The sequence below is a fragment of the Delphinapterus leucas genome, chromosome 10, assembly GCF_059928025.1.
Source record: "Delphinapterus leucas isolate spDelLeu-1000000601 "Yukka" chromosome 10, BTC_Dleu_Yukka2, whole genome shotgun sequence".
Classification (NCBI taxonomy): domain Eukaryota; kingdom Metazoa; phylum Chordata; class Mammalia; order Artiodactyla; family Monodontidae; genus Delphinapterus; species Delphinapterus leucas.
This window is the reverse complement of record NC_143138.1, coordinates 6811457-6883545: the sequence shown is the minus strand read 5'-3', so window position 1 is coordinate 6883545 and position 72089 is coordinate 6811457.

Below are 72089 nucleotides of genomic sequence, written 5' to 3'. Positions count from 1 at the left end.
TTCTATACTCAGGCTTCTTATCTTTTCACCACACATTTTCCCTTGGAAATATTATTTTTTCTATAGGTTAAAATAGTGCCGCTCAATTCTAAGCCTCTAAGTCCTTCTTCTGAGCCCCAAGCCCATACATTCAACTTCCTGGATCTCTCCATGTGAAGGTCTTAGCACAGTTTCAACATGGGAGAGCTAAAGTGATCTCCACCCTTACCCTGTGCTCTGCCATCAAATTCTTTTCACCTCTGTCATTGAACAGCATAAATATCCTTTGAGATATACAAAGAAGAAAACTAGCAGGCATCTATCTTGATTTCTTCTCCCTTAAAATCCAGATTATATCTGTGATAAACTTATGTGGATTCAATCTTCCCAATATATCTCCAACCTGTCCTCCTTCAGCAGCCCCATGGCCACTGGATTACGCAAAAACCTCCTGACAATTCTTTCCCATCACAGTCTTTCTCTAATCCTTCTCCACACTTCTAGGATGTTTGATCTAAAATGATTTTTCCTTTTGATTTTGCTACTTAGAACCTTTAAATAGTTGCCTTGTTCCTTTCTTTCTTTTTCTCTTTTTCTTTTTTTTTAGGAATCCCTAAACCTTAGCTTAGTGTGCGTGATCTTTTATCATCTGAGCCCTGCCTATATATTCAACATCAATTCCTTTCACTGCCTTTCAATTTCTTCTCCTTGCAGGGATATAGGACATGCTGGATAGCACTGCAGTTCTGAAATTTTCCTTTCCTTGACCAGCATTTCCAAACACCCCACTTCCTACTCATCCTTCAAAATCAGTTTATATCTGCTCTCCTCCATGGATCTTTCACTCATCTCCAGTCAGAGTTGGCCACTCTGCTCTGTGCCCTCGTAGCACACCGTGCTTACCTTTCTTCCAGCACCTGCCCCTCTTTCCCAGGATGGTTCCTTTGCCTGTTTCCTCACATAGACTTCTGTGAGCTCTGTGGAAAAGGGATTGTGTCATTTTTCTTCTCTGAATATATAGCACCTAACATAATGACTAGTACATGCTGATCATATAATAAATACTTCAATAAACATATTCTCTTTTCTATAGAAGACAGCTACATATCTTAGGGAGGTAACAATGTGTAAAAATATGAATAACTTAAATAAGATGTAAAGCAGTACAATCACAATATATGTCCAAGAGCTTCACTACCCTAACGTAAAAAACCCAAAGATATTTATTTAGGAAAAAAAAGTTTTATTTTTAAAAAATCAGAAGTGCTTTAGGACAAGAGGTTTTCTTTCTATTCATGAAGTGAATGAATAATTTAGGCATGACATGAGGACACAGGGAAAATGGTGTGGAATGGGGAGCTGCTGCGTATATTGAAGGAGGTGGCAAGGAGGTTTCAATTCATAAAACAGAGATGAACCCAAGAGAAAGCTACGAGGTGAATATATTTTTACCCATTTATTTTCATCTAGTTGCCTTAAAGCTATGTTAAACAATCAATCTTCTCAGGTACAGTTCCAGTTTCAAGTATGTTTTTCAAATCAATATTTTTAGGTTCAGAAAACGCAATCATTTATTTTAGATTCTTTAAGTGATATACACACCCATATATTCTATAATATTGTTTTAATAGTCTTTGGTAAAGAATATCATATTATACTGACAATTTTACTAATGACATTGTAATTATGACTTCATGGAAGAAGAGATACAAATTGAAGCATTTGTAAGTACAGCAAGAATCTTCTTCAATCACCTAATCAGAGATAAATTATTGCACTTTAATATTCTCCAATCTATTCATCACTGTTGAAAAGTCAAATCTATGGCATTTGAAAGCATATTTTGTCCTTTCAAGTACCTATAACTTTCTGTAGAAAATAATTTCATAATTTGCCATTCTAAAATTTTGAGAAAATTATCTTACTAAATTTAATAAAAATGTTGGATTTAAGTATTAATTTATCTTGAACTTACGGGGATTTATAAATATAACTATCAAGCTGATACATTGTTTCATTTCAGAGAAAAGACTCTAAATGTTTTATTTACCTGAAACATTCCATTAGGCTCATTGAAATTCTCTTTTTTCAACATTCGAATTGTAGCAGTTCATGCCTATCTACTACTTGCCCTGTTTCTCAAAAAGAACCAAAGACGTACACATATTCAATAAGAAGGAAGAAAGCCATTTCAAATGTTATGCTTGCTTAAAGATCCCAAGTGGATGTGTTGGCAAATCAAAGTTTGCTATTATATCTATTAAAAAAGGGAACAATCGTTAGTATTCATGAATTGCTTCACTAGTTTGTATGTTGCTGTGACACCAAGTATGTAATGAGTCTGAGTCTCAATTCATTGGCCATAATGTGGGAAAATATAGAAACAAATGGAAAGTGATTTCTCAAGCTGTTCTGTCATGGCAGTTCCTTTAGGTATGATTTAGGAAACTACAGGCAGTAGAAAAGCCTCCCTTTTAAATGTCAAATACAAGATTCATTTCTGTACTGCTTTAATCCAAATGTCAAAGTTCTGAGCTGAACCATCAATCTCACCAGAACTTTCCCAGCTTTACACATCAAAACTGCTGTCCTTTAAGGGAGAAATCCTGATTTCTGGGGATACCCAATATTCAATTTGCATGATGCTGAGAAATGCACCCGTCAAGGAGCAGAATATGTGCAACGTCTTGTGTACATAAGGCCACTCAAGCGTGAGGTTAGCCAGTAGTCTAATCTTACCATAAGAATGACTAAACTGGGCTTCCCTGGTGGCACAGTGGTTGAGAATCTGCCTGCTAATGCAGGGGACACGGGTTCGAGCTCTGGTCTGGGAGGATCCCACATGCCGCGGAGCAACTAGGCCCGTGAGCCACAACTACTGAGCCTGTGCGTCTGGAGCCTGTGCTCCACAACAAGAGAGGCCGCAATAGTGAGAGGTCCGCGCACCGCGATGAAGAGTGGCCCCCGCTTGCCACAACTAGAGAAAGCCCTCGCACAGAAACGAAGACGCAACACAGCAAAAATAAATTAATTAATTAATAAACTCCTACTCCCAACATCTTCAAAAAAATATATATATATATAGCAGAGAACCTTCTAGAAGTAGAGTGCATCCAATGAAGCAGACAGGCCCCCTGCCCATCCTCTCCATCCCCTCTGGTTCTGCAGGCTGCCCTGAGGAGGACAGAATGCTTCTAAAAAAAAAAAAAAAAAAAAAAAAAAGAATGACTAAACTAAATGAAGAGCATTTCCTTCTAGAAGTTAAACATAATTAATTTTTTCAGGGACTTCTCTCCTGTCTTATTTATTTTTCTACTCCCCATTTCCTCAAAATAGAACGATGTTCTTTGTTCCTCTTCCTAAAGCCATTTATGCTTCTCAAGGTAAAGTGACCAAGGTTTGCTTTTCACACTTTAAATGTCCCCATGGAGTTCAGTTTGGAGTCCAAAAGGCATGTGGAGCTCTAGTCCCCATGGAGATGGACAGTGAATCCCATGGGGACCAGAAAATAAACATAGGAGAGATCTGAATAAACAAAAAACAAAGACAGACAACAAAGTAAACAAAGATATGAATAATATACCAAAATATCCAAATAACTTTTACTTATTATGTGTTTTCCAATTCTGGTTAACATCGGAAGCATTTCCCAGTGTTCTGAAAATAGACTATCCTTTGGATTCATGGAGACCTATGAGGCAATCCTCTGTCTACTCACTAAGTCATTCAGTCCCAGAGCAGAATACAGGACTCACGTCTACTCTGCCCAGGTGAGAAGATGTATTAGGTGACTTCAGAGAAGCAACGAAAGTGTGTAAAGGTTTAGGACTCAACGGATAAATGCCATTGGAATACAGACTCCGGGGAACAGTGTTGTTCTCCTTGGCTGAGGGATTCTTTCAAAGATAATTTGTTTTAGGTGTCTACACTGAAAAGCTTTTTCTTAGCATATATATCTATAGTGAAAAAATGTTCTGTGATCATGAGTGTATGGAAGAACCATTTAAATAGGAATTGTGAAATCTGAAAAAAAAGTAAGCTTTAATCTTCAGTTTTACTACATGAAGAAATCATTTACAGGATAATGGTTACACTTCCATTTTCCTGAGACACAGGGAAGACATCAAGAAAACTGTTTCAATTGAGTATTGCCAAAAAATAAAAAAATATACAAATATTCTGAAATCTCCTTTCTCTGGATATTTTGAGTACTCATCGAAGGGGCAATTTTGTTTTTACTGGGTATGTGGGAGTGTATATAATAGATTCCTGACACATAAACAAGCACTCCCTCTTCAGTATCTTTCTTTTCCTGTTAATATACAATGTGGATTTCAGCTCTGTGGACACAAATGAGCTGGTGTAGTATTAGAGGTGAAGAACTGAATGACTTATTTTTCGCTGAAGCTGCCTGGAGAATGCTTGGCACCAAAGAGAGAGAGGATGGGCATGCTTTGCTAAGGAGGGTGCAAGAGCGCTGTAGAAATTCACAGGTATCCAAGTCTCAAGACTGAGAATGGAGATGCTTTGGCATTACGGAGATGGTTCCGCTCATTAGACTCTAAGCTTTGTGACATCTGAGTCCTATTTGTTCTGCTCATCACAGCATCTGATCATGGTAGATAACACCTCACGTAGATCTGACATTCAACACATGTTTGTTGAATTAAGCAATGAAGTCATCAATGATGAGACAAAGTATTTGGTCTATTTCTATAGCTTGGAGAAAGAAACATACAATAATGCTTTTCTCTTAATTTTTCATGGAGGTTATGTTAACTGGGGGGGATAGCTATTCCAGTCAGTGGTACCTGATGAGAATGAAGAAGTGTTCTCAAAGCAGTTCTAAAGAGGATGCTATTATCTGTTTCTGCCCAAAGAACACTTCTGACACCAAATGTGTGGGGATTTTCTCTCCACACCAATCAGTTCACCAACTGTCCGGGTATCCTATAATTCAGTTCAATTCTGACACTAACTACCAAGAATTAGTGCAGACCCCAGAGGATAAGGGCTCAGTCCCACAAGACTTCCCCTACTTCAAACACCCAGGCCTTCCATACTTCTAACCTACCACCTATAAATCAGGGATTCCCGTGACCCTCTCCTGGGGGTTGATAATTTGCTACAACAGCTCATGGAACTCAGGAAAACCATTTACTTACATCTACTGGTTTACTATAAAGGATCCAATTCAGGAAAAGCAAAATGAAAGAGATGTATAAGGCAAGGTTTGGGGGAAGGAACAAGGGCAGAGCTTCCATTCTCTCTGGCTGCACCACTCTCCAAACACCTTGATGTGTTTACTGACTTGGAAGCTCTCTGAATCTTATAGTTTAGGGTTTTTAAAGAGGTTTAGGGGCTTCATTATGCAGACATGATTTATTAAGTAATTGGCCCTTGGTGACTGACTCAGTCTCCAGCCCCTCTTAACTCCCCAGAGGTCAGGGGTGGGACTGAAAGTTTCAGTCCTTCAATCTGGTGATCAACCCCCATCCTGAAAGCATCCAGGGACCCCCAGACACCAGGCACCTCACTAGTGTACAGAAAGACACTCTCATCACTTTAGAAATCCCCAAAGTCTTAGAAGTTCTTGTGTGAGGAACTGGCAACTAAGACCATATTTATAACCAAAGTTGCTCTTATCACTCAGGAAATTATGAAACTGGGATAAAGACCAAATATATATTTCTTATTATACCACAATATCACAGATGCGAATTTTGATACATTACTACTGGTGTGAGAAATGGGCAGTGTTAAATACTCTTGAATAGTAATGTAGGAAGCCCAGTAGGGTTCCCACGATTAAGGGCAATCAACATTGAGAAGTGACAAAAACCTGGTAATGAACTCCACAGACTTTCTGAATCTGCATCAAAATTCCTGGTGTGAACAAAAATCTAATTTTCCATTGCAATGAGTAATCAAAGAGCATTATCAGTGGAAAGACACTCTTGGAAATCACCAAGAAGACATGCTATGGTTAATCCATGTATTTTTTTGGAGGCAAGACCTCCTCCATCAAGGGTCTTTATGAGCCAACTTTAGGATGGGGACATTTGTTATTATATTCATTTTATTTTTAAGATTGTTTTAACATGGTCATTCATGTATATGCCTTTAGTGCGTGTCTTCTACCGGAAGTTCTTTTTTTTTTTTTTGATGTCATGGCACACTTTTGAATGTTAGGATTTTTGGTGGCACATTTGAGGGAACTCATTTAAAACAACATTATATGAGTTAATAAGTTCAATCACTACTGTAGTATAAAAATGTCTTATGGTAATTTTAAAAGCAACCATGCTTTTAAAAATGTACTTGTTTTTCCAAATACTGTGTTGCTGTTTGAGCAGAAACAACTGTCTGTGTTCTTTTCACTTTTTAATATATTCAAGTGGTGGAATTCCTGCATGGAAGCTCATAATCCCTTTTTTTTCTATTTTGACTGTGGATGTTGAGCTGTAACCTTTATATTTTAGTCTCTGCCATATCATGATCATAGTGATAACAGGGTGCACATTCATTATAGTATAAATACATTTTACAACTTTCTCAAAACTTAGAGGCATGCATCTGGGTTTTGCAACTCTGGCTCTATATTTGTTAGTAGACCCAAGGGAAAACTACTGACCATCCGTTTTTAAAACTCCAAAATTTTCCCAAGTTTTTGAATGCATAATTGTTATGCCTGATGTAGGACAGAATTTAAGAACTGAAGGGATCTAAAAAATCATCAAGTCCAGGGCATCTCAGACTTGGCTAAGAAACGACTAGGGAGCTGCTTCAAATACAGATCCGTGGGCCTGCTTCCCAGAGTTTTTATTTGTGGGCCTGGATAATGGAAAAAATATATGTATGCCCATATATCTGTATCTATATCTATATCTATATATACAACCTCATATAGCTCCATCTATCATCTATCTATCTATCTATCTAATCTATCAACACAGCTGACAAGACTGTACTGTGAACAAAAGTTACAAATTAAATCATTCTATACTGGCTATGCCTGCTGAGTATATTAGTTTGTATCAACACTCTCAGATAGTATACTCTTGTGGAGACACGTGCTTGTATAACTGTCAAATTCTAGGAAAAAGAATTGTGCAGTAAGGACCTGAGAAATGTCCATATTCTATCCTAGATTAAAAATGTTAGTTTATGTGTTTTATCCTCCTTCCTATATTGACTAGCCCCTGAGTGTGCAGAATGGGTGATATGTTTCACTTCTCCATGCAACTGGTCAGCACTGAGCATGGTTCTGACCAGCAGTAGGTGCTGAATGAATATTTGTTGAATGCAATTAGAATTAAAGCAGGGGCAATGAGAAAAAAGTATGGAAGTGTAAACCCCTTCCCAATTTCCATTATTTGGGGACTAATTATCATGTTTCTCGATGCCTTGTACTTCCCACGCCTAACTCATTTCACTGCTCATTAGCACCTCTACCATACCAGAGGGTGGACAGGAGTTAATAAAGTGATTATTAGGGATAATATACAAATTAGCCATGCTGGTTTGGTAGGCAGGTAGTTTGCAATTCTTGATTAACAGGAGGCTTTGGGATTACCTTAGAATTTTCACTGTTATGCAACCCCCTGTCAGTGAACATATACAATCAAGAATGTAGACTTGGCCTACAACTCTTTGGAATAAAAATCAACATCCACTGGCTGTCCAGCTACCTGAGCTGTGATAGGTGCTGGCACATCAGAGAAAATAGATTCAGAAGAGATTGGCAGGCTAAAAGGTCTTGAAGCAAAATTTATAATCTGATTGGCAAGAATTTAATAAAGCAGTAGTTATGTGAGTGTTTTATATGATACTACAGTAGAATCCTAGTGTCAGCATTTTGTACAGTCTGTTAACTGTGCAAGCAGGAGGACATCCTGAAGGGTCAATACTGTAATTTAAATGGAGAGAAAAACTTAGATAAGGACCCCTGCCTCAGCAAAAGAGGAAGGAGTGAAACTTGGAATGTGAGGTTCACCTAGTGGTTTGTTTCGTATCCCATACTGATTATGGGAGTCTGAGGGGAATAGGTTGAAAAAGGAAAATAAGTCAATGAGAGGCCAAATCCAACTTAAAAACACTCAGACAAAACCAATAAAACAAAAAGACAAAATTTGAGAACTGAAGGGATCTAAGAAATCATCAAGCCCAAAGATTCCCAGACGTGGCTAAGCAGAAGGAACGCTTGGGGTGCTCTTTTAAATACAGATCCCTGAGCCCTATCCCCAGAGTTTTCATTTACTATGTCTGGATAATGGGAAGAGATGTTTGTGTGTCTATGTTTATGTCATTATATCTAGATCCTCATATTATCTGTAGATAGATAGATGATAGAGAGATAAATAGAAAATATAGATAATCTATCAATATCTATCCATCTATATGTCTACTTATCTGTATTCATACAGCTCTCCTGGAAAATCTGATGCACTGCCAGTTTGGGGCATCACTGATTAATTTGATTTCTCATTTTAATTATAAAATAACTAAGATCCATAAAGATTATGTTATAGTCAAGTTATTTTCTGAGCTATGACAAGGAGACCTAAGTTTCCTGATTCTCAGTGCAGCATCTCTTTTTCTCTGCCATGAGTCAAAAGGGGATAGAGATGCAAAGGAAAAACTAAGCAGATACTCAAGTAAGAATAAAGTGGAATTCAGAGAACAGAAACAATCAACACTTTTTTCAGTAAGAGAATCATCTGAAAATTATTTGACGGCAAACTTTTAAAAATGTTTTAATTCCAAAGACATCCAGTGCACAGAATGAAGAGAAGTAGCATGTGAGAAAGCTGAATTTTCACTCAGATATCTTCAAGTGGCAGATACTTTTGTGAATTCATCACATTCTTACCTAAATCTCAGCTTTGCAGAACAAGAGACAAGAATTTTTTCCCAATATCTCAGGCACAAATGATCAGATTTACAGTAACTGGAAGTCATAAATATAACCCAGGATCCCAATTTATTAGTTTAAAATGAGGAAAAGAACAAACTAACAGACTAGTAGAGGACATTTGCCTAAGCAGTACAGTCTCTTCTTGTAATCAATCACATTGGGTTGTCATAAGCAGTAAATTGCTTAGTGGGTGTAAAATTAAAAAAAAAAAAGGTATGGCTGAGTAGTATCCCACTGTATATATATGTACCACATCTTTAGCCATTCATCTGTTGATGGACACTGAGGTTGCTTCCATATCTTGGCAATTGTAAATTGCTATGAACATCGGGGTGCATGTTATCTTTTCAATTTAGTGTTTCGGGGTTTTTTCCAGATATATATTTCCAGGAGTGGAATTTCTGGGTCATATGGTAGTTCTATTTTTCCCATTTGTAGGAACATGGATGGACTTGGAAGGCATTATGCTAAAAGAAATAAGTCAAACAGAGAAAGACAAATACTATATGATATCTCTTATATGTGGAATCTAAAAAATACAATAAACCAGTGAATATAACATAAAAGAAGCAGAATCACAGGAATAGAGAACAAACTAGTGATTACCAGTGGGGAGAGGGAAGGGGGGAAGGGCAATATAGGGGTAGGGGAATAAAAGGTACAAACTATTAGGTGTAAAATAAGTGACAAGGATATATTGTACAACATGGGGAATATAGTAAATATTTTATAATAATTATAAATGGAGTATAACCTTTTAAAATTGTAAATCTTACATTGTACACCTTAAATACTTTTATACATCAACTATACTTCAATTTAAAAAAAAAGTAAAATATATAACCCTATCAGGGTGTTACCTGGGTAAGGTCACCCTGACCCAGTGTTGCTAAGTGGATGGGACAGTTTCTGTAGGTTGTCAGAATACTCCTGGACAGGAATGATGAAAAAGCCCCTAAGATCTCTATTAGTTTCCTGTCTTTTAAGTTTTAGCTTCTTTCACCTAACATAATGCTTTCAAGGCTAACTCAATGTTGTAGCATGTTTCAGCACTTCATTCTTTGTACTAGTGCCAAACAGTATTCTATTGTATGTATACTCATTTTTTACTTACTCATCCGTTGATGGATATTTTAAATTGTTTTCACTTGTAGGGTATTATAAATAATGCTACCATGAACAGTCATATAAAAGCCCTCGTGTGGAGGTATTTTTAATCATTTTTAGGTGAATAGCTAGGACCTAAATTGCTTGGTCATGTGCTAACTCTATATTTAACATGTTGAGAAACTCCTTTCTCACTCTGATTGGTCTGTTTTCCAGTGGGTCTTCCAGCTTTAACACAGTATATGACTCCATAAAGTTTGTTACAAAAAATTATCCTATCTTTTAAAATTTCAATTCTTGAGATATATCAGTTCTCACTACACATGGTCTGTGTAGAATAAATATTTTACAGCCAAAAGACGTAATATTACTTCAAAGGTCCATTATGTGTACTGAGGATAACTAGGCCAAATTTCCCCCTTGATATCTGTCATGAGGACAGTTTTCTCTATTCTCTGTTAGGTTGTGATCCTTCTTTCTTACTGTTTTGATTTGAACTTAAAACAGGAATAAGTGAACACAAAGGGAAGGGAAATCTAGACATTTCTTATGTACTGTGGCTAGATTCTAAAGAAAAATAATACAGTATTTGAGTTCCTGCTGATATGGCTACTATACTTGAATTACATATTTAAAATATGCAAATTTTAAAATTAGAATGTTAATATTCCCTATACGTGAAAAATCAAGACATTTAGTTATCAGCAAAAAGGTAATTTTTAACTGCTAAACCAGAATCTGGCTATAATAACGCTCTAAGTATTCCGATTAGCCATCACCGTCTCTAATTTCGATCTTTTGAATGCTGAACGAGTTATTTCTTTTAAGACCTGATTGAGCGATAGGAGGATGAAGAAAGCTACTAGTTCAAGAAAAACTTTAAAAAAATCAGTACGTTCAGTGAGCAAAGAGACAAACAAAACCCATTTAATTTGGATGGATTTCATTTTGTAAACAAAAACATTCAATATTCTTAAGTGTTCTTGGTGTCAATTGTACATTCAAGGGTTACATGAAGTCATTCATGTGTGGCATGCTAACCTGAGTAAAAGTATACAGCATAATTGTTTCATAGGTAGGCTATTATTAGTCCTTAAAATATTTTTGAGCAAATGAATGAATATTGAAGCTACAATTTGCCCTCTCTTTTAATAAAAAACAACCAAAGTACAGATATTATGATTGCTCTTCCCAAAACCTTACTTGAATTAAGAACTTTAAATGAAGCCTAAGAAAAATAAATATGCAAAGAAGGCCAAATTAATTAAGGGCATGGAAAATAATTTCTCAGTTAAAATTAAATCTTCTTGAAATCAATTTTAATACAAATTTTTACCTTGGAAAATCTAAAAATAGATTTTTTGGAAACAGATTTGGATAAAAAATTTCATTTTGGAAAATAAGGATCCTTATTGCGGGTCTTTGGGAAATGTCTAGGTCTTTTGGTAAAGAAAAAAAAAGAGTCACGTTGAAAAGGAAATCAAAACAATAACCTAACGTAGTAGATAACAAGAACAAAAGCAGTTAATTCGTCCGTTTTCCACTTGGAACAGGCAGGCTAATCAGTTGTAATTAAGAGGCAAAACAGCAGTCTAATAACCCACACTTGTCACCAGTTGTCATCTTAGTGATCAATTCACACCTCCATCACAATGACAACAACCCTTCACATTCTCTAATAACCCCACTCTTTGGAGCAGTGGAGGATTAGGAAATGGATAGTGGATTGTTAAGGCTCTAATGAAGTGGAGGGTAAGGAGATGAAACCTCTCAGCTGGGGAGGCAAGGAGTGGTAGGGGGCGGATAGAGGCTTGCAAGAGTAAACTTTAATTAAGGTTTTGGTTCCCTTTGGTTTCCTATATTTGAACAAAGTTAATTTAAGAGCTTTAAGACTTTTCTTCCTACAGAGTTTACTCTCCTTCTCTATTTTACCTTTTCCGACATTCACAGAAAAATCTTCATAGGTAAATCCCTACACTGAGCTTTTTTATTTTTTTCCTTTGTGATTAAATAACATTTAGAAGTACACTTTCATTTTAACTGTTTTCATTTGCTTTTTAAAGGTCTGTTTTCTCCAAATTGCTTATATAAAAATTTTAAGGAAATATAGAGTCAATACTTCCTTTTTCACCACTTAGAGTAATTTTGTGTATGAACATTAAATAAAAAAAGCAGTAGTATTTTGTATACAACTTATGTCATATCATTTCCTGACTATAAGAGGCAACAGAGCCTTGTATAAACAGAAGACAAGAAATTTTCACACGTGGTTTATAGAATCAGCCAAAGCAACTGTTACATTCTTTTGCAAGTGAAAAAGTTAACTGTATGATTACAATTAAGTGTCCACTAAGTGTCCACTGCCCAGGTACACATAAATCTGTGTGGATGGCTTCTACAGTCTTTCCTTGCTAAAACAGCAAGCAGCATGTACTACTGTATTACTGATAAGGCTACAAGGAACAGGATTAATCAACCAGTCTGATCCTTTGCTTTGGGCTGCATTACATCAACATGGCTCTAGACCAGGGAAACACTATATTGTTTTAAAAATAAATGTAATCATCCCCTTTGGTTGCATAGTCCAATAGTCAATAATTCTCCATCTTTCATTAATCAAAGAGTGGGGCTTATTTATATGTACGTAGTTATTATTACTTTATGTATAGCCATTTCAGCAGAATACATTATTTGTTTGGTTGAATCAAAACCACTGCGGCTGCAAATGTAAGCTCGTTATCTTAGGGTTTTTGTTTGTTCTTTGGTGTTCTAAATGCAAACACTCTTCATCATGCCCTTCTTACAAAAATTCACTACACAAGATCTTATAGCCAGAGGACTTGAGGTACACAAGAGCTTATGAAAGATTTTAGAACTCTAAGACTTTGGTAATCTCACAATATTTGAGAGTAAAGACGTTAAAATTCATGTTTTCCTTTTGAAAGCCTATTGTCATTATCCAAATAGAGTTTAAACTATTCTACTATGTAAGTAGAAGTGTCACCTTACTGTTTTGACTCAGCATCTCCCTGAGGTAGCTGGATAATGGTTGTCTATTTGAAATAGATTGAAGGTAGAGAATGATAGATACAATACTTCACTCTTTAAATCTGAACCAAATTTGAAAAGAATTTTAAAGAATTAAGACCATTAAAATCTGTACTTCAGAAATCAAAAGTCATTAATTTCCATCACCCTCAAAAATGTCAGTTTATCCAGTGGGGTGTGACAGAATCTATGTATCCATTATCTATCCCATTAGGACTAATGAGACCTCATTTTTTTTTTTTTCTGTCTCTAAAATCAAATCTGAGGGCTAAGTGGTAGTGTGTTGATGGGATTCTCTTTTCAATTTGGTCGTTTTAAAATTCTGTGTGGAGTAAGAATATTCTGCCCCGCCCCTCCAAAGCTCTCCCTTTATTTTCTCCCGAGCCCCATTTAAGGAAGACCATACATGTATAATATTAAGAGAACAAGGTCAACATCTCACCGGCTTTTATTTATTTATTTTTCTTTTGTGCTCAACAGATTGTTGTTGCACAATGGCAAACTCAAGGAACACGAGCCTCGCTTCCTCTTAATATGTCTTGCTGTGAAATATTAGAATAGCAAAGGCTAATATATGCGTCCGTGGGGCAGAGGGGACCGTTTCAGGCCACATTTCACACCACAGCCATCGATTCATTGGTTTAAAAAAAAAGAAAAAAGAAAAAGAAAGAAGCCTGCTCTTTCCTTGACCAGCTGCAGCAGGCAGGAGCTGGAACATATGCCTGTCTGCAAGGGGAGGAGGGGAAAACCCTCTCAGGAGACGCCACACAAAGAAAGCCAATCTTCTCCGCAAAGCATGGACTGACTTAAACACTCTATCGTATTAAATATGAATGAGTCTTCATTGTGCAGCACAGTGTGTGAGGACCCGCAGTGTCCTCCCATTAGCCACGTGACTAACCAGATTACACCGGGAAGCCACTAAGGTAAATAAGGCCGGCCTTCTGTCACTTCCTCCCCCAGGCCTGACCAACAAGGGGCCCGAGAGCTGAACCCTTTGTAGGCAACTGGGTGGAAAGAAGAAATAACCATGAATGTCATGCTTGGTAATTAAAAAAAGAGAGACAGAGAGACAGAGAGAGAGAAAAAGAAAGTTGTCTCCAGGGACCATCTATGAGAAACAGTGTGAAAACATCTTTCTGATCAACTAACATGTCAGTATTGTTCCCTTTGACCACATAGGACTAATCTAATCCCCTCCTAAACAGGGTCCTATATTCCCTTTTGTGGTCAGGGAGACAAAAAAAAAAAAACCAAAAAAAAAACCCGACATGAATTAAAGTTGCCTGATTCTGCTCATTAGGGTTGAGACCCGGTTATTCTGTGTCTACAAATCTGCTAGCCTGTTAAGCTAGCTTCCATCTTCCTCCACGTGTGGGTCCTTCTCTCCACTTCCATTCACACCCCACCTCCGCCAAGCCTTGCTCTTTCTTAGAACAAGTAAACACCATAGTTAATTGGTTTATGGAGATTGCACCAAAGTTACGATTCTTATAGCAGCCTGAGATTTGAGAAAATGCAAGGAAACGGGTGACATTTTGAATGACACCAATGAGAGAAGTATGTATTATCTGAATTCAGATCTCAAAATTCAAATATCTGATGTGAAAAAGTCTTGTGGAATATTTTAGTTTAGTTTATTAATATAAAATTGAAAGGCTTTTTGTGAGTCATATTTTAACTGATAAATACTTCTAGAGATTAGTTATTACTTAAAGACAAATAAAAGTCTGGATTTCTGTTTGTTAGTAAAAAAAAAGTTCTAATGCCTTTAAAACACCATAGGACCCAAAATGGAATATTTTGGTAATCAAAGTATAAATTAATAAAAAATAAAGACAACTTATTTTGGCAAACCTTAGAAATTTTAAATTAAAACATATTTCAAATAAGGAGAAAGAATAGGTATTATACCCCTAAAAAGCATAAATCCATTGGAAAAATTGTTTAAACATAGTATTGTGAGAAGTAAACATTAAGTTCATTTTTAATGTAATTTTTGTTTGCCTCAGAATTGCTTTATCATTGAAGATATGAAAATATTTTTTCAAATTTGCTTATTGGTACTGAACTTTCTCTAAAAAGTTTATAACAACTATGCATGACGTGAGTCCCTGTAACATAAAAACCAAAAAATGGTTTCCAAGCTCAGTTTGGAAATAATGTAAAATATACTAAATATACTAATAATTTAAGACCTTTTGGGTTACACATTGGGTAATATATTTAAATATATATATATATATAAAACCTTATCTATATTGATCTCAAGTCTAAGATACAATCATTCATTATCTATCATGACTTTTTCCCTAATCATAAAATTACAGTGTAGAAAAAAAGTTGTCCCAAATGATGATAGCAAAATTCTGCTTTGAGAAATAATTTTTAATATTTTAACAATTCAGGAAAATGCCAAATGAGTAAGATGTGAAAGGAATATACCAATTAAATCAAATAATAGAACTTCTGTTATTAATTGAATAATTTATTGATTAAAGAAGTTTTGTTTGTCTGTTCCCTCTCCTCCAGCATTTATTACCTACAAAGAGCATTATGTTAGAAGCAGGAGATCCCAAAAAATTCAAGAAATACAGATTCCATGTTGTGGGCAGGGATCTCAATCTATGGATAGAAAACATATTAGCTAGACATTAGATAAGAGACTTTCTTGGATTATTTGTGACAACTTCTTTTCATGAAAAACCATTATTTAACTATTTTTGATGGAAACATTTGTAAACTACCCAACTATTCTTTTTTTTTTCATGTCAAAACAAAACATGCAAAATTTAAATTGATTTTCATTCAAGACCATTCTGAATGTCAACCACTATAGATTTCTCTGGGTAGGGCAGTGCCTGTCTGTGGTAGATGGTGTGGTCCTAGACCTGAAGGGTTTTGATTTCCCTTGCTCCCCACCAACTTGCCCAGCTTCCCTAACGATGCTGGGGAACATCCCTTAAACATAACACAGGGATTTCCTTGGAGGCAGGGGTCTGAACTGGCAATGGTTATGGTCATGAACTTGGAATGGGTTGTCTCATCCCTTCTGAAATACCCATTGCAGAACTTCATTTTTGTTGCCGGTCTTCTTTATGTTCCTCTTTCTCATCTGTTTTATCTTCTGTTGCTTCATTCTAATCTTTAAAAATGTTTCATGTTGACGATTATATTATGGATGATGTCTGAACCTCTTTTTCAGCTAGTTAGTGAACTAATTCCAAATTCAACATGAGTGCTTTTATGGCTCTGGGCTGTTTTCCCAACATCTGAGGCTACCCAAGGGCCTTGGTTTCCACTATCAATTCTGGCTTGGAAATCATCTGAAGTTTGAGGAATTCTAAAATAAAGGCTTGCAGAAAAGGAATACTATTTCAGAATGAGGGGGGAAATTAGAATATCAAATGGCTGTTTTTTGTTAGTGGGTTCTTAAAATTTGAGATACTGGGTCCCTCAGCTCTTGCCTTGAGTTGCATTGTTCCTGGAAAACATCATAAATGATAAACGATTCCAGTCATCATTTCTCTATCACTATGTGAGAAAGAGGTGAAAATTCCTCTTTCTTGGTTTGTGCAGAGTTGTTTTAAATAAGGTTTGAATAATGAATGAGATGTTTTCAATCTCAAATTTCATATGTTCATTTGGATATTCAGAAATAAAAAAAATTTGAAATGATAAACTATGATATTTCTATATGTTGTTCATATTTAATATACTTTTTGATTTCCAGTTATATCACCAATGGCATAAAAATTCATGTTATTAAAACATTTGTCAGTCCTTATGGAACCTTTCATTCTCTAAGATTCTGAACACTTGTTTTATTTATTTATAGCTAGGATTCAAGTCATTTATCAGGTAAGGAATTCTACATTTAAATTACCTTAATTTCTTCCTAGTAAACAATGGCAAACAAATTTTCATTAAGCACATTATGTTAATGACCTGAAGTTAAGCATAATGGTTTTAGATTTTTGGATTATTTCGTCTCAACTCTGCAAAGCTTTTCTGTGCAGATTGATAAATTGGATTTTTTTCTGGAGTGTGAGAGAGCGTGATAATCTTGTGCTTTGTATTTGGGCCTCTTTTCAAACAGTTAATGTAAGACTCCTTTTTGAAATTTGGTTTCTGAGGATGAGAATAATGGTATTCCATAGGCCTTCCATGTCACTGTAAAAAATAGTACATCACTCTGTATACTGGGACCTAGTCTGAAATTCATAATTCCAAATTCCTAATAGAATAAGGTGCTTACAATAATTCCTTTCTCTGTAGTAGTATTTAACCCAGTGAATACTTTCCAATTCTGTGATAGGTAAAATCTTCAGGCGGGACAATAAGGGAATTTAATAGAAAATTATAAAAGTCTATAGCCAGTTTTAGCGGCTTAAGGGTCAATTCTTCAGAAATATTTTAAGTTGCTTATCTTAAACAAATGCTGGATTGTTTCCTTGGATAGATTTTAATATTTAAATTAAGAGATGAAAACTTTCCTTAGTATTGGCTGACTTGCTAGTATCAGAATATAGTGAACTATGACCAGAGGATATTTTTACTAGAGTTATTAGCTTTTATTCTATACTCTACCCACCATCATTATTTATCCCTGGGATTATCATATTTCAAACTATTAACCCATAAAAATAACATAACAATAACAGAAATAAAAATAAATTTGGAAATGTCCAGATTCCATACTAACAATTTTTTTTTAATTGGGCTATAGTTGTTTTACAATGTTGTGTTAGTTTCTACTGTATAGCAAAATGGAGTTCTCTGTGCTATACAGCAGGTTTTCATTAGTTATCTATTTCATACATATTAGCGTGTACATACTAACAATTTTTTATGCTTTTATTTTATTTTAAACTTTTGCCAGTCCACATCAAATTAAATACACAATTTTATATATTTTGATTATAGAACAGATACAGTGTTATATTCTGTTTGTGTTCACATAAGTAAGCATTTTATATGTAGTAACAGACTTTTAACTACTGCTTTAGGTTTTATTTAATATTCTAACATGAGTATGCTACTATTTCCCTGGAGTCCATTCTATGGTTGCCCATTGAAGTTATTTCCAATTTGCTATTTCCAACATTCCAATAATCGTCTAGTAAATATCTTGTAAAAAATAGTATTTTCTTTCTGAGGAATTATTTCTCCAGGAAATCCTCAGGTAAATAATTGCAATGTGTTTAGAAGAATCTTATCCCTTCCTCGGGTGCAGTAAGAAGGCTCTTAGTTTCACATATTAACCTTCTTTTCACTGAAGACTAATTTTGTGTGCCCTGTTAGAAACTTGTGATCTTTCACAAACTCTTTAATGATTTTTTTACACTCTCTTCCAATGCTCTATAAGTTCTATAGCACAAGAAGTCTTGTAAGGAAAAAAATGCATTGATCTATTGATCACCTTTTGTTATTTCTTCAAGGCCATTTTGAATCTATTTCGTTCAGCATTTTCTTGTTATCCTAGTCAAATCAGATTACAGAATAATACCAGACTTGGAACAGAGTCCTCCCAAACACATTTTTCAATGTTCCCTTTACCCTAAAGTTCTTCCCTAAGTGTAGTTTATGAATGACCTTTTAAAGAGCTACCCTGTGATGATAATATGATAGAAAATATCCTTAGTTCTATAGTTCTTGAAGTAAGTGCCATGTAAAAACATGATTTTAAACTTGACTGTTCATTGGGTAGTTTCTGAAGTGGAATAGTATTCAATTTAAAGTAAAATTGTATGAAACTTTTCATAAATGGGTATTTTAAGAACATGTATCTCTTTTGTGCATACACAGATCCATAGATTTTAAAGTGTTAGAAGCACGTTAATTCCTTTTTGAGTATTGATGTGAGGTCAACATATGGCAAAGGCAGAACAGTGACAGCTGCATTAATCTCAAGTGCATTTTAGTATTTACATGATACGAGCTACAAACATAGTTTATATTTAATATTATGTGCATTATTACAGTTATGTGTCACAATAGTGCTATGAGATAGTCACTACTACTAATCTCGTCTCATAGATGAAAAGAACCAATCTTAGGAAGATTCAAAACATTTGCTCAAGGTCACATAGTAAGGGATGGACCTTGGATTTAGAGCCATATATTCCTAGCTGAGTGGCACATACACTTCAACACTATCATACACCAGAAATGTAATAACTAAATCAAAATTAGTGGTGAATGGTTTTGTCTTCTAGATTCTGCTTCAGGCTATAGTGGAAAAGTTTGTAAAAAATCAATCTTCCCATCAAGAACAACTGGAGAAGCAAGATGATATACAAAAAGCATCTGATACAAAGTACTGAACACCTGCCAAAGCAGTTAGGGCTTTACAGAGCAAGATCTCAGAGAAAAAAGGAAGCCCTCTTAGGTAGACCAACGTTCTGCATGATACTTCTCCCTTCAGAATATCTTCCAGTTGTTGACATGGAGTCTAGGGAGAGGACAGCCTGAGAAGTCAGAGAGCGTGACTGGTAAGCGACACCAGACTTTGGGGATTCTCAAAAGTAGTAAGAGTTCAGGGCAACCAGTCAATCTAGATATGAAAGGGCCATGATCTCTGAGAGAAAGGATGTAGAGAGAGAATAATTGTACTTCCTGAATTTTTAAGTTGTACAAGATACTAAGTTTAGAAGTTAAGGAGGAAGCAGATGAAAACAAAAAACCCAAAGTGAAGATTTTGTTAGTCTTATTTTCACAGTGTTGTCTATTGAGCAATAGAGATTATCATCTACTATCTATCATATTCATCTATCTCTCTATCTATCATCTATCTATCTATCTATCTATCTATCTACCTATTATCTATCTATCTAATCTACCATCTCCATCTATCTATTTACCTGGAGATGAAATCATGAGGTCATCCTTATACCTCTAATTCCAGTACATCACCATAGAATTCAGACTGGTCTCCCACATTTCCGTTGTGTAATTCCCAGTATCTTTAATATGTTTAGTCGCTTGCTCAATTCTAGAGTACATCGAAAGTAGTTTCATAATAGTCAATCTATGCCAGAGTAAAAATGAATCTCCGGACTAGAATTCAAAACATAGTTACTGTTCTTTCATTCTAGGATGTATAATCAACATACTCTGTTCAAAACCTAGTAGTAGATTAGTTTTACCCTCTCGTCAGTGTGAATATGCTATTCATTTTAAATGCTTTCACTTACTTATGTCTTTATTCCCTATTAGGGTTTTACCACATTCTTGTTGATTTTATTTTATTTTATTGAGAATGTGAAATATAAAAATGGCTCCAAATGTCACAACTGCAGAAAAAGTATACTCAAGAGGTGTCTATTCCCAATCCTCAACCCTTTCATCCTATTTTCATTCACTCCTTCAGATAACAAATTTGATTATTTTATTGCCCCGCTTTCTCACACAAAAGGTGAAGTACTACATATACTCATTTATGATTTGATTTTTTACTTTACAATCAATTCTAGAAATGTTTCCTTATTTGTTTATATAAATCAAATTCTTTCTTTCCTCCCCTTCATCCCCTTTCTCCTCCTTCTTTTACAGTAGCTTAGTAATCCATTTTGTGTATTCCTACAGTTTATTAAACCAAACTTCAATTTATAAAAATTTACAAGGTCACCAATATATTACAGTTGTTAGCAATGCTGCAATTAGTAACTTTGCTCACATATATTTTTGTATATCACAGGTGAATTTTTAGAGTAAACTCCTAGAAGTAGGTTTGCCAAAATATTCCCAGTCATCTTTTTCTTGGAAGAAGTTTGTAGTATAGTAAACTCAGCAAGAAGGCTTTCAGAGTAGAGTGTTCCCTGAGTTATTGTATATTTAAAAAAATTTTAAGGTTGTCTGTTTGTTTGTTTGTTTGTTTTTGGTATTTGTGCCTAGAAATAAAATCTTTCACTTATGTTTTTTACATTGAATTATTTAAAAATGCTTCTCCATTGTTGCTAGCTTTGTACATCATTTTTATCCATTTTTTTTCATTGTGGTAAAATACACGTAACATAAAATTTACCATCTTAACCATTTTTAAGTATATAGTTCAGTGGTAATAAATACATTTATAATAATAATAATGTGCTACTATTACTACCATCTATCTCTAGAATTATTTTCATCTTATAAAACTGAAATTCTATAGCTATCAAACAATAACTCCCCCTTGCCTCCAAGCAAGACTTAACATATGTGGCTTAACATATGGAAAATGTGCCATGTGCACTTGAGAAATATTTGTATTGCTTGTTGGATAGAGTGTTCATATAACTGTTAGATCTAGTTGGTTTATGGCATTGAGTCTTCTATTTCCTTAATTATCTTTTGTCTAATTGTTCTATCCATTATTGAGAGTGGGGTATTGAATTCTCCACCTATTATTGTAGAATTGTCTATCTTTTCATTCTGTCAATTTTTGCTTCATATATTTTGATGGCGTCTATTAGGTGAATAAATGTTTATAATTGTTATATCTTCTTGCTGTATTCAATCTTTCATTAACATACAATGTCTTTCTTGTCTCTTGTAACTTTTTGATTTAAAGTATATTTTGTCTGATATTGCTATAGGTACCCCTGCTCTCTTTTGGTTATTATTTGCATGAAATATCTTTTTCTATCTTATCACTTTCAACCTATTTGTGTCTTGGATCTAAAGTGGATCTCTTACTGTGTGGAGAAGGAAAGGATTTCAAACTTGTGAGTGAAGACAGGACCCCATGAAACAGAAAACGCATACAACTGCCTCCTGTTATAATGGTAAAATTTATAAATTTCTATGTCAACTTGACTAGACTAAGCCTGGATATTTGGCTAAACATTATTTCTGAGTGTATGTGAGAATCTCTGGATGAGATTAGAATTTATTTTCTTGGTAGGCCAAAGTCTTAGTTTAAAATTTTTTTAAAACTTTATTTTCAGTATTTTTATTCACTATTTGTAATTCTAGGTCCTTTATCACAAGAAGTCCACCTAGCTAGTTTACACTGCACACTACATATGGAGATGCATAGCGGGTAGTAACTTTGCCTAACATCATAGAAGCTGTAATGCGTTCCTGTTTGAGCACAGGCTGACCGAGGCTTTCATCTGTCCACTCACTGCAGTGTTGCTAGTGAGCACTTGCTGAGCAGGAACTGGGCTGCACCCTCCTCGCTCCCTGTCATTGTCACTCTTCCTGCTTCTGTGGTGGCTTCTGTGATGCCTTGCTAGTTTTACACACTGATAACTGATGGCGTTACGTGTTGAAGAGTCTTAAAGGTTGTAAGGAAATCCTGACCCTGCTCAGCTCGACCACCCATCCCAGTGGTTGGGCCTGTGGAACCTGAGCAGATTGGCCATCCTTTCCAAAGTGCAGATGACTCCCAAAGAATGAGGCAGGGGACATTTAAAGCCATGGGTTCTAAAGAGGCTTCATTACTGAAAAGTCCCGAGGTTCTGAATCAAAGTGAGTTATCTTTAATCAACACTCACAAACTATGTACTGTGCCTGTTGAGGCCAAAGGTCAATGTTACTACACTGTTATCAGAGGGAGGGGTGTGCCGGCCATGTCATCCAGGTGTTAAGAAGCCCGTCACATGCATAAAGTTCTTAGATGCACAAAGACAGGCTTTGGTACTGAAATTGAAGACTTTGTGTACTCAAGAATCTTCACAGCTTATATTGGACATATTTTCTTTTTAGGAATGAAGGAAAATTCTCTCATTTTTGAGCCATTCTTTATGTCAATTCTACAAAGTTGCATGTAATTTTATAAATATTTTTAAAAGATACAGTTTTGTAAATATTTAATATTCTGCTAATTTGATTTTGAAATGTAAATGTCAAGTATTCTGTTTTGGGGTTTTTTATGTTTTATTATACTTTGTTGAAAAGAAAAAACTGTACATTTTTAGAATGTTTTTATGAGTCAATTTAATGTACTGAAAATAAAAATTAAGAAAACTTATTGAGGGATAATTGAGAAATATAACTGTATAAATGTATAATGTGATGATTTGATAGACATATACACTGTGGAATGATTACCAAGATCAAGGTAATTAAAACATCCATCACCTTAAAAATAAATAAATAAATAAAATAAAGTGGGTCTTTTGTAGACAGCATATAGTTGGATCACATGTTTTATCTATTCTGTCAATCTCAGCTTTTTGATTGGTGAGTTTAGTCCATTTACATTTAAAGTAATTACTGATAAAGAAGGACTTAATTTTGTCATTTTGCTATTTGTTGTCCATGTGTCTTATTGCTATTTCTCCCTCATCTCCTGCATTGCTGTCGTCTTTCATGTTTAGTTGATTTCTTGAAGTGAAACATTTAAATTCCTTTCTTATTTCTTTTTGTATATATTTTTTAGCTATTTGCTTTATGGTTACCATGGAGATAACACTGAACATCCTAAAGCTATGAAGCTCTAATTTGAATTTATACCAGATTAACTTCAATAACATACAAAAACTCTGCTGCTTTACAGCTCAATTCCTTCCTTTTTCAATTGTTGATGTCACAAAGTTACATCTTTATGTATTGTGTGCCCCCAAATATAAACTAATAATTGTTTTAAATGCATTAGTCTCTTAAATCATGTAGAAAATAAAAAGTGTAATTACAAACCACTGCTACAACAATACTAATTTTATTCATTGCCCATGTATTTGTATTTACTGAAATGTTTATTTTCTCATACAGCTTCAAGATTCTGTCTAATGTCTTTTTATTTTAAATTACAGGATATTCATTAGCATTTCTTCCAGGGCAGATCTAATGGTAACAAACTTCCTTGGCTTTTGCTTTTGTTTATCTATGAATGTCTTAATTTCTCCGTCACTTTTTTTTTTAACATCTTTATTGGAGTATAATTGCTTTACAATGGTGTGTTAGTTTCTGCTGTATAACAAAGTGAATCAGCTATATGTATACATATATCCCCATATCCCCTCCCTCTTGTGTCTCCCTCCCACCCTCCTTATCCCACCCCTTTAGGTGGTCACAGAGCACCAAGCTGATCTTCCTGTGCTATGCAGCTGCTTCTCACTAGCTATCTATTTTACATTTGGTAGTGTGTATATGTCTATACCACTCTCTCACTTCGTCCCAGCTTACCCTTCCCTGTCCCTGTGTCCTCATCTCCCTCACTTTTGAAGGACAATTTTGCCAGACATAAGAGTCTTGGCTGACAGTTGTATTTTGTCTGTTTGTTTGCTTTTCTTTTAGCACTTTGAATATGTTGGCCAACTTCCTTCTGGCCTCCAGACTTCATTTTTTAGGGCGGTTTTAGGTTCACAGCAAAATTGAAGGGAAAGTATAGCAGTTTACCATGTATCCTCTGTTGCCACACACTCATAGCCTCTCTTATTATCAACATCCGCCACCAGAATGGTACATTTTTTCCAATTGATGAACCTACATTGACACATCATAATCACCCAAAGTCCATAGTTTACATTAGGGTTCACTCTTGGTGGTGTAGATTCCATAGGTTTAGCCAAATACATAGTGATGTGTATCCATCATTGTAGTATCATACAGAGTATTGTCTTTTTTTAAAATAAATTTATTTATTTTATTTATTTTTTATTCTTGGCTGCATTGGATCTTGGTTGCTGTGCGCGGGCTTTCTCTAGTTGCCATGGGGGGGGGCTACTCTTCATTGCAGTGCGTGGGCTTCTAATTTCAGTGTCTTCTCTTGTGGAGCACAGGCTCTAGGCACACAGGCTTCAGTAGCTGTGGTGCCCAGGTGTGGTAGTTGTGGCTCACGGGCTCTAGAGTACAGAGCACTCTAGTGGTGCACGGGCTTAGATACTCCGCAGCATGTGGGATCTTCCCGGACCAGGGATCGAACCCGTGTCTCCTGCATTGGCAGGTAGATTCTTAACTACTGCGCCACTAGGGAAGCTCCCAGAGTATTTTCACTGCCCTAAAAACTCTCTGTGCTCTACTTATTTATCCCTCCACCCTTCCAACCCCTGGCAACCACTGATCTTTTTACTGTCTCCATTGTTCTACCTTTTACAGAATATCATATAGTTGGAATCATATGTAGAATATAGCCTTTTCCAATTGTCTTTTTTTCTTAGTGATATGCATTTAAGTTTCCTCCAGGTCTTTTTGACGATTTAATTTTCATATGGTTACATATGAAGAAATAGATTTTTCAAATATTTAAAGCTGTTGCTTGAATCATATAGCTAAAAAGTGATGAAATTAGGACTCATAACCAGATCACCTTCAACTCATTTTTAGGTTCAATTATCTTCCCATTATATCTTGTTTCTTCCATATGATGTTTCTATTCGTTTCTTTGTATTTAATATTTAGGCGTAGGATTTTCTGAGGGCCTTATAAAGATATGTGAAATTTTAAGAAGGACTACATTTATATTTAGTAGACTACTCCATAGAATATTGGACACAGAAGGGTAGGTACTCGGTCTTTTTTTTTCCTTTTCTTTCATAAGAAATTGACTGTCTAGCACAGAATCTGCCATATAACTGAGTTTTAAATAAATATTATTGTACAAAACGAATAATCCAATGAATAGATGACCGGATATTACCCTTTGTAGGAAGCATGTATATCCTTTCTGTGTATAACTGATAAGTCTGTTCATGGGGAAGCTTCATGGGGAAGCTTAAACATTTGTACTGCTACCTTCATTTCCATCTTCTAATTATTTTCTTCAGACATATTATCACGGACCAGATTTTCATTTTTTTAATACACAAAGTAAAAGGATGTGTCACATACTCCTCCCAAACAAGAGGTATGTCACCCTTCCAAAAAAAAAAAAAAATTGAAGAGTCAGTAGTCCAAACTCCTTGGGAACAAAATGTACAATATAACAACTACAATAATAATGATAGTTGACATATATTAAACACTTGTGCCAAGTACTGGACCTGTTACCAGGGATTTCAGAGTGCACAGTTCCAATTGGTGAATAACTAAAATGTTGACCAGGTTTCTTTACTGCTGGACTTCTTTGGAACTTTGATGTACTAAAATGTGTTGTAAATTTTCATCAGGGAGATAATGTATTATATTTATAAAATGTATTTATTTGACCATGGATATTTTATTTCACATGACTAGTATTCTCTAGGAACATACTTTGGGAGAAGCTGCTTTAAAGGTCTGACAATGTTCACCCCTTTCATTCCAAGAAGTAACCAACTGGCCATCAACCCAGCCTGCCTGTGACACCAGAGACATGCTTGATTGAACTTGGCTATGCTCTTCAGTGTGAATGGAATGTTGTATTTAAGCAACTCAATATAAGCCCATGTTTAATAACAGAGTTCTTAGGAAAATGAATTATTCCTTTTCAGTAGATTTATAGTTAGTCTCTCAGGACACTAGTAAGTAATATTAACTTAGCCAAATTTTGTAGAATGCTTTAGAGTTTATGAAGCTCATATATTATTTCATTTCATCTTCACAAAAACTCCATGAGGTCAGAATTATTTTACCCTCATTTTGTAGATGAGAGAACTGAGTCTTAAAATCGCCTTTTAGGGGTTTCCCTGGTGGCGCAGTGGTTGAGAGTCCGCCTGCCGATGCAGGGGACACAGGTTCGTGCCCCGGTCCGGGAAGATCCCACGTGCCGCGGAGCGGCTGGGCCCGTGAGCCATGACCGCTGAGCCTGCGCGTCCGGAGCCTGTGCTCCGCAACGGGAGAGGCCACAATAGTGAGAGGCCCGCGTAACACAAAAAAAAAAAAAAAAAAAATCGCCTTTTAGCTTTCTCAGTTTCTCTTGGTTTCACACAGGCAGTGAATAATGAAGTGGTAACTCAAGTGCAATTCTTCAAATTCTAGTGCTTCTAAATTGTCATATTAATTCTCTTCACTCAAACCACACACTTTCCACCTTCTGGAGTGGCTAGAGAATATACCCTGAGGTTTTCTTCTTCTAATCCACAGAGTAAATCACCAGAACATTCTCTTAGCCTTTTAGTTTCTCTCTTCATGAATTTTGTCCATCCCAACTTTTCCTTTTTTCTTTTATTCTCTTTGCTTTTTTCCTCTAATTTTGCAGATTTTATAAAGCCCTTAGGTATACCAAGATTACTGTGTTTTCCATCTTAACTATTCACATGTTGCCAACTTCTATTTTGTCCACGATGGAATTTCTAGCGCATGGATTTTTTCATGACAGAGCTGAAGAAAGTTTCAGTGTTTGAGATGTTTGGTTTTTCTTTCTCACAGGTCGACTGTTAAATTTGTACTGTACATTTATCAAGCATGCTCTAAATGGTAGTAAAGCTGACAGAGAACACGCAGGGCCTGACGGCTTCACTCCAGTTACAGCTGATTAAAGGCTGCTGAGGCCTGAGGGCCCAGTTTCTGAAAAAGGACCACTAAAACTTGACCAAACAATTCCAGCCTGAACATTTTATTCTGGCTACAGTGGAAATGTCGAGTTGCTTCTTCTTTACTAGAAGAGAAATGCATAGTTTGGAAAATAAAATAAATGCACATGCCAGTGTACCAAGTGTGCAGGTGTACTATATACACAAACAGAAAGACCGCATATAAACTTACAGACATGCCTACATTTCTAATGATGCCCCTTAATGATTATTACCAACTATTATGATGCTAAGTAATTGGTGCACAAGAATACATAATAATAATTGGTCTTATATTTGCCTAGCACCTTTAAGTCCCCAAAATGTTTTCACATCTGTTATCTCATTTGATCTTATCTCATAATTGTGCAAGCTAAGAAGAGAAATCATTATCCCAATTTTACAGATGAGGAAATTAGAGTACCTCAAGTTTAGGTAAGTTAAGAGTTATTGCATGGCAAAACTGATAATTAATTTAACTTTCCACTTTGCTCTTTCTGTAAATCTAGTGCCTATATTTGATAATTATAGATTTAGATCATTTTTTGCAAATATTACCTGCACTACAGAGACCACTTTGCTTATTATTGTGTTATGTCAAACAAATTCTCTATTTGTGTGTCTTTGACATTCTAAGATTCTAAGTTACTTGATGGTAGTATAGAATCACAAATCAAAACCGCAATGAGATATACCACTTCACACATACTAGATGGTTAAAGTAAAAAAAGTGGAAAACAAGGATTGGCAAAGATGTAGACAAACTAGAACCTTCTTTCATTATTGGTGGGAATATAAAGTGGTACAACCAGAAGAATTGAAAATAGGAATTCAAATAGATACTTATATGCCAATGTTCATTGTAGCATAATTCACAATTTTCTAATGCACAAATTATTCAAAAATTTCCAATTTTTCTACCTACCTTAGAAATATTCCCAGGTAAAGCATATATCTACATACCCAAATAATGAGCCCAATTTATTATATGCATTTAAATATTCCTCTCTTTATAAATTCTCTTATTTGGGGTGATGTATTTATCCTACTAAATCTGTAACTTATTTGCTAAAATGCTTTAGTTAATCTAACGGGATCAATCCGGCAAATGATAATTTCATGCATTACACATATTCATTATTTTTTACTTTTAAATCAGCTGCTTTATGCTGCTTGTGAAACCATTTTAATAAAAGTTTTTCATTTTAGATTTATATTTCAGTCAACATTTATCTTATTCTGGTAACCATTTGTGTTTCTGGTTCCCTGTGTATCATGCCATTACATAAGTTCTTCCATGTAAAGAGATTTCTAATGAATATAGGACATTTTGTCTCTTTTCTTCTTGCTTTCCTTTCAAGGATTCTGGACAGATTTTACTGTGCTAACTCGCGCTGGCCAAGAATTTAAATTTTCGCATATCTTGACTCTACAATGGGTGATTGTTTTCCAAATACTAAGGTACCTTGTGATTGCATTAATGCATTCAGACAACCATTTAATAGTGAAAATGTAGTTTAGCTTTTTCCAAATTAATTTTATTTGGCATGGGCCATTGACCATTTTCTTCTGAAATGTTCATAATTTCCAACATACAAGGGTGTGTATTTTTAAATGTTTTTCCTAAAATCATTAGAGTATTTTTTCTTTTTCTTTCTTACTATTTTAACCAGGAGCTTTTCATTACACTATCCCACCACATTTTCCTCTTTAACTCTCAGCCCTCATTTATTAGTACCTGAGGACTGAGTCTCAAAAATGCTGATAAAAACTCCCCACAGAGTCATTAGAAGAGCTCAGCTTAATACAGTACCTATAAAACATGTTGGAAAAAGAGAAATTATTGCTTGTGGCTTGAGAATAATGCCAACTATAACTATAACAGGTCAGAGAAATATAAGCTGTGATTTTCCTTTATATTTAACTTTGGGTTTATTACAAAATTCACTTAGAGTGTTATTTCTTTATTTGTGTTTTAATAATAAATCTTAGAAAATGATAACTAAGGTATTTTAATGTACGTACTTAGAAATTCTATTTCGAAATGCAAAGATATAATCTTGAAAAAGCTTTCTCTAAATATGACAAAAGCCACAGCTACTCTAATTCAGAGTATTATTATTTCAGTTTTTATTTTAAATCACAGGTTTTAAAAGGCAAAAAGTTTCAAAATATCTTTTCAAGTATTCCATCTTACAAATTTTTAATTTGTTTATTTATTCACTTGTTGAATTAATATTTGCCAAGTGTCACATTTTACACCAGTTTCCATGCTCAGTATTTGTGTAAACAAAGAAGAATAAGATGTGTACAGTGACCTAATGATTTACTAGACAAGAAGGCTAGCTAGGATGTGGACGTCAGTACTAGCAAAATGCTTTATAAGGTCAAAGAATTGATTCCTCCTGGAGAGTCATGGAGAGTTTCCTCAAGAAGGTGATGTTTAAGATGTGCCTTATCAGGTTGAATAGGGTTCTGACCAAGACAGATGGAAGAGGAGTGCATTTTGGGTAGAGGGTCTGGAATGAACAAAGGCCCTAAGAAGTGAAAGCACCTGGGGCATTTTGTGAATATGTGGAATTTGATATGGTAATAACACAAGATGCTGTAGGAACGAGGGTAGGACACAAGACTGGAAATCTAGCATGGGGGTAGTTCAGGAAGAATATGCATAGGCTTACAAATGAAGATAAATTTGAGAGTTTTCCTTCGTCTCTTCTTACCCATTATATATACTTACACTAACAAGAAAGCCTAAAGAACACACATATTCACCCCAAAGTAAGCTGTTATAAATCCATAGAGGTAAATTCTAGGAACCTTCAGCTCTTTACTAAAGAGACAAAGTGTTTTCTCCTTCTTCTTCTTAGACCCAGCACTGCTCTGCCAAAACTGAGTCCAAGATGTGAAAGGGGATGAAGCAGAGAAGACTGAACAAGAAAGAGTAGATGGAGATTAATGCAACCCCCAGGGCAGGAGGATGTGGACCAGGCAAGGGACAATGGAACGTGAGATAAAGAGATCCAGAGTCTAGACCAAACTATGCAACATCTGGCCCCAAGGTTTGTGAAATTTGCTTAACCTTTCAGAGGTTGCATTTCCTTTTCTGAACCAAGAGAGATGACTTGGCAATATTGGACGTCCTTCTGGATATAATATTTCATGGCTATAAGACTTAAGATTACGAAAAGGACATTGAAAATCAGAAAGATAAATTTCAATCGTAGCTTTGCCTTTAATTGACTGCATATCCTTGAATATCTTCACCGAGTTTTAATATTTATAATATAGGTTAATAATAGCTATATCTACTCTGCGCATGCATACTTGAAAATACATGGGGAGAATTTCACAGACTACACAAGGGCTGATGTTTCTATTTTTATGACTGAATTTAACTAAGTGTAAAATCAGTGTGAAGGTATGCACCCTATTGGGTCCAGTTCTACAACAGCATGAACAAATTGAGCAACCTCTGAGAGGCTGAAAGCAAAAGGGATCAAGGTTCATGCAAGATTAATTGTCCATCTCTTACTGGAAATGCTCCACCAAAAATCATGGCCAAAGCAGCCAGGCAAAGGGTAGTGCTAACAGAGCACCCCTCACGTACAATCCATATCACATATACAATCATAACCAGGTCCATAAGTTCTAACCATTTAAATAAATAATTCCATGGCCAGAGTCCCTTACCTTACAAATGATTTTCTGTTGTGACTGAGCCAACCATTGTTCTGGGTCATCTGATAGCCTCACATAGGCTGACTAGGACTTTTACCAAGAACAGAGTAAGAACCATGCTATGCACTGTGACAGACACGGCTAGAACAAGTCATTTATTATTTCTTTTCAGCTTCTCAACAACACTGAAACATAGATCCTATTGTTCCCACTATATAGATGAGAAAATGTTGAGTCCCAATAAAAGGAAGATTTTTTTCCCAAGGGCATACAACTAGCACTGTCACAAGGAGACTTTGAAGCTCCTTCTATGTGATGAGAAAGACAAAATGTCGGCAGGTGCATGTTTGTGTGCATGCATCATACATGTATGTGTGTGAGTGTGTGTGTGTTTGCGTGTAACTTATTGAATGATGAATATATAGTAACATCTTTTGGTTACATGAGGTTAATGTGCATTGAATAAGCGTAAATGGCTACCTTTTTCTCATGAGTCAAAAAGAACTATTTGTCAGCTTTGAAAAGCACTTCTCCCTCTAACAGAATTACATTGACGGTGGAATCCATTTATAAGAAAGCTACACATAAATGTCATTTACCCTGATCATGTCCATAAATGGGATGTGCAAACCGAAGTGGGAAACATTATTTTAAAAGAAAAAGCAATGCATATTTGTTTTGCAGATTGTTTTCAAAATATACTAGATGAAGGATCCTTCTTTCTCCTAATAATGTTTCCTTACCCAGTAGCTAAGTACGAGTCTACATGTCTACGTACTGTCAACTCATCTTCCTGCCCAGTAATCGAGATTTATGGTACATCTACTTTTCTCCTTCATCTGTGAGGTCCTAGGACATTCAGGTAGCCAATCTGCCCTTAAATATGTCTCTAAGGAAATGGTGCTAATTAGTATTGGAATTTACAGCCTTCCATTTTATTGACTTGTCCTACTTTCTTCCATAATTAACTAATGAGTAAAGTAATGAGCTATGTTAGTCAGTCATGCTGTTCAATTAAACGGCAAATCAATTATTGAAAATAGTTTCGGACAGCTCTAATGTTGGCATGATGTGTGCGTGTATGTGTGTGTGCATATTGAATGCAAGTGTAATTATGTCCTAGATATTACAAAGTCAGTCTACGTGAGGATGTTAGGACAGAAAAGGCCCTTCCTTTATGACTGCAGTACAAAGAAGATCGGATGCCGAATACAAATACGTCATTATTCGTCTATGTCCATTCTACAGTTTGTAACTTTTACTTAACCGAGACATTGTAGCTTCTTTGGCTTGTGTGAAACACATTACAAAGCAGTGTCTAGTGGATGGGTAATAAGAGAGAAGGCAAAGAAGCAGGAATCAACTTTTTCACTTTAAAAAAGTGTTAAGGGCAGTATGGTTGAAGTGGAAAATAGGTCTAGTGGTGATTTAACTTTTTAATCTCAGGTGATTCATCTTAGATATCTTCCTGTTCTTTAATTATATTGGAAACATCCTTAAGTGTGAAAAGTTTGTCTAAAGTACAGCAGATAAAAATTTATTGGGCATGAGAGCATAATTCAATCTCACTGTAGAGTGGGAAGAGAACAGGTACACACACACACACATATCTGGTAGGCTAAAAGCCAAATTGGCAAAGTGCAAAGAGCCTTTGTAAGTCTCTGGCCTTGAAGCTTCCCTTGAAGATAGTAAATTGATAGTTGGCTCACCAACCACACTGTCATTATATAATTGAGCAGGACACTACGGGGCCTTCCAGGGCAGGCCCTCCCCCATACCCTCCGCTTTAGTTCCTCTGTGAAGTGCCTAGATAACAGTACCTGATGCACATTTCCTGAGTTGTCTTACAGATGCTAAACCCACAACCAAATGGAAGAAATTAACTACCTGATGACCAAGAGCATGTAGCCCCCAGACCTACTGGAGCCTAAGGATTGGTTGTGTTAACCCCTGTGACACCACCCTGTTACCTCACCATCAACCAATCAGAGAATTGTGAACAAGCTCATCACATATCCTGGGACTCCCCTTCCTTACCTGGCCTTTAAAAACACTTTGCTGAAATCCTTCAGGGAGCTCGGGGTTTTTGAGCATGACCCACCCATAATCCTCATCTGGCACCTTATAATAAATGCTGTACTTTCCTTCACCACAACCCGGTGTCACTAGATTGGCTTTACTTAGTGGGCAACCAGACCCAAGTTTTGGTTCAATAATAATTTATGATCTTTTCTACTTTCAGTTTCTCACTCAGTTTCTTCAGATGTGCCTGTCACTTGCACATCTTCCCTTTGCATACCTTGTACTGGTAATTTACTGTGAGTTTTAGATAGAACACCCTATAGTTTTTCCACCTGCTCTATATTGATCTCAAGTCTAAGATATAATCACTCATTATCTATCAGAATTTTTGCCCTAATCATAAAGTTACAGTGTAGAAAAGAAGTTGTCCCAAATGGTGATAGCAAAATTCTGCTTTGAGAAATAATTTTTAATATTTTAACAATTCAGGAAAATGCCAAATGAGTAAGATGTGAAAGGAATATACCAATTAAATCAAATAATAGAACTTCTGTTATTAATTGAATAATTTATTGATTAAAGAAGTTTTTGTTTGTCTGTTCCCTCTCCTCCAGCAGTTATTACCTACAAAGAGCATTATGTTAGAAGCAGGAGATCCCCCAAAATTCAAGAAATACAGATTCCATGTTGTGGGCAGGGATCTCAATCTAAGGATAGAAAACATATTAGCTAGACATTAGATAAGAGATTTTCCTGGATATTTTTGGTATATGTTACCCGTTCAGCCTAGTGCATTTTTTTTTAAACATGGCATATCTTAGCTCACAATTCTTCAAAAATATCAGTTACAACACCAAAGATTATTCAAACTTGTAATAATCTATCACTATTTTTAAAAAAAGAATTTTTAATTTGAGATCTGCTCCACCCTTATTTCATCTTCATGACAGCCTGTTGCCAGCAAGACAGTAGAATGATTATTATATTTTCCTTTAATATAACTTATGAAGATCCTCATTTTAAGGTACTTAGATTCTTAAGAATACCTTCTTTCAAGGAAAACTTGAGTAAAGCTTTAAATGATAAGACTTTTGTTAGCTTGAGAGAATGCAGTTTGCACCTTCAAAACATCCTCAAATTCTTTAAAGGTGTAAATATTGTTTTTATCCCCTAAAGTACAGTTTAAAATCTTAAGCTTCAAAAGTGATTAAGTGCTATTATAGGAAAGACAAAGCAAAGCAAATCAAAACCAGGTCAAAAAAGGCAACAGCAAGTTTTCATTTCCAAACAGTTTTAATTCTGTGTTTGTGTTCTTGCCTGAAACGAGGCAAGGAACACAAACATTCCCATATGAATCGAATTAGAATTTACATATGAATTACATTAGAAATATGAGCTCCATCAAGGAATAATTAGCACTGTCCTGGGTTATGTGAAGGCGAACAAAATTAAATAAGAATGATTTCAAAGGCAAGTTTTGTTTTGCTTCTTCAACTAAGCTGGTTTAATCAGTGATAATGACTGAAATAAATCCGCTCCATCTAAAGTAATGCACAGCTCACCATATTGTGTGAAATGCCAGTACTGACTTAGTAAATCATAAAGTCAATGAGAGGACATCGCTCATGAGTCTCTGACGTGGTTACTTTGTGCTTAATGCCAAGTGTAGGGGTGGGAGAATTTGAGCCAATCAGAAAGCACAGTGGGGCCAATGTTACAAAAATATTCCAGGGAGACATTATAAAAGTCAAGGAGACTCATAGAATCACATCATACCTGTTTTGTGTTGCATTTGTTGATGTTGTTACTGCAATTGTTATTTTATGCTCACTGAGGACAAAGACTGAAATTTCTCTCTACAAAACGGTAGTGCTACTTAAGAAAGAGAGAAAATACAATACCAACTGGAATCAGCCGGGTGACATAGCTGTGCTTCAGCCACTAAACAGGGCCATGGCTTATGAGTGCCTCCTCTAATGAGCTAAACTCCAGTGACCATAAAACTGAAATATAATTATGACATTAAAGATGCCTATATTTGAACTTAATTATTAATTAATTTAATGAGAGGAGAGGAGGTTGTAAAATTGCTAATTAAATGGCTCTGTAAAACTGCAGACGGTGGAGGATTTACCAAATGATGAATCCCACAACAGTGTTTTTGCTATATCAATATTCTATTAATATACAGTATGCCAGAGGAGCTGGCTAGAAGGTGGTTGTTAAGTTGATGTGCAGGTGTGCAGTGTGGCATGACCTAAAATTCTAAATGACAGCAACCTTGAGGATACTTCAGCCCCTCCATTTAGAGTAGATACTGGAGTCTGTGAAATGAACTGAGTAGGTCAGGACGCAGCTCATCTGACTGCAGGTACACAAAGGGTTTTGTTTTGTTTTTTTTTTTTTGGTTGAGCCACTGTCTTAGATCTTGTCTCGTGATGACTGGAGTGTCAAGGGTCAACTTGCTTTGTATTACCCAAAAGTGTGGGTTTGCAAGAAGTCTAAATAGTAATCCATCTTAAAAATAAGACAACACTTCATATTACATGCTTGTGGAAATGCAATTCAATTAAGATGGCAATTCTTGGCAATTAATGTACTGGAACAAACAAACTTGGATTTTAGCATGAGATAGACATAGGTTCAAATTCTGGCTGGTTCTAACCCATCAGCGAGGTGACCTTGGGAAAGCAGATACACTTCTCTGGACATCAGTTTCTTCAGCCGTAAAATGGGATAAATATTCCTAAAGTCATAGGGCTATTGGAAGGATTATATTAATATAATCTGTAATGCAACTAGTTCAGTGCTTACCCATAGAAGGTGCTTAAAATGAGAAATAAGTAAAGCAAAACTCTAGGTGTTGAATTAGGACTTGAGAGGGGCAATTTGTGAGAAGCACACACCACACCATGGTGTGAAATGGTCCTTTAACCTCAGCACATAGGAAGCAGTATTCAACTAATGGCAGGCTTTAAACCTAGAGTCATCGGGAGAAAAATGTCCCTTTTCATTGTTCAGTCTAATTCAGAGGAATTTTTACTGAAGCATTTTTACCCTACTGAAGTCAAATTTGAGCTGGAAAAAAATATTTAATGACACATTTCAAAGAATAGCTAAGTGAAATTCAAGGTAATTACAAATATGGTATGCTAATTGCTCAGACAAGCTTAAAATGTCCTTATCAATTTGAAAAGTATAGTACACAGATTTTCTTATCATGAAAACATCCAAAAACGGATTCAAATTAAGTGCATGACATTGTGTGAATTACTTAAGTAAATCCAAAGTCCTCGCTCTTTTTTCATCCCCTTATTGTACAAACAAGCATTTCTTATTAATAAGGAAACAGATTGTTCCTTCCTTTACTTAGAATAAGTATAAGAGCTGACATTCCCACTTGTCCACTATCTAGTCAGCATGAACTTCAGTTCTTTCAAAAGCCAGTGACCATTATAAAAATCAGAATAATCAATGAGTTAAAGAATCTACCTAGAAGGGAAGGCAAATCTTTCTATTTACTAACAAAATGAATAACTGAAAATGCTACTGATTATATCAGAGTGGCAAAATTCATCAACAGACTTGAAAAACTTGGGCTTTTACTAAAACCCCATTTATGGGTGAGGATTTAACTATACACATCTCACGATGAGCATGTCTTAGAGGTCTGCTTATGATTTCATGATACCTTGATTCCTAGAGTGGACTTATGATTACAAGGAAAGTCTGAAAAGATTAACTAACTAATCTTGGATTAGCTACTTTCAAACTAATCGAAAAAGGGAAATAATTCAACTCATCAGCCAAGTCCCTGATTGGTATCATACAGCACGAGGTGATACAGTGTGTTGTATAATTATAGTTGAACGATGTCACAGTAAAAACTTCAGAGGCAAGGAAGGGCCTTTTCCTTAAGTCTGAAATAAGTGGAACGATTTATGGCGACAAAAATCAGTGAATCAGTAGTAAGAATATGATGAGAGAGAAATATTATTCATAACGAGGTTTACACGTAATATTTTAGTCTTTCCCTACACGTGCATGCAGACACATGCACACAAGCACATATAGGCACATTGATACACAAATACTGGGTAGTGGAAGCATGTGAACATTTATTCTAAGTACAAGAAGGGACAATTTCCTTATTAATAAGAAATGCTTGCTTGTTTTTTAATGAAAGTTTTTGATGACTCTTAAAGGCTAGATGAATATCTCAAGGGGATCCCAGGAGGCCCCTCATCCAACCACTTCAAGATCATGGACAGCATGGACACCCTTCATGCTGAGAATCACTAACAATATCCTTCCGTCCCTTACCCTGTTAACAACAGTCATACAGCTCAAGCTTTTCCACTCACTGCTTTCCTGGGTCCACCTGCCAGCACCAGGGGCTGCAAGGAAAAAGGGGAATCCTGCTGTGCACAGAGGCCCACCAGCCTCCAAGAGGTTTCAGTTCTAGATTCACTGTACCTCATAAACCCATTCCACATATAGTCATCAAGAAAGCTTAAACCTGTCGGAGCGATCAGTTTTGTCAAAGACTATCATCACCTCTTCCTCACTTTTAATCCACTCTCTATACAGAAGCCAGAGGAGTCTTGATCTGACAGATCACTCCAAATCTGACCTGGTCATCTTCTTTTAATGACCTACCATTGTTTTTAAGACCCAATTCCAGATCCCTACACTGACTACCAGGCCAAGGTCCAGGAAGAGTCACCCAGCTCAAACTGCGGCCAGCATCCCACTCGTTGGTCCCTGCGACTCTCCAAGGATCTTCCTGCCTCAGCCTTTTACAAAAGCTTTTGCTTCTGTCAGGTATGCTTTTTCTCCCTCTTTTCACCAATCTAACTCACCACTGCTTGCTACCAGGTGTTCTTAACAACACAGTATCATCAGACTTTGTAGATCGCCGTTAACCTGAGGGAAGACGATGTGTATCTCAATGATTTTAATATTTTAATATACCTTTCTATCATTATGCATAACAATGAACATCTTTTCAAACTATGTGTACTCCCATTCCTCTGAACTGCCTTTTCATGGCTTTTCTTTTTATTGATATGAAGGAGTGCTTCCTGTGTCAAAGTAACTAAACTTTTCTATTTGTTTTACAAATATTGTAAATATCCCCAGGATACTCTGTTTTTGACCTTTTGTACTTTTTCCACTTCAGATTTTTAATACAATTTTTATGTATTCAGATTTTAAAACATTAACGAAATAGTTTCTGGGTTTTGTATCATTCAAAAGGATTGATACAAAGGATTCCACATGTATAAAATTATAAAAAATAAACATTTCCATGTTTTATTGCATAAATTTGCAGTTTTATTGTTATGTTTGAATTGTTAATCTACCTAGAATCTTGAGTGAGTAATGAGAAAGAGATCTATGTTTTTTTAAGGTGGACATCCAGTACATGTACCATCATACATCTTCACTAATACAAGTGTCACCTTTATTTAAACCATTATATTTCTTGGGATCTATTATTGGAGTCCATTATGTTCCATTGATGAATTTTTTACTAAATGTTTGTAATTATGACAGCTTGTTATATCTTTTTCCCCTAGAATTTCCTCAGAAATTGTATATACGTTCATTTTTTAATTTTTATTTCAGTATAGGTGAAGTAGTAACAAAATAATCATTTTGGTATTTTTATTGAATTTTGTTACTTGTATAGCTTAATTAGGGGGAATCATTTGTGTTATAATGTAGTCTTACTTCATAAGATGAAACAGATGCTTTATTTATTCAAAAATTTTAAAAGTTTTCAGGAAAATTTAAAAGTTTTTTAATATACAAATTGTATATTTTTGTTGTATTCATACCAAGGCACTTTATATTTTTGCTACTGTTATAAATTGAATCTTTTCTTCCATTGTATATGTATGTTTTCCAGCTTTGTTGAGGTACAATTGACAAATAAAATTGTACATGTTTAAGGTACACAACTTGAGGATTTGATGTATGTATATATTGTGAAATGATTACCAAAATCAGGTGAATTAACACATGCCTCACCTCACAAATTTACCCTTTTTGTGTGTGTGGTAAGAATACTTAAAATCTACTCTCTTGGCAAATTTCAAGTATACAGTACTCCATTATTAACTACAGCCACCATGCTGTGCATTGATCAGCATCTCCACACTTCCCCCACCCTCCAGCACTTCTCAACCACCATTCTACTCTCTGTCTCTGAGTTCAACTTTTTTTAGGTTCTACAGACAAATGAGACCATACAGCATTTTTCTTTCTCTTCCTGGCTCATTTCACTTGGCATGATGCCCTTTAGATTCACGCATGTTATCGCAAATGGCAGGAGTTCTTTCTTTTTTTATGGTTGAATAATATTCCATTATACATATATTACATTTTCTTTATCCATTTTATTTTTTAACTCTTGGTTTTATAATAGGAAAGCTATTGATTTTTCAAAGTAACTTTTTATTAACCTTATTAGGATTTTTTTCAGCTTCTCAATTGCCTCTTCTACCTACATAAAATAATCTTAATAACAATATTTCCTTACCTTTTCATTTTATATGCCATTTCGTTCTCTTGTTTAATCGTATTAGCTGGTACCACCAAATATTACTATCTTTTAAATGGTAAGATAGTGACAGTGGACATTTTTGTTTTCTAACAATTAAATATTAAACTGCAACTACATCAAAGTACATGTTAGACACTTCGAGGAGAGTCAAAGGATACCTTGTGATATTTGGAGTATGTTATTAGAAAATTTATTGCATAAGAGGGGAGTTATAACTTAATAACTCTAATTTTAGATAAAAGCTCTAGGTGAGATAAAAATGAAATACTGTCAAAGTTTAGATAAAATAGAGATTTGTTCTTCTAGGTAGGTAAGTTTATATGGCACCGGTGCAGTAATGCTGAGCTCTTCACAGTAGCACTTGAGGTCAAGGGGTCATATTGACCAAAGGTTTGGAGGTGGAATTGCTCATAGGCATACCAGAAACAGTAGTTTATGATAATGAAGAGACTGAGTAACCGCAGGTTCGATGTTTTGTGTGGACACACATCAACTCATAATAGTTACATGCTAGCGAATAACTTCTTCCTCTGGGTGCACAGGATTTACTCCTTGACTTTTCAGCTTGGGTGGTTCCCACCTAAGCTCTTCATGATTAATAACATGTATTCATTTGTATGTACTTTATGTCTTTTATTTTCTGATGAGGGAAGTGTATGGAACTAGAATAAACCTCAGTTCCTTAATATCCATGTTACTTCTGGAGGAAGGAACTGCAATTTTAGAACAGAGGACTTGTTGAAACGAGAACAACAAAATCTCGTAAAAGAAATTCTTCAGTTGAAAAAAAACACAGATTAGTTTATTGAGTAAAGTAAGCATGATTAAAGTAACTGTACATTCAGATGTAATAGACTGGTGAGGGTAGGAAATGGGAAGCATAGTGAGTTAGGACCTGTACCTAGAGTGGAGTGAAATGGATGTAGTAGCAGACAAGAAATTTTAGAATTCTAAACTCAGTTCTGTCACTGAGCAGCTGGTTGACCAAAATAAAGTTATTAAATTTCTACACGTACCCTATATCTTACAAAATTAAGGAAACAGCTCTAATCCTCCTTTTCTTTAAAGTTAAAGTAAAATCAAGAATGTCTATATTAAATATGTTACCAATAAATCATAAAAATGTAACCACAGCAACAGACTTTCTGAGTTACAACACATGTTGGTCTTTATCTATGGCCCACTGCCATTTAGGAAGAGAGCTTTATTTTTAAAAGCTATAATTTTTTTAAAAGGACATATGGGAACTCAATGCATTCTTCAACAAATAAAAAAGCCCAAACATCTGGTATACCAAATGGAGAGGGAGAAGAAAATGGGCTATTTAGGGACGCCATCTTTTAACAGTGCAGGTGTATACTGATAATCATTTGGCTAGAAAAATGCTCTGCCATACCTGGCTCCAGATTTCCGCTTTGAAGGAATTGTAGATAATTGAGAATAGGTTTATAAAAGCTTTGCTCTCCATTCCTAATTATGACATAAACTTTCTACCTACTGGGCTGTTTTACATTTATGACCCTGCATTTGTAAGCTGAAAAGTGTTAAATATGCTTCGCTTTACAAGCACTTGATCCATCATAAGTTAAAAGTTGCATTGGGGAGGTGATGAAAGGTCCCATAACGTGGGTACATAAAGAGAAGACAGTTTTTCCTATATAAAAGAGAAGAATCAAGAGGGAGCTGATCAAACTATTGAATCAAGGAATAAATGAAAGAGAGTTGGGGCTGGGAGATTATTCATGACTGCCTCCTTGCATGGTCTTAAAGTAGAATATCAATAAGTAATATGAGCAAGAAAGGAATGATACCTTGTCCATCTCTCATCTATAAATTCATCAAGTAACATTACTGTTCCTATTCAAATCTCAAATGTACGAAGAATTTGAGATGGTGGTACTTTTAAAACTTTATCTAAAATAACAGTATTTATCTTAGATTAAATGCAAAACATACTTTTATATTAATATTCAATAAAATAGTAAGCAAGGAATTAAAGGGTATTAAAATGTTATCTCCCCATATAGTTCTGTGATAAAAATTGTGTAGGAAATTCTAGGAAGTTCTTGGTAGTAGGAATTCTAAGGATCTTTAATATAATCCATTAATGTGCATTATAAATCCCCAAGAGAAGAGAAATCTAATGCTGTGTTTCCCAAAGGTATTTTATAATGGAGCCCTTGTACAATGACACAATGGAATAAAGGCTCTGAGGCTCTTTCTAGCTCGAAGATTCTTCTTTTCCATGAAATCTCTTTATTCAAAAAACTTTTGAAGTACACTCTGTATGGAGTTTCACATTAGAAAACATAGATGGACACAAAGGAACGTTAAATTAAATTATTGTCCTCAAGGACCTGACAGTCTATGGAGAATGGAGGGTGACTAGAAAGTGATATCAGGGAAGGCACTGATTTTTGTCTTTTTTAAAAATCACTGCTGTATTTCCAGACTACTCTCTGGTAGATAGTAGGCATTTAGTAAATATTGAATGAATGGATGATGGTAAGGTTGTGAAAGGGCTAGAATGGTGATAACTGTACTTGTACTGGATTGCTCTTTCTGCAGTGAATAGGGAGTAGTTTAGTTCACTTGAGCAGGGAGTGTTGAACAATCTCTCTTTTACAGAGAGGATTGTACGCAAGCTGTCTTAGAGCTTGCCAATGAAGTATTCAAACTAGACCAACATGAAGCTAATAGGATTGTTTAAATAAAGTTTACATATTTTATTATCCACAATATGTAATTAAAATGAACAGAAGCAAAATTCTCCGCACAATGGCTATTCAGTTTTCACACAAAGGTAAAGCCTCAGAAATATGAGTTTATTTTTCAAAGACCAGACCTCCAAGTGAGAAAGATATTGCTCCTATAAAATGTTGTTACATGACACAGATATATTAAGGGACTTTACAGTGAAGTAGAACTGGATTCAAATCTTAACTCTCCTTCTTAACTCTCCTACTTACTATATAACTTCTCTTATGTTAATTTTATTCACTAAAAGATTTTAATAAACCAATCTACCAGGGAGTTCAGCCTGCTGTTTTTATGCCATACTGTAAGTCTATTTCGTCATACTGTGTCATCAGTGAAGAAGAAGAGCTAGTTTCCATTCTCTTCATTGAAGTATTTTAATGCGTGTATGTTTTTATACATTTTCCAGTTCTTTCTTTGTACCTTTAGTCACAATTTGTATTTGTGATATTTTACTCTGTTCATTTGTCTTTTCCTAGCATAATCATATCTTAACTTTGATCACCTCAGTGAATTCTTAGGCTTAGCATACAAGGTAGCATACATCCAAGGTTCACAAAAGGGTCCAGATTTATATATGTATAACCAGAAAAATATAATAATCACAACCACAAGAACAATGGCAAACAAATGTAGAGACAGAAGTGAGATCTAAAGCAAAGGTATATTAAATAAATCATCTGTAATACACCCAGCTGTAGTAGAAGCACCTGAAGCTGACCTCTCCACCGGGCACAGACCTAGTCAGATAACAAATCATATTCTTAGTGAGATATCCCCAAATTTGATATGCATTTAAACACTGAGTAAATATGAAAAGACTGCCAAGTCTCCCCCAGCAATCTCATATATTTACATTCTCTGTATTTGACAATAATAAAGGAGAAAATAGGAGATATTTCAGTCGTCAAGAGGAAATACAGACCATGCAGAAAGAAAGAGAAGGGGCTGTTTTGATGCTAAAAAACATTGCTATTATAAAACAAATAATACCTAATATTTACTGAGTACTTATTATATGGCACACATTCTTATTCTTTTTTTTTTTTTTTTGCGGTACGCGGGCCTCTCACTGTTGTGGCCTCTCCCGCTGCGGAGCACAGGCTCCAGACGCGCAGGCTCAGCGGCCATGGCTCACAGACCCAGCCACTCCGCGGCATGTGGGATCTTCCCGGACCGGGGCCCGAACCCATGTCCCCTGCATCGGCAGGCGGACTCTCAACAACTGCGCCACCAGGGAAGCCCCTTATTCTTTATATTCATGATTTTATTATAGACTCTCAGCAACCCAGTTAGGCAGATAATCATTAACCCCATTTTAACAGTTCCAAGGAGTGAGTCTTAATAAGTAGCTTGCCTGAGATTATTGGACTAGTGAGTGAGTGAAGAGAGATCTATAGTAGGACCGTCTAAGTACAAGTAACTACATTGATATTTACATTTTCTTTTTTTGACATTCTAAAAGTAATTATTTATATTGGACTTTGAATAAGAAAGCTTAGAGAAAGATGTGTTTGAAGAGGAATGTTACAGAAACAGATACCCAGCTAGGCTTTTCTCAATATCTACTTAGAATACAAAAATCAATTAGAGTCAAATTTGTAAAGCAGGTAATGTATCATACATGGTGTTAGTCACCATGGTTACTTACATTAAGCTTTCTCTCTGGTGCTTCTTGCTTTTTGTTTCTGCTTGCAATTATGCTTACCCAAGAAGAAACGTTTTCTGTTGTTATTCGGTACTTTTATAAAAAGCCATAGACGTTGTCATCCAAACGTAAATTTGCTATGAGAGCCATTAATAGCTACCTAAGCCAACATGTCATCAGAAGATACCAGAAGGCTTGTTAAAACACAGCTTACTGGGCTTCTGACTTACTAAGTTCTGACTTACTAATTTCTGACTTACTAGTTCTGGGGAGGGACCCAAACATTTGCATTTTTTAACAAGATGCCAAATGATGCTAATGTTTCTAGTCCAGGGACCACACTGTAAAAAACAAAACAAAACTGTGAGGTAAGTATAAAGTTGTTTAGTTGGTCACATTCTTGTGCTGTAATATTTTTGGCAAGTGGTTCTAGTCAAGAAAGCTCAACTGCATATCAAATTGAGGTGCTGGAGAAAGAACTAGATCTTGCCCGTTCCTAAACTGTAGAGACATAAACATCTGGGATGGACCTGAGCAATCCTGAAAGAGGTTCACTTTCAAGGAGGGACAGTGGGGAGCCCTGAAAGGGAACTCACGGTGTCACAGCAGTAGGGTACGAAGTCTAGGGAAAGTGAGCCTGAATTTGTGGAGACAGTGGTTTCAGAAGAAGTAGGTGCTAGAATTTATCCCAAACCGGTGACCCCCGTACATGTGTGGTTTCTGGAAAAGAGGTACTGCATTTGATCATTAAAGAAACCTAAGAGTAAATGCTACCATATTTTCAGGCTTAAACAGCATTCCTGTGGATCCCAAGCTTAGGGTAATTTAAAGCAACTGAAGTTTATTTGCTCACAGTTCTGTTGCCTCTTCTAGTTTCCAGGGGCTGCCAGCATTCCTTGACTGTGGCCACATCACTCCAGTCTCTGCCTCTGAGGTCACACTTCCTCCTCCTCTTCCTTCTGTTAATTCTCCCTTTGTCTCACTCTTATTAGGACATTTTGTCATTGGATTTAGAGCCCACACAGATAATCCAGGATAAATCCTTCACTCAAAATCCTTTACTTAATCACATCCTGTGCCATATAGGGTGACATTTATTCTTTTACTATATAAGGTAGTTGTATTAGTTAAGGTTCTCCAGGGGAATCAGGAAAATGGAGCCAAGAGGATATATATATATATATCTCTTCCATATTAGGTTTCCAGACTTTTGCATTTTTCCACATTTGGTTACATATATCAATATACAGAAGGATTCTTCATCTAGTATACTATGAAAATAACTTGTAAAACAAACATGCATTACTTTTTTTTTTTTAGGGATACGCAGGTCTCTCACCGTTGTGGCCTCTCCCGTTGCAGAGCACAGGCTCCGGATGCGCAGGCTCAGCGGCCATGGCTCACGGACCCAGCCGCTCCGCGGCATGTGGGATCTTCCCGGACCGGGGCACGAACCCATGTCCCCTGCATCAGCAGGCGGACTCTCAACCACTGCGCCACCAGGGAAGCCCTGCTTTTTCTTTTAAAATAATGCTTCCCACTTTGGTTTGTACATCCCATTTATAGACATGATCGGGGTAAATGACATTTATGTGTAGCTTTCTTATAAATGGATTCAATTTTCAATGTAATTCTATTAGAGGGAGAAGTGCTTTTCAAAGCTAACAAATAGTTCTTTTTGACTCATGAGAAAAAGGTAGCCATTTACGCTTATTCAATGCACATTAACCTCATGTAACCAAAAGATGTTACTATATATTCATCATTCAATAAGTTACACGCAAACACACACACACTCACACACATACACGCATGCGTGCACACAAACATGCACCCGCCGACATTCTGTCTTATCACTCTTGCTTTTATGTTGAGAAATTTGAGTTTCACAGAGTTTAGTCATTTGCCTCAAATCATATAACTTGTTTCTGGCAAAGCTGAAGCTTGATTTTTAGCACAATTCTCTTCACATAGAGGACCTGGAATATTTCTTTTCAGTCATTTTCCCTTTAACAACCCCTAAATTGATAGCTGAATGTGAAAATGCATTCTGGCTTATGAAACGTGACTCTCTCTCGTTGAAAGGAGCTACTAATACTGTTCTCCCACCAACTGAAATTGGAGATGCAATATTGTGTTATTTCTACCTGAGAAATGGTAAGGAAATCTGTGGGTTTTCATTAAACTCCTTCTGGTATATTGTGGGAAGGAAAACATCTTCAAAATTATATTTTACAATTTGATACATGCTTTGGAAGAGAGTATAATTTAGATCATTTAGCTCTGTAGCTCTATTTTTGGAGCTACCAAAATATAGAGGCAATTATCTTAAAACATGTAAATAGATAACAGCGGAAAGAAATGGTTGGTTGAGCTTGGAACCATTAAAGTTCTGATACTGCACTACTAGAGGTAGGTGTGTGGTGGTGAGATGTGGCACCTGCGTTCAGGACTCAAGGGGTCTTAGGGCAATTGATAACTACGCGTGGGTGAGGTGTGGACAGGAAGAATGGAGCATTTCAGAAAGAATGGAGAATTATGTTTGATTTCACTGCTCAACGTTTATAGAATTTTTCTGTATTTCTTTTCTTTTTAGCTTTCTTTTTCTTTCTTTTTTTTTTTAACATCCTCCTCCCCTGTAAATTTTATTTGCCTCCATAAACCATGGATTCTTCTAACCAGAGAAGGAACACAAGCTGAGGGAGACCAATGGCAGGGAGGACAGCAGTGTACACTGATCTAGTGTCTATGAGAAAACACGGTCTAAAGGTAACAAACTTATCTATAATGTTTCCCATTTCAAATTATCCTTATAAATCCTTATATCAAAGGGGGAAATAGTATGCAATTAGAAACTACTGACCACTTGACCTCCTTGTACTCCTATTACTTCCCTGTTGTCTCTCTTTAATATAATTTAAAATGAAATTCTGACAGATTCTATCTCTCCTTGCCTCGATTTACTTATTTAATATAGTTTATTTATTCAATAAATACATACTGAATAATTTGCAATCTGGGTGACATACAGTTGGTGGCAAAACATGAAACAAGAAATCCAGCATTGGAGTCATAAGCTTAAAATGAAATTAGATTATTCATCAGGTACTGTTCAACATCAGTAGATAATGACCTAAAATAAACATCTACAAGTTATGCTACACCTAGTAAAACAGAGATATATAAAAATTTAACTCAATCTACGTAATGTGCTAACATAAACTTAAATGATAAACCGTATTATTCAAATGTGTTGAGTGAAATATAACTGTGTGTAGGTGTGTGTTCTTTCGATATAAAGATGCCACTCCAGCAGATCTTGTGATCTTATCATATTTTACTTATTTCATTTATTCGAAAAAAATCACAAACTCATTCTATTAAACATAATAGGTGTAATAATTGAATTCTTAAGAGGTCAGTATAGAGTCAATCGTGACTAAGATGGGATTTTGAAAGGCATTTACAAATTCTGTTAAATGCTTGCCCCTGTGACAGATTCAGATACCTAAACAAGTGAATAAGGGTTTCCTGCATCGGATTAAATTCAAAAAAGATGATCTAGATCCATCCACTTCACTACAAATAACTAGGGAGGATGGAAGGGAAGCTCAAGAGGGAGGGGATATGGGGACATGTGTATGCATATGGCTGATTCGCTTTGTTATGCAACAGAAACTAACACAGTATTGTGAAGCAATTATACTCCAATAAAGATATACTAAAAATAAAATGATCTATGTTTAATAACACACATTCTAGAACTTCAAATACAATTTAAAAATTTAGGAAAGCACTGCTCAAAATTGCCTACGATGACTTCTCACCTACTATCTGTATATGGCAGTATTTATAAAATAATTGGCAACGTTTAAAATGATCATTGATCACTTGACACTGTTTACTTGAATTGATCAATGAAAGAAACAAAACAAAACAAAGCAATTTCATGATATTAGACATACATTGAAAATCACTGCCAGGCAAATTTTGGAAAATATAGTTAAAACAGCACACCCAAATGAACCTTGAGGAAATGTAAGCCTTACAAATGTTTGTGTGTGTGTTCACTTGTGTACTAGGTACACAATTAATCTCAGTAGATTAAATCCTTTATATATTTAATCTTCACGCTGATTTACAAATTCAGTATTATTGCTATATTACAGAGAAGTAAACTGAAGCAACAAAAGGTTGTCCAAGAAGGAAGACTTTGGGAAAAGTCCTTTTATACAGTGTCTCTGATGCCAGCAATGATAAACCTGCTTTATTATGGGGAGTAGATGGGATTGTCTACTGCTGTTGTCTATTCTTTTTAAGTGAGATATATATGCACTTTTTTGGTCTCTCCTAAAATTTAAAATTCTAAGGAAGAAAGCAGTATAATGTCTTCAAATTCCCCTCACAACTCTTTTTTTTTCTTAGATCTCCTTTTTTAGAAATGCTATTTTTAAATTGCACTTATTTCTATAAATAGGAGAAATTTGCCTCTTTGTGTTCTGAATACATGTCATAAAATTGAGGGCCCTTTATTTTAACCTGAGGATGGTATCTTAGTCCATTTGGGCTGCTACAAAATACCACAGTTTGGGTGGCTGATAAACAACAGAAAATGTATTTCTCACAGTTCTGGAGGCTGGAAGTTTGAGGTAGGGTGGGTGCCAACATGATCAGGTGAGGGCACTCCTCCAGACTTCCCATTGTATTCTCATATGGCAGAAGGGGTCAGGGATTGTTCAGGAGTCTCTCTTATAAAGGCACTAATCCTATTCACAAGGATCCCACCCTCATGACCTAAGCACTCTCAAAGGCTCCACCTTCTAATACCATCTCTTTGGGCATTAGGAGTTCAATACATGAATTTGGTGAGGGCACAAACATTTAGACCATAGCAGAAATGCCTACCAGGTTCTGCTGGCAGAGATTCAGGTGCTGGGAGTCTTGCTTATTCTACAGTCCTAAGTCATTCATACACTCAAATATTTCTGCATTCAGAGAAAGGAGAGCTCTATAAGTTATCCTTTGACATTACTGGATACTGAATTTGGTAGGGACAGCAGAAATATTTTGGCTGATTTCTGTCTCCTGGAGGCCAGTAATTTTTACCTTGTGTGATAAAAAGTCATTTCTGATGACTTAAACAAAAGGCAAACTGGGAAGTACAAACCTTCTGCTCTTCATGCAATGAAGTTTTGTCTTACTGGTTTTAAGAGCATGGCTTGAGGAGGGTAACATATAACTTTTTAAAAAACTTTCTGTCCAAATGAATACAAGTTTTTAGTATTTCAAACAAGACTCAATTCTCTATGTTGTATGGCAACAAATTTTATCACTAGTTTAATAGTTTAATCGGCAGTCGACACACAGAAAATTTTGAGTGTGGACTTTCCAGGAAGTGTCTCTGCCCTGTCTTACACATTCCGGATCTGAGACTTGGCAGGATGTTGAGACTCAGTATAAAAAAGGAGCAATATGTGGTGGTATTGACATTTGAATGATTAGTGTTATACAGGACCCATTTGTAGAAGAGACTTGTGATAGCTGGGCAAACTCCTTAAGATCATGGAGCAATAAGTTATCTTGTTAGACAAGCCTCTCAAAACATAGTATCCAAGGGAGAAAATTGTTTAGAAGTAGAATCACTGAAATATATGAACAAAGTTTTAACAATGAGATTTAAGGCCCTAACGCACAGTAGAGGAAAAATTAGAAGCAACATTTGAGTTGGCTTTTCCTCAATTTTTCTTCTTCTGTGACTTCTACGATTCATTCTTTCATGCATTTATTCACCCAATAAACATTTCTTTGTTGTGATGCATAGAGATATATACTGGTAAATATAACAAACATAGTTCCTGTGCTTTAGAGATTATGGTAATTTAGGGATTACAGTTACTGAGGATGAAGCTCTGAGGATGAAATTTCAGTCCATGGGGAGAGACAGAATTCAGAGATTAACCTCTTTCCTATTATACCAAAAATCAGAGCACATAACCATCCCTCTTTTCACTGGGAAGGGCAAGTCTCAAATGAATTCTCCAATGAATGTTCCAACTGTTTAAAATTTCTTAAAAAGAAAAAGTTAGGAGTGAAAAATTTAAGAGGCTAGAATGTATTGTTTCCCCAGAAAGTAAAAGACAGTGCTCAAAGAATCATGCTAGAGTGTGTTAAAAGGACAAAAGAGCCAACTTGAAAGAGCCCTGAATAGTCAAATATAGATAATTTAAATATCAAAATAAAGTATTATAAAAATGGATTGTGACTCATTCAATAAAATAAAACCTAATAGCCCACATGAATAAAATAAAATAAATGAATAAGTAAATGAACAGAGAGAAGGAAAATCTCTTCCCTGAGCAGAAAGTTGACTAATAATTACGTAACAATATGTGGTTAGAAAATCATGAATAAATAATAAAACTAGTCGTGAAAATGTGATAAAGAGCAACATGCTTACATAGACTCATAGTATCTCCCAATAACTTCCTTATTAATCATGGAGGAAATATTAACTTTATACTGTAGAAACCTAGTGGATACTAATTCAGTCTTCAAACATTGCATCAGTACTATTTGGACAAACCAACAAGCACCTTCTAATAAAATGAACTGAGAAGGAAAGAGCATCACTTTTGTAATATTCCTACCAAAAATACATAATCTGAACTGAATTATGAGGAAACATCAGGCAAACCCAAATTAAGGGACATTCTAAAAAATAAACAAGAAACAGAAAGACAGAGAAAGTATTCCAGATTTTAAAGGTGATTAGCTAGACATTACTCAAATAAACGAAATGCATAATCATGGCTTTGATCTTGAACTGGTAAAAAAAAAAAAAGTAGCTATGAAGGGCATTACTGGAATGATTGATACAATTTGAATATGGACTGTAAATTAGGCAAAAGTAATTTATCATTGTTAAATTTCCTGATATTGATAACTGCACTGTGGTTCTGTCAGAGAATGCTCTTTATTATTAGGAAATGCAGACTGAAGGAAGTATTTACAGGATATGCTATTTACATGTCAATTGGTTGTCAATTGGTTTAACTCTCAATTGGTTAGGAAAAATAAGTATCTATCTACCTATTTACATTATCTATCAATCTATCATCTATCTATCATCTACCTATCTATCTATCTTTTTATCTAGAGAGATTAGAAAAGTGAGAACAAAATGTTAAAGCAAATAAGGCCACATGTAAACAAATAGTGAATAATAATAGTAAATGGTAAAGGGTATATAGGAGGTCCTTTACTGATTCTTGAAACTTTTCTGTAAGTTTGAAATTATATCAAAACAGAAGACCATGCAAACAATATACAGTTACTTGAACTGTCTGAAGAATGTAGGTGAAATACTACCTGCAAGTAGTAACAAAGTTGTTTCCTTGTTGTTATTTTTAAAACCAGGTTTCTTTCTTTGCCCTTGAGTTTGAATTGAGAGCTTTTCATTTTTTTCAACCCTAAACATCAAGTATATTTCTTACTTTACCTATGAACAAATATACCATTTGTTCAAAGGCTCGTTTTCCATCTCCATATCCCGTTATGTGTGTGAACAGAATCCCACCACGTTTCTAACAGGCAACATGCAGACACTAAAATTCACGTTTTAGACACTTGTTCAACTGAATTTTTCAAAAATAAACCCAGAGAGCTTTATAAAAATAAATAAGTATGAGACTTCTTAGAATAATAGTTTTTAATAATTTTAAAAATTAGGTGACCAATAATTTTAAAAACTAGGTGAAATTGATAATTTTCTGGTAAAAGATAAATAACTTAAAATGACCACACGGAAATATGGAACAACAGAATAGATGGGCCAGATGGTTTTCCAGGAGACTTTTATCAAAGTTTCAAGAAAGAAATAATCTATAACTTATGTACACTGTTCCAGAGAGTAGGAAAAACCAACTCGGAAACCTCTAATGTATGAGCCAAGATAGCTTCAATAGCAAACCTAGGTAAGTACAGCACAAGAAATGGAGTCACTTATTAATTCCTTTTATAAGCATACAAACATCGATACAATTAAATACCAACATAGATAAAATAATTATAAAGTGAATCTGGGCTACTAGAAATATTCTAGCTTTTGATCTCTTAATCTGGGTGGTAATTACATGGATATATACATACCTAAAAAAAAATCCAGCTGTATAATTAAGACTTGTGCAATTTATCCATCCACTTGCATACAACATTGGGATGCAATAAAAAAAAGTTTTAAAATATTAGTGTGGATTGGGGAGAGTGGTATATCACCTTTGCTTCTGTAAACACTCAATTTTTAAAATCTCTTTTTTGTGAGGTTTTAATATACACTATGTCATTTTTAGATGTTTCACTGGATTCCAAAAGGTTTTAATCCCATCCCCTCACTTATTCCTATAAAAACGCATTTAACCTTTGCTCACAGGCATTAAGTAATCTAAATATACAATCTTAATTGCAGACGTTGAAAGACTGTGAATGATAAAAATCAAAAGGATGAGAGATGTTTCTTTAGCTTGCATAAATGGCAGTTTTGATTTCCCCAAACATTATTTTCTCTTAGCATTCCCAGCCCTTTATAACTGGCTGTATGGCATGGCAGTCTTCCAACGCACTTACAAGGCTCGGAGGAGCCGTCCAATGTATATTAATCCACTGTGAACACAAATAACTTGAGTGCTCGCTCTCCTGCAGTCTCCGTCACTAATGTTGGTGGTTGGTGTTGACGCTATTATCTGTGCGCTGCCAAAGCAAGGCCTTGGATGGAAACTCTTTCTAGACATTCCAATGACTTTTTTTTTTTCTCCTGGTCTTGTGTACCAGCTACTTTTTATATCAGTTACTTTCTCCTCGGTGCAAATCTTACCTTCATCCCTCAACTGATAGACGGGGACAATTACAAAACCACAGATAGGGGCTTCCCTGGTGGCGCAGTCGTTGGGAGTCCGCCTGCCGATGCAGGGGACACGGGTTCGTGCCCCGGCCCAGCAAGATCCCACGTGCCGCGGAGCGGCTGGGCCCGTGAGCCATGGCCGGTGGGCCTGTGCGTCCGGAGCCTGTTCTCCGCAGCGGGAGAGGCCACAGCGGTGGGAGGCCCGCGTACCGCAAAAAAAAACAAACAAAAAAACACACACAGATAGTAGCTCTTCTTGATTTAGGCAGAGAGACTCTGAGAAGGATCTGGTAACACCAAAGGGAGAAGCTCCATGGTTGGGATGCATCAAATAAAATGTAACCAAACCAACAAAGAAACAAAATGAAAGCTACTTGCTTTCCAGCATTACATCTATTATGATATATTTTCTGAAAGCCACCCAAGTATAACTATTTATTTTAACTAAAGTAATCGAGATTAATATCAGCAGTTATGACACACACTGTTTGCTAAAGAACACATAGAACAATTGCTCAGGGCAAGCTTCATTAAGAAATCAGATAAAATTAGTAAAACTGATTATATTTCAAAACTCAGCAGCAGCTAAAATTGCCATTCAGGAGCTTCCAATTAACACAATTGGTCTTGTTCACAATCAGCTATTGTAATCTCATTAGCTTATTATATCTTAATCATTGTGATAACAGCATGGCAAAATTTATTTTATTTTGCCTGGGTGTAGACTGGCCAGGTTGGGTGTGTAGCCTACCTAGTATTAGACACACACAGGCTTTTGGAATTTGGCATCTCTTCCAATATTTTTGGGAATTATCCTATCAAGTGTCAAATGCACATAGAGCCCCCTACTCTACCAGTGAGGGGGCATTACGGAAACAGACATCCAATTTGGCATCCACTGATGGGAGGATTAATTATGTAGCTGATACTGCGACTGAAATCATTTTGTAATGGCATTTGGAGAAATGACAGTTTATGGAAGAGAGAGAGAAAGAAACAGATTGAAGAGAAAAGAAAAAAAAAAAGGAGATAGAATTCTCTGAGTACCTGCATCTAATTACTGTACCTCTTTGTTTTCCTACCTTGTTTTATAAATATAGTTCTGAAGATACTAGTCACTGCGAAAACACAAAATATTTCCATCCTTTAGGTAGGAGCGGTCAGCACATGTCTAAAAATACTCCTGTTTCATTGATACCAAGTATTGCCTGCTGCAATGAGCTTATGTTCTATTCATGGGAACTGGGGTGTAACAGCCATCTACAGAAAGCGATAGGTTGCCCTCTTTTCTGGCTGAAAATGCTGCGTGTTTTATGAACTGCCTCTATCTTGCACACCAGGGATGTGTCTGTGGCTAAGGCCATAATAGGATTTTCCTAAATGATACAAAAATACAAATATTCAGACCAACCAGCTTGCAGAGGCTGCTTATTTTCCAGCAAGTTTTCGGACTGCATTTTGCCACCATCTTTTAAGAATCTTTTTGATTTCCCTTTTCCATTATCAGTGCTTCCTGTAAAGTCATCCATGATCACTAATTGTGTTCTGCAAAAGGGAAACAACAGAGGCAGGGCTCCAACATACGTGAAAATCCTTGTTCTTGACAGGAGCACGTACAACAGGACAGATATGAAGAGGTGAGCATGCAGAGAGGTGAACACTGGGAAGCTCAGAAATCCTCTGTAATCTCAAAACCCCACTATGTTTTTTGGAGTAGTTGCTACTAATTCTGTCTTTAAAAAACAGCCTCTCAGTTCCTGATATTATTTTTAAATTTTATTTTATATTATTTTTTATACAGCAGGTTCTTTTAGTTATCCATTTTATACATATTAGTGTATATATGTCAATCCCAATCTCCCAGATCATCCCCACCCCACCCCACTTTTCCCCCCTTGGTGTCCATACGTTTGTTCTCTACATCTGTGTCTCTATTTCTGCCTTGCAACCTGGTTCATCTGTACCATTTTTCTAGATTCCACATATATGCATTAATATACGATATTTGTTTTTCTCTTTCTGACTTACTGCACTCTGTATGACAGACTCAAGGTCCATCCACGTCTCTGCAAATGACCCAACTTCGTTCCTTTTTATGGCTGAGTAATATTCCATTGTGTATATGTACCACATATACACAATCTTCTTTATCCATTCATCTGTCAATGAGAATTTAGGTTGCTTCCATGGCCTGGCTATTGTAAATAGTGCTGCAACGAATATTGGGGTGCATGTGTCTTTTTGAATTATGGTTTTCTCAGGGTATATGCCCGGTAGTGGGATTGCTGGGTCGTGTGGTAGTTCTATTTTTAGTTTTTTAAGGAACCTCCATACTGTTCTCCATAGTGGCTGTATCAATCTACATTCCCACCAACAGTGCAGGAGGGTTCCCTTTTCTCCACACCCTCTCCAGCATTTGTTGTTTGTAGATTTTCTGATGATGCCCATTCTGACTGGTGTGAGGTGATACCCCATTGTAGTTTTGATTTGCACTTCTCTAATGCTTAGTGATGTTGAGCAGCTTTTCATTTGCTTCTTGGCCATCTGTATATCTTCTTTGGAGAAATGTCTATTTAGGTCTTCTGCCCATTTTTTGATTGGGTTGTTTGTTTTTTTAATATTGAGCTGCATGAGCTGTTTATATATTTTAGAGATTAATCCTTTGTCCGTTGATTCATTTGCAAGTTCCTGGTATTTTAATGTCCATAAATAAATACATGAGGAAAGTGCCCTTATAAATCCCAGGAGAGAAAGTTAAATGAAAATGGAAGACGAAGTCCTTCTGTGACTGTCATATTACCATACCTAAGCACTAAAAAGGTGAATGTTCATCATTATTAAAATCATTCAATTTGTGTCTTTAATTATAACTTTTGGGGGCATGAATGGCTCCAGAGAAATTAGTCTTCTATTTGCTCTATGAAAGAATTTAATAAGTAATACATTATGTTAACTGATTTTTAAAAATCCATTTAATCTTTCCCTGAATTCTATTTTAGGATGATGAGTTTTGATATCACAGAAATTCTTGTCTAGCACCTCCTGCTTAGACAGTGACAAATTTGTGTTTCTTAAACCATCAGGTCCTGGACTTTGTTTATTTATGATCTAAGTTCTAAATTACTTGTCAGTCTTCCATAATTTAAGCCATGGCCTCCTTCGCCATGTAGTAAGCAGCTACAGTCTCAGATTCTCTTTATGAAAATCCACACGAGTTGTTTGAATGATGGTCTCAGGCTGCCTCCAAGTCATTGTCTTCATCTCTAATGGTGACAGTTGCTTATTTAGAGCGGCTCAGTTATGCAATCAATAATTCTCTTCTTTCCCTGTCTATGACTGATTTGCAGATTAATATCCATGTGGTATGGAATCTGCACGGGGTTTAAAGACAAAAAGAACTCATAGTCATTCAGGTCTATTCTGATGACAATAGATAATTATGGAATTCTCATGTGCTACAGCACTTACAAACCACTTTGCAGAATGTAGCTTTGTAAATACGTGATAAAACTCCTATACCCCAAACAAACCGGGAAGGCAGGATTTTAAGATTCAGCATCTTACTTCATGCAATTTCAGATAAAGACACTTTTTATAGGCAGATTATAAGTGTACATATCAGTATAAATAGGTACATGTGCGTTAAAGAAAAAATATGGTTCTAACTGTTAAAGAAAACAGTTTTCCATGACACTTATTAAAGAATAGTAAAGCAGACTTTATTCAATGGGTGGAGTGGCATCATGTTGGATGTAGGGACCAAGGCAACAGGGTCTTACATGGGACAGAGAGATTGGACTCAAGTTCAATTGTTAAAATTGGGGACAAGTGGGGATTTATAATGAATAAGCAGTGTGGAGCGTCAGTGGGTGAAAAATCACTAAGAGAAGAGCTCAGGGTTAAGGGGGATTCTTGTTAGATCAACTCAGTAGAATTCCTGCTGAAGGCAGGCCAGGATAATAAGATATGAAGGGTGGTCAGATATTAAGGGTGTGGGATTTTCCCTAACCTGATTTAGCAGAATTCTTGCTCAACTGGATTCTACAGGATAGAGAAAAGCAAGATCAGGCCTAATCCATCAGAGGGTTCAGAGGAACCTGAATAAAGTTGGGTCAGGAAGAGAGTCTGTATTTAGTTTGTTACAAATAAATATATTAGTATATTTATATATATATATATATATATATTTAAAGAAGGCTAAATATATGTAACTTTCTGTGTTTACACATACACATATCCAAGTATCATTTGGTAAAAATCTTCCAAATATGAAAACAGTAAGTTTTGAATATTTAGCATGAAAAATATTATTACTACTATCGACCATCGCTTGTTCAATGCTTATTGTGAGCCAAGTATGTTCCATTCAACAACTACTGTTTGTTTCTAAGCATTACAGCATGCATTTGCTGCATGATATTGAAGACTTTATGAAAGTGTCACAGGCAGAAAATTTCAGCATCACATGGCAATGATTTTCGGTGAATTTTGTTGCTTTTGTTGCTGCAGAGAACTCTCTTCAAACGAAATCTTACTTAGGTGAACAATTTTAAAATAGATGAAAGCAAAGTTTCCATATTTGAAGTGAAGCTGGACTCAGGATCCCCTTTACTTCTCTCTCTCATTGTCACCCACTCTGAAACTTTAATAACATAACAGTTCAGTACTGTTTGAAAACGACCCTAATACCATCAACTTGTTGCAGGTACAGGATGCTATAGTTAAACAGGAAAAGAAGGCACCTGGTCTAAAAATACGGTTCAGTGGATGCTACATGGAGATGATGATGCCTGAATTGGAGTAGGGGTGAGAGTTGACCAAAAGAGTAAACAGTGAGGATCCTATTAAAGGCGAAGGGAACAAGTATGAGAAAAGGCATGGAAGATGAAATGGAAATGGAAACTGGTAAGAAATTATCAGAGGGCTAGGAAGTGGCAAAATATGATGGAGGAGAGAACGGTAACTGGGATTAGGGATGGTACTGAATCCAATACTAAACAACTGAATTTTAGCATATAGGCAGTGGGGCTGCAATGAACATTTTTAGGCAGGGGCATGGCGTGATTAGACTCTGGCTACAAGATGGAGAATTAATTTAATGGAGGCAAGACAAGAAGTAGATGAACTTATTTAAACATTTAATGAGGTTAAATAACTTAATCCAAGGTCAAACAGCTAAAAATGGTGGTGGCAAGGGAAAAGCAAGAACAGACTTGAAAATGTGCAGGTGGTTATATAGGCAACATGGTCATGCAATTAGTCAATGTCAGACGCATAGGATAATGACTAACAGACTGGTGGTAGTTAGGAAGGGGTGTAGAAACAGAGACGTTAAGTTGCAAACATACTGCATTAGAGGGATTAGACATATTGGCTATTCATGTCTGGAGCTTACAGGAAGCAAGCACTGGGAGGGAGAGAACAGATTATAAAGAGTCATCAGTATGTGGCGCACACTTAATAAAATTATGAATGTAGCATGAGCTGGTCCTAGTAAAAACTATAACAGAATGAGCAGACGATAAGATGATTTCCTAAGTAATGCCAAGGTTAAAGGAATAAGGCATATGAGGCAAAGAAAAGATCAGGGAGATAGAAGGCAAAACGTAAGTGAGAAGTGACACTGAAGCCAAAGATAAAGAATCTTGAAAAGTGGCTTGTGCTTCCATTTTGAGTTTTCTAAATAGTCCTTTGGAAGTCTGTTCTGCCCAAGGGTTTCTTGCCATAAAATAGGACCAGGCACTTATTCATATTTTTCTCAGGTGGATTTCGCCACTTAAACTCGATACTATATCTGAGGCTACAGTTACTGTTATTTATATCCAAATCCTCTAACTCAACCACAAGATCCACATCTTCTGGGATCTCTATCCCAGCCTGGGATTCACCTTAATTAGCCTTTATCCATGGCAGGGTGCCCCTCTTTGGACTAGAATTTCTACTCCTTTCTCCAGGTAGTTTCTCTCCTGCCATTTATCCTTTGCTTCACCTACTTCATAGCTGCATAGTGGAATATATACAGATCCATGTGCGTCCCCTGAAGCTGACAGTGGATTATCATGGTTACTGATTAGGAAAATTGCTCTGTTTGCACAAAGACGTTGTTGTATATGTTTTACCTTATTTATCTTACGCATCTTTTATTTAGGTTGAACCATGTAAAATTGCCATTCTTGTAGGTCAAAAGGTTAAATATTAGCAGTTTCATAAGTTTTGACCTATTTTATGTCTCTAGCTTAGTTTTGCTTCTCAGTCTTTGAAACCAGTATGCAAAGAAGACAAAGTACAAAATATCCATGAACTTCTTGGTAGCGGATAATTTTGGATACGCTATTGATCGTAAAATGTTCCAGGTCTTAAATGTATGCATCTGCCCATAAACCATCAACTGTCTCTTGCACAGTAAGGATTGTACAGGTGAGCCGACTGCTTCTGTGTGTATGAGAACCTCTGAGGTCTGCATCCGCCCTTTAAAATCCCTAAGGTATTTGTCATTAAACCACTCCTGCTGGGCTTAGTGACTGAGAAGATTCAGTAAACCTCTCGGAGTGCGGACATCCCAAAATAGTTAGCTCATCTGTTTATTCATTCAATTAAAAAACAATTATTCTTCTGTTCATTAAATGAACATTTATCTAGTGGCCATCATGTGCCGTTTAGTAGTATCTGGTTCACGGGTGATTGCAGGATTTAATCTGAGCAGCTGGGTGCCTTTTCATTTTACAGCTTATTATTACCAGATAATTTTTAATAATTTCCAGCCGCTGGTCACAAAAGTGTGACAAGCTGAATAGACAAGCCCTGGAAGTCCCTTTTGGTTCAACCCTGCCACACCTGCATGAGCCTTTGCTGGATTCCCAGTTTTCACAGAACTGATGGCCAGGCCAGTTCTGCCCCTGCCTCCCCACTACCATCCTCCCAGCATTTGAAGTCAGGGCTCCTTTTCCCATTTTCACCCTTGGTACCAGAGTTTCTCGTCCTTGCCACTATTGTCATCTGGGGCTAGACGGTCGTTGCGGGGGGCTGCCCTTGCTTTGTAGGATGTCTAGCTGCATCCCTGACCTCTACCAACTAGACACCAGGGACACACCACCCCCCAACTGTGACAATCAAATGTGTCTCTAGACATTGTCAAATGTCCCCTGGGGGTGAGGGGAAAATCCCGTCCAGTTAAGGATGCTGCTATAGACTTAACAACAGCAGTGTTTCCTTGTAAGACATCATCCAAGGGTCTTCCTCCACCTTCATGACCTAAGGCTACCGAAGACTACAAGCAAAATTGGGCATCCTTCTACCACATATGTACTTCAATGGTTACAAAAGTGTGTGTATATATATACATATATATGTACATATATACATATATATGTAAATATAAATTCATGTATATTTATATATTTACATATAGTTTTATTGGAATCCAGAGGAGAGTGATCTTGTCTCCTGAATCAAATCACATAATGTAGCTATATTACTATAGCTAGTATAGGCTGACCTTGAACCCCCCTCATGAACAAATCAAGGCACCCCAGTTTGCCATGTGTCAGAGTTATCATCAAGCATGATGAGATTGTCTCTGTGAATGTAGATGATGGAAGATTTCCCTGTTTTTATTCCCTTCTTTGTTAATAAAACCAAAGTGGTACAAATGCTAAGCTCTCCAAGTACAAAGCGTTTTAATAGTTTGCTTTGGCACGCTGGGACTATAGTTCCATTTCAAGAATTCACCTTTGCACGGCTTCCCAGGGGTATCTGGACCCCCTGATGTGAGCTGCGATCTATAGGAGGAAGAAGAGATACAGGGAAAGGACAGGCCTTGGTTCCCTTCCTTCATCTCTCACAACTAAAACTATATGACTTTTATTTCCTAAGGAAAACAAAATTAATTTGGAGTCTTTCAAAAATCTTGGCATGTAAAATAATGCAACAGAACCCCAATTTTGGGACTGCTGTGATTGCATTCCCTAGTTAAGCACCCTAGATATCAATACTTAATGGTATTCTCTAAGCTCAGCCAGTGAAGAAAATAGGGTTGTTATCTATCAAAGCACATTTTCGTTTCTGACAAGTAAAAAGCAGCATGGGGAATGCAGGAAGGCTGAAATGAAAGCCTAAAAGAAAACTCATATAACATCTGGTGTCCTTTATCCCCTGTTGGCCTTTCATAGTATGATATGATGAGCTTGTTCTGATTTAAGACCTGATGATTTGGCTTGAAAAAAACAGGAGGAGGGGGCTAGATGCAGCCAGGTTGGCAGCAAATTGGGATACAAAAATCTGCTCAAATAATTGGAAACATGACAGATTTTTCCTAACTGATGCCAGTGGATCTTAGTTTATCCATCTCTCTCAGCTGAATTTGTAAAGTGCATTATCTTATTGGTTTTAAAGTTTCCATCTCACTTATTTGCAGGGGGAAATGTGAGCAAATCAGTCATGATGGATTGCCTAATTTTCTGGGCTGAATAAAACAGTTTTATGAGATTGTTGATTCCTGGGTTATTAGTTAATAGAAACACTGATCAATTTTTAACCTAAAAAAAGCTTATCAAGTTATTGCATTTAAAATGTTTCATTATTGTTACCATAGTATTGGTAATGAATATGCTAATTGAAAAATTGAGAAAGGATTTCATAAGGGAGTGTTTCTTTGCTTTTTTAATTTTCAATCCAAATGTTAACATTGTCCTGAGCCACAGAGGTCAGAAGATTAGTAATTACTCTACAAGAAATCATCTTTGATCAAAAAGCCAGAGGAAGGGGCAGAGAAAGATCATTTCCTACCTAGAAAATACAGGTCCAATTTAATCCATTGCAAATTTCTTACTGCTTCATTTACAAGAGCCGGAAAATAAGGAGAACCAAATACTACGGAGCCATATTTTTTAAATTAAATGAATCATTTAAGGTTCATTGGACGTGGAAGTACATGCGGTAATTAACAAGGAGGAGTTTTTATTTGCTAATTTGAACCTTTGATGAGAAATTAGTCTCATGGATGCTCCAAATTTTAATGCTCCAATGAAAGCATTTTTCCAAAACTTCCTTAAAAATATCAAAATTACCAGATATATTTATTCATCGAAAAACTATGTATCCAGGTGAGAATCCCAAATGGAAAAAAAATATTGTACCATTTTTTCTCAAATTCGAATTATAATCATAGAAATAAAACTTCCTTTTGTTTCTTAAAACTAAAAGTTATAGTAACTATGCCACGATGGCTCAGGAATAATTAACATAAATCCAGGCATCCTTTTTTGACAGAAAAGGTGTTCCTTTTTTTTTTTTTCTCTCTTTCTTTTTTTCTTTCTGTCCAACTTTGTCATGGATGGGTTTCATCTTTGTGAATATATGCTCTTAGCATTCAGAATCACAAATGAAGGAAGTCATTCCTTTATAAAAAGGAAAGAAGGGAGTTAAAAACTTTTATGCAAGCAGACTTTACTGTGAATTGTTATCTTTTGTTAGTTCAAAGGTTCCCAAAGATATAAATTCTTCAGAATTGCCCTGAGGTGCTGGGGATGTAAATTGAATACTTTACAATTTGTAGACTGTTCCTGAAGTAATGTGTATCTCCTCTGTGAGTGAGTGTTTGGGGATTTTTCAATTACTGGAGTCTGAAAACTCAGAGATTCTTTAGGGCAGAAAAAAAGACTCTTCTCAAAGTTGAGTCACTGCTGTTCAAATTAGCTGCCAAAAGCACTATAATGATCTGTGTTCCAGATTTCACTAAACAAGGGAAAATGGCCCATTTTTGTCAGAGGGAAAATAACCTCCTCTAACTGCATCCACGGATAACTGCAGATGGGCTATGGGATGGGTTAAAAGTGAAATAAATTGTTGATACGTGCCGTATAAAATAGGCCAATGTTATTCCTAAAAGACTCAAATGAGCTTCTTTATATTTTTTTTAGAGTGATAACTTAAGTATGGCCTTTTAGGCTGTTAACAACTTCTTAGAAAATAAGAAATGAAAAACAATAGAATGGTATATGTGCATTTAAAATTTGGCATACTTCAGAATTATATAGAATATAATTATATTATATATTATATTATATACAGCTCACAATCACGGGATGACTGAAAATGATAATTTCCAAATTTCCATCAGATTCTCTGAAACTTTTCTTATTCTAGTATTTTTCTCCCTTCCCAATTTGGTGGAATTGACTGGTTTAAGTTTCATTTTTTTTTTCCTATAGTAGAGCTGCTAAGCATTAGTGAAACACAATACTAAAAAGTCAGCAGGAAGAAAAAGTCATGAAAAATGAGCAAAGAAATAGCTTAACACTGGTACCCTTCAGCCCTCTTGAAAGGAATATGTTGTGAACAAGGGCAATCTGAATTAGAGTAACATCTCTTATGGGATTTTAAAACAGGCTAAAAAGTGTTACCAAGTAGTTATCCTTTTTTTGCTAAATGGAGGATCTATTTCAATTAAAATATCTAAAAGGATTTATCATGCACTTTTGAATTAAAATACATGATTCCATATTGTTTAAAACAGCTTGTTCTTCTAAGTAGGTCAAGCTATTTTCCTTGTGTTGTCATTTCATGCGTGTTTTATGTCCTTTGTAAGTGCAAACTGATTTTGAAAGAAAAAAAGCTGCAAATAAAGCATTCTTTACCTGTCAGAGTTAGACCTGTGTTCATGTCAGATGCTCAGGAAGACAATCATTTTGGGCAGATTGGGTTTTATTCTAACAGAAAAAGGGAGAGTGAATTTTCTAAAGGCTCCATTAACACACTCACAACCTCATAGAACCTTTAATTTATGGGACATTTTCTGACTCACTTTTTTAAGAGAAAGAGGCAGAAGATTACAAACTAAAAAGGTAAGATTAAGATGCAATTAACGTTTCTGCTTGAATACTTACTAAGAAGATGGGTTAAAACCTTTTCAATCCTAGTTAATAAACATTTATTGAGAAACTACTATCCTCCAGGCAACACAACTCATGCAGCAGGTACAAACCTAAAGATTCATCTTTGAGCATTTTAACTCCAAGATCTTTACTCTGGATAAAATATGCAAAGTAGAACTAAGACACAAATGAAGCAATGGATGCTGAGAAAATGTTCAAAATATCAAGTCTTGGGAACTTGGGAAGGTTTTCCAAGGAGGAAGGGACATTTAAGTTGAGCGAAGATGAAGAGAAAGAAGATAAAAAAGGGCCCAGGCTAAGGTCCTTAGGACAGAAAGGCCTGTGTAAATAAACAAAGGTGCAGGCAGATAACCACATGGTGTTTGTAGGGAACTATTACAGTTCAGTTACTCAGACAATCAAGTTGTGAAATTGAAAGAACTAAGGCTGCTGGAGCGAGCGGAGCCAGTTACATAGAGCATGTTTTATACATTTTTATAATCACTGCCTCAGTAGGTTTTAGTTCTGAACTTTTGTCATAAGATCAAGAGTCCTCAGCAATGCCACTCCTGGGAATAGACCCTGAGAAAACCATAATTCAAAAAGAGTCATGTACCACAATTCATTGCAGCACTATTTACAATAGCCAGGACACAGAAGCAACCTAAGTGTCCATCGACAGATAAATGGGTAAAGAAGATGTGGCACATATATACAATGGAATATTACTCAGCCCTAAAAAGAAACGAAATTGAGTTATTTGTAGTGAGGTGGATGGACCTAGAGTCTGTCATACAGAGTGAAGTAAGTCAGAAAGAGAAAAACAAATACCATATGCTAACCCATATATATGGAATCTAAAATTTAAAAAATGGTTCTGAAGAACCTAGGGGCAGGACAGGAATAAAGGTGCAGACATAGAGAATGGACTTTAGGACACGGGGAGGGGGAAAGGTAAGCTGGGACGAAGTGAGAGAGTGGCATGGACATATATACACTACCAAACGTAAAACAGATAGCTAGTGGGAAGCAGCCGCATAGCACAGGGAGATCAGCTCCGTGCTTTGTGTCCACCTAGAGGAGTGGGATAGAGAGGGTGGGAGGGAGACGCAAGAGGGAGGGGATATGGGGATATATGTATACATATAGCTGATTCACTTTGTTATAAAGCAGAAACTAACACAACATTGTAAAGCAATTATACTCCAATAAAGATGTTAAAAAAAACCCCAAAAGATTAAGGGTCCTGAGCGACTCAAGGTCGTCATTGGAGATATCACCTTTCTATACTAAATTAGTGGATGTCACTGATTTATTTTTAATTAGGTCAGATTGGCATTGTTCAACAATCACTTCTGCTTTCTGAGTCATTCAGAATTTTTAAAGCCAGTTTAACAAAAGTCAGCTTGCCAGAAGGCTATTTAATGAATAAGTGATAAACCAAATGACCAGTTCACCAAAAGGCAATTCATCATTTTCTCTGAGTGAGCCTTCTTGCCAAACTTTCCAAATATATTCAAGACTATGAAGATGAAGCCACCCATGAACCTTAGCTTTCCAGAAATACAGCACTCTTTAAAATGAATTTTCCAAGAAAAATTATCCTTAAAATATTTAGAAAATGGAAAAAAGTTGCTAAACTTGTCAATTTATCTTTGGACAAATGAATATCATTAAACAATAGATACATTTCTCATATTGATCAACAGTCATGTGCATTTAACAGCTTGGTCTATTGACAGAATTTGGCCCAATATCTTGTTATAATTTACCAACTCTGGCTAAGTAGATATTTAATGATGCAAAGTTCAAAGAACAAAGTAGCAGTAACAAAAAAATAACAAAAAACATGGCAGCTGCTCTACTATAAATTGGGAATATAATCTTAGGAAATATTAACTTTTTGTGGGTTTGGAAACTTCTAATACAAAATAACATTAGCTGGCTTTTAACTGATGAAAATTCATTAAAATCAGTTTTCATATCCTAACTCTGATCCTTTACATGTGTATATCTACACTTTATTTATCTAGTAAAGAAATATACATGTTTATATAATTTTAATGTGACTGTGTACATTATATAGTCACATTGGTGAACGAGTAGTTCATTTAATGTGTTCTTAAAACATCTTAATACCATATTTCCTATGTCAAGGGCCGACTATGCTTTTCTCCAACTAATTTTAACTTTTTAAGATCACAAAACATTTTCCATACTCTACAATTTGTTCTGCAACTGGTAGGCCATTCTGGTTTTGTTGTAAAAACATCCTGCCATGCAACGCCAGATTGTGTTAACTCTGGGTAGAGCGATAACAGATGTGCTGAGTTGTCCTGTTTCCTGGAAACGCCAGCATCTCTCTCCCCGCTAGTTCCCTGACTACAAAGATGACACAAGCAGCAGTGCACTGGTGGCTCCTGGCAAGGGTCCCATTCCTTGGCTTCAGTCTCTGCTCACATCCAGTCGGCCCCAGTCCCACCGCACAGTTTTCCAGGGTAACAAACAGACCGAGGTTCACGCAAGCTCGTTAGCACAGCGAGGCGGCTTTCCAGCCTCGCCGCCAATGGAGTTGTAGCATCCTCTAAGGACCGCGAGGGAAGAGAGAGGAGCGGCGGGGGATGGGAGACGTACGGAAGCCGTCCAGGCCGGGGCGTTAAAGACCGCAGTGGCCCAGGCTCCGGCGCTGACCGCTCTCAGGGCCGTGTTCCATCTATTTCTCAGCTCCCCAACCCCGCGCTAGGCATCCTGCCTCCCAGTGAAGTCAAGCAGTGGGCAATGACAGAGAAAGCTCATCTATCTGTGAGGAAAGAAGCCACGTTGACGGTTCCCTAGTGGACGTAATTGTGCTCATTACTGCCCATTTACATTTCATCACTCGATTATCACAAATGCCTCATTACTGCTGAAAAGGGTTTTCTAGTGAACTACTTGCTAACTATTCATTCCTCAGCTCCGATGTCACCAGACAGGCTGACTGGAAACGGAGGGGGAGAGGAGGAACCAAAGAGGGGCGAAGGTGAAAAAGGTCTTCTATCAGATTTGATTAAAGGCCGTGATTTAAATCGATATTTAATAAAGTGGCTGCTACCGCATAACACGGGCAATTCCGCATGCAGTCAGAGCCGTGATTAGGAACCCCTCGCTGCCTGCTACATAACTCAATTGGGTTTTGTGCACTGGTCTGGCACCTGTGTCCCTTAGCGCTGCGCCTCCAAGGTAATAGGTTTATGAGCCGATGAACAGAGCTGATAGGTTCTAAATGGATTAACTAGGTGTCTGCAGTCTGGTGATGAATACATCAGGAAAAAAAAAAAAGTCTGCATAAGCAGGCAAGTGATAGGGAGTGTTGACAGACATTGTGTGTGTCGTGAGCCCCACAGGGTAAACACTGGCTCCGTGCCTGTCATTCAAGTGCGCTCTCTCTCAGAGTAATGGGTGAAGATATCTGGCTGGGCTGCTTAAGCAGCCTGTTCTGTACCAGGGAACAGAGGCCTGTTTCTGAAAAGGCTTCCTCAGGGCTCTGCTGGCCCACCAGCTACAGCCAGCATAAGAATAAACCTCCAAATGCATATTTTTAATGTCCCAAGAATGACAAATAGATAGAAATTCCTGATTTAACTTTTTAAAAGAATTTTATTGGAGTATAGTTGCTTTACAATGTTGTGTTAGTTTCTACTGTACAGCAAAGTGAATCTATGTATGTATACATAGATTCAGAAATTCTTTTCTGAATTTCCTTCCCATTTAGGTCACCACAGAGCACTGAGTAGAGTTCCCTGTGCTATACAGTAGGTTCTCACTAGTTATCTATTTTATACATAGTATCAATAGTGTATATATGTCAATCCCAATCTCCCTGAGCTAACTTTAATTTGTAGTAGCTGCCCAGAGCATGGTGTTAAGAAAGATTCTGAGGTTATATCTACATTCAGCAGAAGACTGATTAAATAGCACTATCTGCTATGGACACCACAGGGAGGAGTGAGGTATGATTTCCATATAGTTTTCATCTCTTCGTTCTGTTCTCCACCCTCCTTAGACGCCTGAAATACCTAGATTTGTATATTTTATGGTTTCAACATGATAATGCAAATACTTGTATACATATATAGCTGAAAGGGATTTAAATTAAAATTCAATTTAATAATCCTTATCAGGTGCTCATAAAGGAAAGTACAGTATAGTGGGTTTTATCATGCATTCCCAGTATTCCTAAACTCTTTTAAATAAGATCATAAAGCTACACTTTTTAGTTAGGTAAAGCTGGTATAAATGTAGAAATCAATTACATGGCAACTTTTCCCCCCAGTCTTATCAAGCTATTAACTTGAGAAACAGTGCCATTCATGGGAAAAAAAAGAGAGAGAGAGAGAGAGAAACTGACTTAAAGATACAAAAATGCAGTTTTTTTCATTGAGTATATATTCATGAATGATTCAGTAGATTTAGTCAGAACCTATACTGACATAAAGAGCAGTGAATGTCATGACCTTTAAGAATTATTATGGAAACAATCCTGAAAGCATTAAATAGAGAGAAACTATCCATCATTTGGTGAAACTGCTTAATATGTAATAATCGAAGAAAAATTGCTGAGAAATCTAAATTTGGTTCCAATGTCATCTGAAAATAAGAATTTTATTTAGAATTAAGAACAAAATAATATTTAAGAAGCGGCTTTATGGATTTGGGGGAATCTCAGGTCCAATATGTTCTCGATGTGTTCTCAGAGTGAGACACTGTCAATGCTTTTCTGACATTTCTGAGTTCCATTAATTGCCATCTCAGTCACTTTTTAGTTTGTAATTTTTATTTCTCATAAACATCAAAACACAAGTGGGTGCTGATGAAATGACAGACAGCTATAAAGTCTATGTGTTTTCAGTGTCTGTGTAAGAGAAACTGAGGAAAACAAGAGGATGTCTTTAGGACCTAAGAATTCAGAAATAACCAAAGACACTCATGAAAAAAATAAAATAAATTTAAAATTAAATTGTACATGTACGTTAAGGGTGGGGAGATAGAGCGGACTAAGGAAATCTCAGAAAGCTAGGTGTCATATTTTTTAAACATTTCACAAGAACAGAAGAGAGACTCCTAGAGCTATCCTAAAAGTTTCCTAGAAGTTGGGAAAGTATCTTAAAGTAAATTTTCCCTCTAAAAGTTAAGAAAATTAATTTCATGTAAAAATTAGCTACAAAAGAATTAATATCAGCCTATACAATGTTATGTTAAGGAAAAAGAGATTAAATAGAGAATAACATTCCTGTAGACAGTGAACATCTTCCAGAAAGGCATTCCATAAAACCGAAGAAAACTATTATCAAATATTTCCAGAAAAAGAAAAAAAAAAAAACCTAGAAACTAAAAATCCTTAAGAAAGTAATGCAAGATATGAAAGTATAGTAAAATAAGAATCAGAGAAAAGCTCATAAATTTGGTGACAGACCTCCAGAAAAAATCAGAAATAAAAGATATGTCATTTCAGAAACACTAAACTAGAAAACACACAAAGTGAAAAAACTCAACAGACAATTCCTTAAAAGATATAGAAGATAAAATAAAAAGTATTTAAAATCAAAAAGGGAAAAAGAAATGAAGAAGAGTGAAGAGAAAGTGACACAGAAACCAGGCAATCAAGATCCCAACCTGCATATAATGGACGTCTCTGAAGGAAGAAGACTAAGACTGGGAAAGGGAATAATTATAAAATCACAATTCTAGAAAATTCTCCTGAAAATAAAAAGATTCAGAACTATACATTGAAAAGGCACAACGCATGTCTCGGAAAATAAATTCAGAATTACCAAAACTGAGATGTATTCTAGTAAAATCTTTGGATTTGTAAAACCACTGGGAATTAAAGACAAAGAAAATCATTTGAGTGGTCAGTACTTATAAAGAAAAGCAGTTTGTCACCAGACATTCTAACAGCATCGGCTTATGCCAGAAGACAAAAGAATATTAATTATAAGATAGCCAAGAAAAGAAAATGTGAATGAAAGACTTAATATCCAGGCAAACTGACTTTTACATATAATGACCACAGATAAATTGACTTTGCATGAAACTCAAACATTATTCTTTCTATGGGCTAGCTGTTCCTTGGGAATAAATTAGAATGTAAGCTTCAGACAACCAAAATAAATGTAGAGACGTCAACATAAAAACTAGTTATAAACATTAATTATGCTTACCTATAGAACCGAAACTATCGAATTGAGATTTATAAGTTAGAGATTATAGCAACTAAGACCCGTATGTACATACAGTATAACTGTAAGCAATACGGAAAGAAGAGGAGGATTATATGTAAAAAAATTTTTTAGTGATCATATTATTGGTGGTAGTACTGGCATCTCATTTTATGTATTAATATAATTCTATCATCTCTGGCATATTAAGAATCAATATGTTGAGAGAAGTATAGCTAGTTGTAGGATAGAAGAGGTTGGATAAACAGCCTCTAGTCCTGACTTCTAAGTGGAAATATCAATATGAAAGCAGAACATTTTTTCTCTTAAAAATAAGAAAGAAATTTATCATTCAAAACTCTAAGTGGATTTATAGGTATATATTTGCAGATACGTTTTCAAATTCAAATTTAAATTAAGAATTTTAAGGTGTTTCCGTCACTGAAAAAGACTAGAAGCAATGACCCACCAACCTGGTAGAAATACACACCACATCCCAGTGTCCATTTCTTATTCTATTTTATTTATTTTTTCCCAGTGCCCATTTCACATGGGCTTCTTGGAGAAAGGACTGATTGCAAGTTGGGGGCAGGAAGTGTGCAAGTTAAGGAACTTGGGATAGCTTATCATTCTAGATAAGAAAAAAGTCTTCAGAGATTATGGAAAGGATGTGGGAACCTGCTCGGGAAGGATCTTACTGGTCAAAAACTGGACGAACTAAGTACCAATAAGGACAGGTAGAAACACATCATGTGGGTTCATAATCACATACACATGCATGAGAACACACATGCACACACACATATAACAAACAGAAAACAAAACAAATTCTAATGGGTCACTTTGGAGGATAGTAGGGAAGCAATAGCTGAAAAAGAGTAAATAAAGAGATAGAATCAAAATTTATTCTGCATTTCCTTTACAAAGTATATCCATTGGGAAACCAAAAAGAAGGTGGTGTAAAGTTTCTCTTTGTAAAGGCCCCCAGCAAAGGAAGTGTTATCAGTTAATTATTATAAGAATGAAGCATAATAAAACATCTCCTCAAATCTCTAAGTCTTAAAATAGCAAATATTTATTCTCAAGGATCTGAGGATCAGTTAAATGTTGGCTGACCTAGGCGGGGCTCAGCTGAGTACCTGACTTCAAGCTGCAGGTTCAGTTGGCCATGGCTATTCCACAGATGTCCATTCTGGGGCCCAGGGTGAAGGTATGATTGACAATGTGATTCAGGGGAAGCTTTTCTCATGGTGACGGCAGAACACAAGATGGAAAATAGAAACATAGGAGGCTCTTAAAACCTAGGCATGGAACTGTTAATCCCACCTACCTACCATTGGCCAAAGCAAGTGACATGTCCAAGGTCGAGGTCAAGAGGCAGAAAATGCACTTTGCCTTTGTGATGCCAAGGCAAGGGTGTACAGTGGGTACAGAGAAGGGTGAAGAATTGGGACCAATACTTCATTCTTCCTCAGATATAATTAGAATATTATTGTTTTGCCATCACAAATACATGAAAGAATCTATGCATTTATGTCAATACTGACAACATCATGAAAAGATACAGTCTCCAACACAAATAAATTAAAGGATCTAGCTAGGCATTGATGTCAAAACTGACAACATCATAAAAAGAGACAGACACTGCACACCTCTTGTTGAAGAACACTCCACCACTTATAAAGTTATCTTGTCCCTTCCCCCCAAATAAACCAGATTACATGTGATTAACTCTCCAGATATAATAACTAATTTACAGGAAATATTAAGTGAAGAGGAATATGTTAAACTATATTGTGAGAATGCAACCAGCAAAACTCAGACTGAAAAACTCTATAAGAAAAATGATCAAGCTCCTTCAGTAAGTAGAGTGAAAAAATAAAAAGGTAGAGAGTAAAACTTAGCATTAAAATATGTATGTAGGGGGCTTCCCTGGTGGCGCAGTGGATGAGAATCCGCCTGCCGATGCAGGAGACACGGGTTCGTGCCCCGGTCCGGGAAGATCCCACATGCTGCGGAGCGGCTGGGCCCGTGGGCC